We start from the raw sequence: 68,196 nt of genomic DNA, 5'->3' as shown, positions 1-68,196 counted from the left end.
CAGTGAGGTGTTTACTATCTGTTGCTGCTCATAATACTTGGCTCTTGCACCAGTTGGATATAAATAATGCTTTCTTACATGGAAAGCTTGATGAAGAGGTTTATATGCAAGCACCACAAGGTCTCTCTAATCCTAGTCATCTGGTCTGTAAGCTGTTAAGATCTCTATATGGGTTAAAACAGGCTTCTAGATAGGATGTGGTTTGCTAGACTTAATGAAGAGTTGAAGTTGCTTGGTTATGAACAATCAAAGAATGACTACTCCTTGTTCCTTAAAAAGACTCTTGATCACATTATCATTGTTGCAATTTATGTTGATGACATTATTGTCACTGGTTCAGATGAGGCTGGTATTACACATTTCAAGGAGCATCTTCATTCCACTTTCAGCATTAAGGATCTTGGCTTACTTAATTATTTCTTGGGCATTGAAATTAGTCATCTCCCTACTGGTATCTTGATGACTCGGAAGAAGTTCACCAGGGAACTCCTCCAAGATTGCCCCCTCACCCTTACAAAGCTTGCTAAAACTCCTCTCCCTACTACTTTCAAACTTCATGTGGATGTTGGTGACCCTTATCCTGACCCTGAACTTTACAGATGTCTTGTTGGCAAATTGAATTTTTTGTCTCATACCAGACCTGACTTGTCTTTTGCAGTACAAGCTTTAAGTCAGTTTATGCATCACCCTCTTCTTCCTCACATTCAAGCCTTAACCCATGTTTTAAGTTATATTTCTCACACCCAAGGTCAAGGTATACTTCTCAAGGCCACTGACCAGCTCACATTGCAAGCCTATTCTGATTCTGACTGGGCTTCTTGCCCTAATACTAGAAGGTCAATCACAGGCTATGTACTTCTGCTTGGCAATTCTCCAGTCTCCTGGAAATCAAAGAAGCAATCAACCAATTCTAAAAGCTCAAGTGAAGCTGAATACAGGGCTATGGCAGCCACAGCTTTAGAGACCACTTGGCTTGTCAGATTGCTTCAAGAGTTAGGTGTCTCTCACCTTCAACGAGTGGCTCTTAACTGTGATAACATGAGTGCTATTCATATAGGGAAGAACCCTGTCTTCCATGAAGAACAAAGCACATAGAAATTGACTGTCATTTTACTCGAGAGAAGGTTCTAGATGGTCTGATTTCCTTACATCATGTCTCTACATCTGAGCAACTAGCTGATATAATGACTAAGGCCTTGCCTACTGCTCAAACTCCAAGCTTATGTCCAAGCTAGGGATGTCTTCTCATCCACTCCCTAGCTTGAGGGGGGTGTTGGTGATCATGATACTCATGATCATCCTGCTGCTGATGCTGATGTGTAACATTCTGTTATTTTTGTTATTAGTTTGTTACAGCAAAGTTAGTTAAAGAAACAAAGTTGTTAGAGAGCAATGTAAAAAGGCACTATATAAAGTGACCTCATTCTAGCTTTGTAATTCATTCTCTTACATAATAAAATTCTCTCATCCTCTCTTTCTCTCTCTATACAAAACTCTCTGATCTCTTAGATATCTTCAATACTTAGTAATGGTTAATAGACTAATAGTAATATAATACCAAACAAAGAAACCACTGCACCCTCTCTCTTCATCTCGCTGAAAACAGAATCTCGAGAGATAGAAAGTTAAGAAAAGGAAGAAAGCAAAAAGAAGAAAATTAAATTTGTGGGAGAATATTAAAATTTGAACTTCTAACTAAAAAAAACATAATAGCTGTGAGTCAGTGTCTCAATGACCTTAAAAATAAGTAAATTTGAAGTCAAATTTATTCAGTTTATGTCAAGAGTTTCAATTAGGGCTATGTTTAGTTCACCTGAAATTTTCTGATTTGAACTTATCTGATCTGATCTGAACTTATTTTTTCTGATCTGAACTTATTTTTTCTGATTACAAGATCTTATCTTTTAGATTTTTCTCAATATATAAGAAAAATATAGTCATGTGGGGTCTTGTTTGATTCGTCTCAATGAGTACTTTATTAATATTCAATTATTATAATTTTTACTAATATGTAATGAAAGATATAATAATTTTTAAATATAAGCATGATCTGAACTGATCTGATCTGAGCTTATTTTTTCTGATCTGATCTGATCTGATCTGATTAGATCTGAAATAAGCAAAAATAAGGTGAACTGAACATAGCCTAGGTAAATAAGTTCCAATCAAGTTTAATAAGTTGTAATCAGGTTAAATAAGATTCAATAATTTTGAATCATGTGTAATAAGTTTCAATCAGGTCCAATCAGATATAATAAGTTTCAATAAGATCCAATTAGTCAATGATAAATAAATTAATATTAAAACTAAAATTACAATTAAGTTACCACTATGATAATCTAGTATTATAATCATATTATTGTGGAATATTATTTTATTATTGATATTATTGTTATTTGATTATTTTACACAAAAAAATTATAATCATGGTCAAATAAGGTTAACGGTAATAATTATCATAATTATAATTTTTTTGGTTAAATGTTATTAATAAGATATCAATGGTAACGAACTATTATGTCATAACAAGTTTTAATAAAGGATAGGAGTTAGCTCAAGTGGATAGAGCGCTCCCCCTTGGCCTATGAGGTCAGGGGTTCGATCCTTACTCCCAATATTATGTTGGGGTAGTTCCTTAACATGCTATGCATGCCTTACTAGCCAATGTGTTGAGAGGTAGTATTTATGTTATTACTTAAAAAAAAAAATTGGTTATATCGCATATGATTTACAACGATTGTAATAGACAGGGGGTGCTCATGGGTGGTTAGCCGTCTCGAAACAACATTTCGGTTCGGTAATCGAAAGTTTTGGTTCACTCTTTGTGCTAACCGTAACCGTTTAAACCGGTTATCGCTTAAGCAGTTAACCATTTTTTCGGTACAGTTTTTCGATTAACCATTAACCGTTATTAGATTTATATTATTACGTTTTACTTAATGTACTAGATATTTTCAATATTTTTATGCATATACTTTAATATTATATATACAATAATATAAAATGTAGTATAAAGTGGATAATAATTCCATTTGAAAATATAATTAACACTAATAATTCACTTCATTTCTTAATTATAGTATTTAGATTAGTACTAAAGTTTCCAAGTAATTACATATTTGCCCTAATTGTTGTAATTTAGCAACAAATATTAGAATGTAATTGTTTGAAAAAGTTTCAAAACAATTAAATAGAGAAAAGAATATTTCGGTATTTCGGTTAGCTGTTAACTAAAAAATCATAACCGTAACTGTACCATTTAACGTTAATTCTATTGTTTCGGTACCCGTATTGCTGAAATTTTTTATCGTAACGATAACCATCCATTTAGACTGATTTTTCGATATTTCAGTATGATTTTTCGATTTCGATTGCAATTTTTCATGAACACCCCTAGGCCCTAGTAATAGAGTCGGACAAGGGGACAAGCGGTGTCAAAACTCAAAATACTCCATAAGAGAATGAAAGAGAGAAATTACAGAAAGGATCAAAGTAACACACTTATACACCCACACGTGACGAAAGCTGATCCTAGCTAAATGCTCTCTGCTCCACACTTGCTTGCTTTGTCTCTCCTTTTGTCTTTTCATTCTTTCATAATTCTCCTCAAAAAATATACTCCTACTACTATTTAATCATCACACTTTACTCCCACATTTCAACTCTAAAAACTTTTTTAGAGTGTTTTAACTCCTTTTTCTTTTTCCGACCACCGTAAAAAAAAAAAACAATAATGAGGTTGCTAATTTCTTATCCACTAATGATAATTTGGGTGGTGTTACTGTATCTTTGCCACGTGTCCTCATCATCACCGGAGAAAAACACATACATAGTACACATGGCAAAATCTCAAATGCCGGCAACCTTCGACCACCACACTAAGTGGTACGAGTCATCTCTCCGGCACGTGTCAGATACAGCTGAGATGATTTACACGTACTCCAACGCTGCCCACGGGTACGCCACACGCTTGACAGAATCCGAGGCTGAGTCACTCTCTTCCCTGCCCGGGATTCTGGCGGTGCTGCCCGAAACTCGGTACGAGTTACACACGACTCGGACACCTTCCTTCCTAGGACTCGACAGAACTCGTGACTCGTTCACTGAGTCGGAATCGGCGAGTGACGTCATCATTGGTGTGTTGGACACGGGTGTTTGGCCAGAGAGTAAGAGTTTTGACGACAAAGGGATGGGTCCCGTGCCTAGCACGTGGCGTGGCGCGTGTATGACAGGGAATAACTTCAGCGCGTCGAGTTGTAATTTGAAGCTTATTGGTGCTCAGTATTTCTCACAGGGTTATGAGGCGGTGGTGGGGTCGTTTGATGAGTCACGTGAGTCGAAGTCACCACGTGATGATGATGGACATGGGACCCACACGGCGAGTACTGCTGCTGGGTCTCCTGTTGAAGGGGCTAGTCTTTTTGGGTATGCGCCAGGGACGGCGCGTGGAATGGCTCCCAGGGCTAGGGTGGCTGTCTATAAGGTAAGAGTAATAGACTTCGTCGGACTCGTTTAGTTGAAGTTGGGAAGTAAAATTTCCACGAATTTGCATTATCCATGAAATTTTATTTCTTAAGAGTACATCTTTCTTTTTACCTACGGGTTTAAGTAAGTTATTTTCTCTATTTTGTAGATATTGGAACTTTTTAGGATGTTTTACTTTTCATGTTTTTGTAAAATTAATTAACAACACATATATTTATCTTTTAAGAATTATAATTTTCCATGTATTTGAAGGTTAATCAAACGAGCTCTTAGTATTATGAACTTATTAATATCGTAAGAGATGATGCCTAAGACTTGTGATCAAATCACGTTTACATCATTTGACTTTAGGGTCTTCCTTCCTCTATATTAAAAAAAAACTAATTGTCATTTACACTAAGAAAAGCTTAATTTTAGGAAAATTTTGAGCACCTCTTATACTTAGACATCTTATTAACAAATATTGATATGTATGTAATAAATTAAGGAGAGGAATGACATAAAGATAATGTTTTATTGTATTTCTAATTAAAGAAAATTCAATAATGAAACTTGGTACTTCCCATTTTATTTTAAAATATTAAGATGAATATTAAACTTTTTTTAATTATTTGATTATATATGTTTACATACTTATATTTTAGTGAAAAAGCATGGTCAAAATTAAGGAAGTGGTACGATTAAAAAGAGTTTATGTTATTTGATTCCGAATAGAGAATGTACTGTTATTAAATTGATTGAGGATCTGATTAAAGATTAGGAGTATTGTAAGTATTTGATTAGATTAATAAATGTTGAAGTGACATGAGATACTTTGCAGGTGTGTTGGACAGGAGGATGTTTCAGCTCTGACATTTTAAAAGCCATTGATAAGGCAATCGAGGATAACGTGAATGTGCTGTCACTATCATTGGGCGGGGGAACGTCGGAATACTACAGGGACAGCGTGGCCATTGGCGCATTTGCGGCGATGGAGCACGGGATTTTGGTGTCGTGTTCGGCGGGTAACGCAGGACCCACGGCCTTCAGCCTGTCGAATGTGGCACCGTGGATAACTACTGTAGGAGCCGGCACACTCGATAGGGACTTTCCGGCTGTTGCTAGTGTTAGCAATGGGAAGAAATATGCTGGAGTTTCGCTCTTCCGAGGAGAGTCCTTGCCTCACGGCATGCTACCTGCTGTCTATGCAGGTACATCTTTATGCTACCTAATTACATTAGTTCTATTTAATCTTTATAATGTGGTTTACTGTATACATCTCTCTTGAGTATAGGTTATTTGTCAACAATTGCACATGATTATGGTGGGTTACATGAGAATTGATGTAAAAGTAGGTATTGGTATTAGAGAGAGTGGTGAAGTTAAACGGGTCGTGTTCGTGTTTGGTCTATACGTATGTTAAAACAATTAATTGCGTGCTTTCACAAATGTGGAACTATTTTCCCATGGCACATAGAAGGGACATAGATTTAGGTGATCTGCAATCTTTAAGTAGTTTTAAGGTCATATCAGTAAAATGTGGAGTGTTTGACAAGCAAATTTTAATCAGTTCAATCATGATTGTGTATGTCAGTATATATAATTCAATTACCAAACTTTCCAAGCCTTTGTTTCAAATTCTCAACACATTTTAATTTTCAACACACTAATGGACAGAACAGTATGGTTATCCATGTTCACAGTCTTTTGAACTTGTAAATTATTGGTTAGAATATGCAACTGGATCCAAAGAGAAGTAGGTAAACTGCATTGCTACCAACATTTCAGAAATTTAAGATTAGGAGTTCTTTTTCTATGATTTGTGTGATTCTCTGTTCAATATAGGATTATGGTAGGTTTTCTTGTTTAACATTAAAGTAATCACTAATCAGTGGTTTCATAAAGTACAAGGAAACAGCGCAAGTACTTTAATTAAAACTTCAGTCATCTATCTTAGATTGTATTATATCTTTGTTTTTAACCTAGACAATTTGACGTTTACTATTCCTAGCGGACAAACTGTTGAACCCCTTGTTTATTACATGCACATATAAGTTATCTCACATTAAAGAAGAGGAGAGAAAATAACCACCTTATAAGCATGAAGTTGTACTTCTGCTATTGACAATTGGTTGTAGTTTGGAATCTTCTTTGGCTTGTTTGTGGTCAAACTCTCCTCCTTAGTTGACTTATGATTGATTTTCCTTAAATGCCCTCACTAAGATTGAGTGATTGAAGTAGTGTCAAACTGATCTAATATTAATGGTCCTCTGTTGGGAGTTTGGGACGATGTAATTACTTACTCCTTTAGTCCTATAATATAGTGCTTGTTTCATTTTTAGTGGGTTAAACCTTAAAAAACACAGATCTGAGATCTTGTTAGATTCGGCTCAATGTGTAGTGTCGTAATGTTAACTTTTTATAAATAAGTAATTGAAAATGTCAAATGTCCATCTTGGAGACCGTGTAAAAAAAAATATATATTATGGGACGGAGGGAGTAGTTAAGAGTTATGTTCACTAGAACGATTTAATACTATGCAAATTCAGCATTTGTTTTATTTTTATGATCTACATATAGTAAAACATAAAATGAGAGGCTAACAACTTGCAGTTCTAGATTTATTATGCCAAATGATATTGTTATTCATGACCTTGGAACTATTAATGACGATAGCAAAAGTAATGGGCTCAATGTGAACTCTGATATGATGGCAGGAAATGCGAGCAACGCCACTAGTGGCAGTCTGTGCATGACTGGCACATTAATTCCGGAGAAAGTGAAAGGTAAAATAGTCTTATGTGACCGTGGGGTAAACCCGAGGGTCCAGAAGGGTGCGGTGGTCAAAGCTGCTGGCGGTCTTGGCATGATTTTGGCAAATACAGAAGCAAATGGTGAGGAGTTAGTTGCTGATGCACATTTATTACCAGCCACAGCGGTGGGCCAGAAGAGTGGAGATGCAATAAGGGACTACGTAATCTCGGATTCGAACCCAACTGCCACCATTCTGTTCGAGGGGACGAAAGTGGGAGTTCAACCTTCACCTGTTGTAGCGGCCTTCAGTTCCCGAGGCCCAAATGCAATCACCCCCGAGATCTTAAAGCCTGATATGATTGCTCCAGGTGTCAACATCTTAGCCGGGTGGTCAGGGGCCTTGGGGCCCACCGCAGTAGCCACTGACATGAGGCGGGTGGAGTTCAACATCATATCAGGGACGTCGATGTCTTGTCCTCATGTGAGCGGCCTTGCCGGGCTTGTGAAGGGAGCGCACCCTGATTGGAGCCCTGCAGCCATCAAATCTGCTTTGATGACTACTGCTTATGTAACCTACAAAAATGGGCAGAGGCTTCAGGATGTTGCTACAGGGAAACCATCTACACCATTGGATCATGGGGCTGGACACGTGGACCCCATATCAGCCTTAAATCCGGGGCTCGTGTATGATCTCACAACCGACGATTACTTAGCTTTTCTGTGTGCACTGAAGTACACTCCATCACAGATAAACTTGGTTGCCAGGAGGAAGTTTATTTGCGACAGTGATAAGAATTACAGCTTATCAGATTTCAATTACCCTTCATTTGCCGTCTCGTTTAAAACCGTCCCATCTACCAAAGCAGCTGGTGGTCCAAGCCATGAGCCCACCGTGATGAAGTACACACGGACCTTAACTAATGTGGGACCACCAGGATCATATAAGGTAACTCTTACTTCACAGGCACCAGAGGTTAAGATATCAGTGGATCCAGAAGTTCTGAGCTTCAGTAAGGTAAATGAGAAGAAATCATACACTGTCACTTTCACCGCCGAACAAATGGCTTCAGACACAAACAAATTTGCTAGGATTGAATGGTCAGACGGTAAGCACGTAGTTAGCAGCCCGATTGCATTTAGCTGGTCATGATTAAACTTCTTATGTGAAAGAATATGTGCTCGGTATTTTCGTGTTAATCCAGTGAGTAATCACTTCTCAGAAAATTGAGCAACAATTAGCAGTTTTAATGCTTCGAATATCAACATTACCAAGGAAGTAAACATTCTGTTACCAGTTGAATATCAGGGCATGAAACTGACTTAACTAGAGTTGAAAGCTTTGAGATAGAGCAACAATGTTAGTTTACCTGAAAAACAAAGTAGATTTTTTCAAGTGTAATGCCACTAAAGAGTGGAGAAAAAATATATCATGTATTGTTCTTCAAGACAAGAACAAAATAATTATGTTCAATGTTCAATGTTCAATGTTCAATGTTCAATGAAAAAAGGAAGAAATGGTTTCAAGTGTTCATATTTACAGGTTGGCAGTGTTGGCTTTTATTGAGCTCATTGATTGGTATATTTGGGGTTTTGTGGTGTTGGCTGCATCGCGGCTATCCTTATCGTTTCAATTATTATATGCCTGAGTGGCGAGTGCAAGTTACAGTTACGTGGGGACTGTGGTTGTCTTAGCTTTTCCATTATGGCACTATGTGCAAAAATAACAAAATCAGATTGTTCACTCATGTAAAAAAAACAAACAGAGAAAAATGAAAAAAAATAAAGTAAAGCTTTACTGTCCGTTTGTTATTTTGTTTTTATTTTTTGTTTCCAGTTTTTTAAAATTAAAAGCTAAAAATTGGAAATCTGAAAAAGTGATTTTCACTTTTCAGCTGTCAGTTTTCGAAATCATCGTGTGCCAAGTAAATTTGACTAAGGGTCTGTTCTTCCCACTTTATTTTTTAAAAATTAAAAGCTAAAAATTGGAAATCTGAAAAAGTGATTTTCACTTTTCAGTTGTCAGTTTTCGAAATCATCGTGTGCCAAGTAAATTTGACTAAGGGTCTGTTCTTCCCAGCTTATTTTCAGTTCTGTTCTGCTCTAATCAGTTTAGTTCAGCTCCATTCTTTTGTAACCATTTTGTTAATCAGAAAACCACTGTTATACCAAACGCGTCCTTACAACTTAGGTTTTATTCTTTTGAACTTATTTTCAATTCAGTTTTCCCCTATCTAAAATAACAGAGTCTAACTACTTTACTATAGTAGTATGACAATTATAAAGGATAGTAATTTTTTTTTTTTGGTTTGTCTTGATGGAGATGTGATTTAATTACAAGTTGAACTGTATTAGGTATAGTTTGAATAATTTATCGTTTAAGCTAGTTGATATCTGTAAAAAAAATAAAAAATTAAATGTAAGATGAAATCTCTTGCACGTATGTGTTTGGATTCTAACTCTACAAGGTAGAGTTTGAGTAATATCAATCATGAAAAAAAATCCAATAACTCATATACTATCTTTCCAAAGCCTTTCCTACTTTTTCTCATTATTATCCACCCCATAAATTTCCTCTTTCCACAGTTATGAACCCTTGATTTTGAAATGTACGGTTAAGATACAACTCTACCAGATAGAGTTGTATTAAAACTCTAGAGGATATGAAATCTTCACAAGTGGGAGAAATTTTGAAAATCTCACTTTTCAAAGACAAGAATCGAACTCTTTTTATAAGGATGGAAGGACGGTACGGTCGGTACCCAACCAATTAGGCCAACCTTAATTCTTAGTTAAGTTTTGTACTAGTAGAGTATCTTGTGAGCCATCTTGTCCATATATAATTATTGGATTCCAAATTACTCACTAGACTATGTTTATATGATCCTAACAAAAACAAAGACTAAGGCTATGTTTAGTTCACCTGAAATTTTCTGATATGAACTTATCTAATCTGATCTAAACTTATTTTTTCTGATCTGATCTGATCTGGTTTGATTACAAAATCTTATCTTTTAGATTTTTCTCAATATATAAGAACAAATACAGTCATGTGGGGTTTTGTTTGATTCATCTCAATGAGTACTTTATTAATATTCAATTATTATAATTTCTACTAATATGTAATGAAAAATATTTAATAGTAATAATGATTTTTAAATATAATCATGATTTGAACTGATCTGATCTTATCTGAACTTATTTTTTCTGATATGATATGATCAAATTAGATCTGAAATATGCAAAAATAAGGTGAACTGAATATAGCCTAAAGTGAAAGTTATCATGAAGGTCTTACCTTTTTATGGTATATTTTTGTCAGAGTATTTAAACAAACTTTTTCATGAGATATCATATAATTTAATTGGTAAACTTTTGATTAAGGGGTACCCTTTGACTCATGATTAAGTATCAATCTCAGCAACATCACTAATTTTATGACTTCATACATCAAAAGAAAGATTACATAAAAAATCGAGCCAATTAAACTATAATTTTTATCATACATTAGTGTGTACTATTTTTTTTTTCTCATTGCTCATTTGAAATAAAAAGAAGAGTTCTAAATAAACAAAATTTTAAATATACCATGTACATAACACATCCGAGTTTTTAATATATGAACTTTACATAGACAATTAGTTGCCACATTTACCAATTTTGTGCCACTAAGAGATGTGCCATTTATATTGTGATATGGACTACATGGTCCACAAAAGTTATAGTAAGCAATTGTTGATATGATTTGAAATGTACCTTTAATTTTATCTTTCTTCAAAACTTGTCTCTCATCTATAAAAATATATAAAAAGACATTTTTATCAGATAAATGGTACCACGTGATACTCTTATGAAGTTTCTAATAAACATGTTTATGATCTCAATCAAAAGATTAACAATGTGTAATTAATATGATTCGAACACATGACCTTTGAAATGAAATGTGAGAGTTTAACAAATAATCAATTACAATTTCAATGTATGAATGTCTCAATGCTTAATGTTTCAAGTAAAACATGATAAAGTCTTGTCATTATATGTAATTATAAAAACATATGACAAACTTTTTGATTTTGAACCTTTTTACTAAGAAACAATAATATTCTCTTACCCAAATTTCATTGAAATTGTTGTTATTCCCAATTACTTAGAAGTTTTTTTAACAACTTACCATGCCATAATGTCCATTTTTTAATTTGCACTAGACAGAATATTATGAAAAATAAATAGATTAATTATAAAATCATGAAAAATAATATATTTAATAATTGTAACTCATCCGTTAGATCGTCCGTACTAAAATACTACTTTATTAATTTAAAATAGGATCGATGTTATCGTTTGATATATTACCCAAGGATAAATGGAACGTAGACCACCAAGAATAGATGTGCAATTCACATTAGTCTTTCCCTATAGTGGGTTCTGGGAATAAAACACTATTTTATATTTCATGAACACTATTTGTTAGTTGCATGAACACTATTTTTAGTTACATGAACACTAGTTTTAGTAGCATGAACACTATTTTTTAGCATCGGAATCTTTGCGACTACTTTTTAGTTTGACTGACACTTTGCAATTTTCGAGATAACTTTTTTGTTTGACTGACAACTATTTCCTATATATATTGACAGTTTTACCCCTGTGCAAACATCTAGCAAAAAGAGGTTTATCATTCCTCATCCTAAGTAACCCTTTGAGGCCGTATATTTTACTTTAGTCAAGGGACATAAGGCCTTTAGCTTCACATGGCAGCTGACCAACCCTTTCATTGCTGTCTTTGAATTCTGATTGAGTCTAGGGATGGCAGTGGGGTGGATCGAGTAAGAGACCTATTCATTCCCGTCACAGTACACAAACAACTCGTTTAAGTTTCTTTATAATTAAGCTGGATAGCTCGTTTAATCACGAAAATCTCGACAAATTATGTTCTATTTTAGTATCATTAATTCATTGTAAAATGTATGTGTAATATATTGTTTGTTTTAGCTCATGCTTAAGAATGTATAAGAACAAGACTACAAGACTATGAGTCGGGCTCGTCCAAAAATGCTTAGATGATTCACTACTATGGTTCTTATAAGAAAAAATAAGTTTAAATAACTTTAAATATGGTCTAATAAGGGCCTGTTCTTTTCGGCATAAAACAGCTGAACTGAACTGAACTGAACTGAAATGAATTGAATTGAATTAAATTAATGTAATAAATATTTAAATAATATTTAAACAATAATAATATGAATATTAAATAATACTTATAATGATAAGTAATAATAACGAAGTATAATAATAAGAGTATTTTGAATATTTTTAAATGATAGTTATAAATAAATAATATTAATAATCATAAATTAATAATAATAATTAATGATAATAATGATAATTAATAATAATTATTTTATATTATTTGTATTAATATATTAATACTTGATGATGATATATAATAACAATAATATCTAAGAAGTAAATTAATATTACTATTAATAATATAATAATATTTAGTAATAAAAATAATGATTGGGTTGGACCGCGAAAATTACATCATAAACCGTCTTGAAGAGATTTGATTGGTTTATGGGCTAAAAAACGTGGGTTTATTTGTGCTTTAACCTAAACCATGTTCATCCTAATAATAATATTAATAATAATGAGTAAAGCTATAATAAACAAAATAATATATAGAAACAACAACAACAACAAAAATAATAATAATTAATAATAATGATATAAAAATAAATAATAATAATAATAATAATAATAATAATAACAATAATAATAATAAGTAAAATAAATTATACCAATATAATAATAATATTTAATAAAATGATTATAAAAGAACTGAACTGAACTGATTAAAGTTGAACTGAAGTGAAAATAAATTGAGGAGAACAGGCGTAGATCATTTCCTGCATTTTCTTCTAATACTCTTTTCACTTAATACGTGTCAAGTTAAAGTAGATAAAGCAATAATATCTTGAATCAGAATTAAAATTAGTGAGGCTTTTAGCTATAAACTTGACACGTAATGACGTAAAACTGTAGGTGGCAGCCTCACGAAATTGAGAAACTTGAAGAAAAATTATAAAATTCTCAAAACGAACAAAGTATTCCTTGGGCCCGCCAAAGGAAACACTTAAAAAGGAGGAAGAAATTGTTATATAACACGCCAAAACTAGAAGCTAATAAACACCAAAGAAAAGTGTCCAAAATCTAAAAAGATTATAATTAAGAGATGGAGAAAAATAGCAACAACCAACAAAGTGAAAATGAGAAGAAGCAATCGGAAGAAGCAAAAAAGTTGGAGGGTTTGCCAATTGAGACAAGTCCTTATGTGCAATACAAAGACTTGGAAGACTACAAGCAACAAGGCTATGGTACCCAGGGCCACATGGAACCCAAGCCCGGTCGAGGCGCCGGAGGCACCGATGCGCCCACCCCTTCAGGTGGTGTGTCCGATGGATCCGCCACTGATGTCATCAACCGCCTAGGTGTTCCGTAAAGTGGACAAGTTATTTTTAAAGTGTAGATCCATATATATTTATGGTGCTTGTGCAATACCACAGTTGGACGTGGTGCTAACAATATAAATAATTCATCTTATCACGGGTTTTTGAAGAAAAAAAAAAATGTACGATCTAGTACGTCTTAAAATCTTGTAATACTTCGTTTACATTTGTTGTTTTTGTTCTGCGTTGAAATGAGAAAAAAAGTTACACGTTTGGATGTTCTACATACAATGTAATAATGTTATGGCTTCTTAGATATTCTGAATGAACTCAAGGCGGGTATGTATGTCTCTTTTGTTTTCTCCTATCAATCGGATTTTGTTCTTCTCAATTTATTATTGCGATTTATATATAAAATGTACATTGAGATATAATAAGATTTTATATGAATTTTTTGTGTATATATTAAAGTGAAAGTATTGGGTCAGATCGTCTGACCCAATATTTTCCGTCGGACGACCGCAAATAGCATCAACCATCGAGAAATACACATGGTAATACGAATAACCTACACGGCTAAAACACTCAATTCCAGCGGGCATTGAATAACCTGAATCTGAATCATCCCAGCTGCATACTCCATGATATATACTTATATCCCTGTTAAGAACCCAAAAGACTGTACCAGATTTAATTTCCATTGTGATAGATTTTCAGTCGGAGATTCAAGTGCAAATGAAACATCATCTCCAAATCCAATGAAGAATATTTGATTACCTATGTTTGACAGAAGTTCCCATCTCCATACTATTTCTTCTTCTTTTTGTTTCTCATTCATCAAGACACCATCACATTTCTTATTTATGTTTCACCATCTTCTAATAACTTCGTTACCTCGATAAAGATGTATAATCCATTGTTCAATGATGCTAACTTCAAGTTATGGATCCAAGATAAAGATGTATAATCCATTGTTCAATGATGCTAACTTCAAATTATGGATCCAAGCTGGCCTACTGATAAATTTCCATACTGAGGATATAATTGAAGAATAATCTTGTGGGTTAAAGTTATTCATGAATTTCATTGGAGATAATTCTAAGGAATTGTTTACTAAGTTTATAAGATAGTAATAATTTGGTGAAAGATTACTTGACTTTCAGTTGGTGTGTAAATTCTTTCAGCTTGTGTTGTTTTTTTCATTTGGTCTTCTGTATTCTTTCAGTTGGTGTGTAAATTCTTTCAGCTTGTGTTGTTTTTCTTTCATTTGGTCTTCTGTTGACTTTCAGTTGGTGTGTAAATTCTTTCAGCTTGTATTGTTTTTCTTTCATTTGATCTTCTGTGTTCTTTCAGTTGGTGTGTAATTCTTTCAACTTGTTTTGTTTTTCTTTCATTTGAAACCAACTGAAAAAAATTTGAAATCAACTAAAAAAAATGAAACCAACTAAAAGTCGTCCGACCAAATATTATGGTCGGACACGTCTGACCAAATACCTTCTCTATATTAAATGAACCTATTCGATTAAGGAGTTTTAAAGTTTGACTTTGAGAGAATGACCGCATTATATTATATAATGGAGGGAGTAAAGAGAAACCACTAGGATGGATTTTAAAATTTGAGCCACTCTAAAATATCATTACGGGTGCATGATTGTAAGATTTGAATAAGTGATTTTGACAACCATGGTTATCTCTCGACTCTCCATCGTTTTCAAGTATTGGTCAATGCCCAATGTTAAACTCTTGTGAGGAAGAATTAGAACAACCATGGTTATCTCTCAACTCTCCACCGTTTTCGAGTAATTGACATGCTGCTGATGGGGAAGAATTAGAACAACTGATCAGCAGTCTTCTTTCCTAGCTTACATATGTTTGAGCCAAGAATTTTTACTTGAACAAGCTGCCCGATGTGGCTGGCTCATATGGGCGGGCACCTTTTTCATGTATGACATGGTTTAAAGAAAACTACTAGAAGTAGTAATTCAATGTTCTAATATGGCCCAACTAATGGCCGGCCACCAACACAAGCTGATTATCTCTAGGCTTGGGCCATGAAATCAAGCCTAAAGTCTAGGATTGGCCCAACATGTGATAAGTACCACCTTTTGTTGGAAACTTGGAATAGGCGAGTTGATGATGTGAGACGAGTTCAAATTTAGGTTAATTTGACTTGACTCGTTAACTTCTCGAGTTGATCTCGTATTGAGTTGAGTGCGCTCGAATTGAGTATTGATCGAGTTGAGATCCCTTGAGACGAGTTTTAATCGAGTGGATCTCGAGTAATTTGCAAGTTATCTAATTTGTTTAGTGCCTCTAGGGTAGAAATTATGTTGGATTTAAACATTTTACTTTTGGTAATAATTGATAATTATTGTGTTTTCGAGTTTCTCATGAATTTTAGTGTCGAGTATCGAATAACTCTTAACTCATTTCAACTTGACAACATCTCAAGTCGAGCTTGAGTTTGATACGAGCTCAAATCGAGTTTCGACCGAGTCGGTCTCGAGTAACTCGTTAGCTGTCTCGTCTCATTACTAACCCTAACTTGGAGTGTGATGTGATCACTAATGGAATACTCTGTTGAAAAAGAAAATTAATTAAATTGGTACTTTTTTTAACTTTAATATTTTCAAAATTTTGAAATTATTACTTTTTCTCTAAGAATTAAAGTATACAAAACTTGATGCAGATTGTACATAACACATTGGTACATTCTTTTCCCTGTCCGATGGGCAAAGGCGTGCGGCAAAGAAAGAAAAAGAAAGGAGAGAGCAGGCGAACCCCATGGCATAACTCACAAGCCGTCCATGAAAGCTTGAATCAAAATCAACCAACCAAAACCATATAAAATATCACATAGCATAATGCAGGACCATTCTTCTCACGTCACGCTTTAAATTCTTCTTTTGTGCAACTCAATCGATCACACCTTTAATGGCCACTCTAATTTATTGCAACCTTCTACTATATGAAATATCGTCCTCTAAATTCTAATGCCTGCAATTTAGGTAGTTTCTAATTTCATTCTCTCATAATCTGACAGCAAAATGTGTCGATTGGGACATTTTGAGAATGGCTTATGCATAAATTGTAACCAGGAGGCGAAGAGCACCAAGAATAATATTTGCTTAATGCCGCCGCCTTGTTTGTTGTGTGATTATAAGCCCACACAAAAACTAATATGGTGTTGGTGGGTGTATGTTACATTTTTATTGACACGGTTATGTTAGATGATAGATTGCAAGATATTAATTACAAATGAATGAGACCGATTTGATCAAAATTAATCTTGTAAAAAATTGATTTTTTATAGTTACAACATTATAACATGTATTGTGTTTCAATTGAAATTGAGATTTCGAGATTGAGTTGAAACACAGTGCAGAAGTGGATAATAAATGGCAATGGGGATACATAATAGTTTTGACGTGGTTCAATCTCTACTTCGAGATATACGTCCACAAAATTCACTAATAGCGAATTCTACTAATACCTCACTCAAGGTACAAGTCCCTACTACTAACTTTAATTGTGCTGCCCAACACTTGACTATAAGTGTTGCTACGTTGAATCAAATAGAAACTCATGCACCCAACCCAACGATATCTATAATTATGAAAATTACAGAAATATTCTCCTCAAATGAACGCTTCTTAATCAAGCAGGTAGAGGATACGATTTTTCCTAAGTAATTAACTTGGCAATGTCTCGAACACTGTGCTATATTTTGTGCCACTGATTTTACGATTTTCTCTTGTAAAGCTCCGATTAATAGAATGGAAAACCGTATTTTAAAAACTAAAGAGATGGCATTATATAGTCATAAATCTTCCTTGTTTTGAGATATGATAGTATCAATTAAGATAATAATATATCTTCAACAACAAAAGTATTCTTTTTATTAAACAAGATATTATCTTTTAAAATCTATCCTATTTTCAGAGATTAGATTTTGTGCAAGATATTATCTTAACATGTTTTTTCTTTGAGAACGTATTGTGTCGGACTCGTCCGACCATAATCTTGGTCGGACGACTTTCAGGTGATTCCAATTTTTTTTCAGGTAGTCTTCATTTTTTTTCAGGTGGTTCCATTTTTTTTTCAGGTAGTCTTCATTTTGTTTTCAGTTAGTCTTCTTTGTTTTCAGTGGGTTTTTGTGCTTCAGTTAGACTTACTTGGATTTCAGTTGGTCTTTATTCTTTTTCAGGTAGTCTACATTTTTCTTCAGGTAGTCTTCATTTTGTTTCAGTTAGTCCATTATTTCTTTCAGTTGGTCCAACTGAAAGAAAAGAAAGTCCAACTGAAAGAAAAGAAAGTCTAACTGAAAGAAAAGAAAGTCCAACTGAAAGAAAAAGAAAGTCCAACTGAAAGAAAAGAAAGTCCAACTGAAAGAACACAAAGTCTAACTGAAAGAAAACAAAGTCCAACTGAAAGAAAACAAAGTCCAACTGAAAGAAAACAAAATCCAACTGAAAAGAAAACTAACCTCAAATAGAAAGAAAGAGAGAAAAATGTCACAGTCACTTGAGCTGCTACTGATACAATTTTTGATGCCTGACAAGTGACAATGATGCTCGAAGGCAAGCTTATACACCATTCCTCTCTGCTGTTTTGAACATTTGGAGCTTGCTGCTGTTTGTAGTTGAGGAGAAACCTCCTGTTTTGATGCGAAAGAAGATTACTGGCCATTGGGCCAAGCTTTCTCCTCAACTACGTCAACTCGTTAAACAATCACTCATTGAGAGCATCACCCTCGAGCATAGGTTCGAGCATAGGCTTCCAAAACAGCTTTTGGCCATAAATTCTCATACTTTCTTGAACCAGCTTTACTCTCAATAGCTTTAATGGCGGCATCAGTCCATAACATCTTTGATAATTCTTTCTTCGACATCTCTACTGGGAAATATACAGTCAATGGCCAAAATCCGAGATGGTGGTGGTGGTTGTGGTGGTGGTGGGTTTTACGTGGGAATGGTGGAGAATCCTTCGACCGCCGTCGTTGCTGTATATTATAGTACTGGGCTCAGCCCGTCTGACGAGAATATTAGGTCAGACGGTCTGCCCCAATACTTTCACTTTTTCTTTTAAGATATTTTTCAAAAGTCTTTCTCTTTTATGTGTAAAAATAATTATGGTAAAACATGTTTGTTCTAATTATTTATACTACTAACTCTAGTAGTCATAAATAATTATAACAATCACATTTTAAATAATATTTTACTCATAGCACACATACTAATATTTAACCAAATTAATTACTATAACATAGTTTGCTATATAGAAAAATCTAGCTATTCTTTAATCTTATTTCTTCAAACTTGAGTATCCGACTTTCCAAAGCAAACATTGCATCAAAAGAATATATATATATACAAGAATACATGATGTAAAATAGTTTATGTTTGTCATCATCAAAACTCATAAGGTCGTAACAATTTATACTACCTCCATATTTTTTTAGTTGCAACATTTGGTTTGTGGCACTATTCATCAACCAACTTTGATGAACTATCTCGCATTATTATATAAGAAAAAACATAGTCAAGTGGGGTCTTGTTAGATTCGTCTCAATGCGACAACTCCAAATATCAAATTTTTATAATTTTTACTTACACCCAATAGGAGATATTAATGTTCAAAGAATCGTCTCGGCAAATGTGAAAAACCAAATGTTGCAACTAAAAAAAACAGAAGTAGTATTGTGAATGGATTAAAAGTATGCCAATAAACTATAGTACGAATATTCTAAAAAAAAAAAGTCATACAGATAATAATACGAAAATTTACAGAAATCTTATTTTAACTAAACATGTGTGTACAATACCAAAACAACTCGTCAATCGAGTATGAATACTACTTTTTTGAAATTTGTTCATGGATTACAAGGTTTTTAGCTTGAGAGTAGTTACTCTACTACCTCAATCACTAGAGAGGATATTCGCTTAATGAAATGTTACATCGTTGAATGATTTTCATGTATGATCAACCATTGATGGGTCAATAGCCAAGTGCACTTTGCTTTTAGTAAAATTTCTTCATATTGAGGGTCAAAAGCATTTTGTTCAAAATTCTTGACTGTATGGGTCTATATATTGTTTTGGTAAAGTCAAGGTTTAGTCTAATGAGCTAGTGGATTTTGGCCATATATATAGGCAGGGAAGCTATATCACTAGCTCAAAAGTCCCTGTACCAACACTATCTTATCAAAGGAGGATGAAAAGCCAAGCATTAGAGTAAGAATACCGGTAGTCTGGACTCTGGAGCACCAAGTCTCAGCGCAGATTTCGGTGAGTTTGGCTCCAAACTTCTGATAATCTTATGAAATGGAAAGGTGAGTCTGGGATTGAGTTTTGGTTTCCCAAACTCAATCTCAGACTTGTTTATGGGCCCCACAAATTATTTTCCTTTTTTTATTTTCCTTCAATGCAAATAACACTCATTTGCTTCTTAAAAAAAACATAAAATAAATGTTATATAAAATAATATATTCTTTTGATAGAGAGTCTGGAGTGAGTATGAGGGATAAAGTGTAAAACTGGAATGAGTCTGGAGTAAGTCCGAAAAATAAAGAGTAGTAAAAATTAGTGAAAAGCTGATGTGGCACAGTATGAAAGGTTGGGTTTGGGTCTGAGGGATAAACTCACCCTTACTTTTTTTTTTAAAAAAAAAGCTTCTATTTATATCTGTAATATCTCCGTCTATTTCTCTATCTTGGCCCGAAAACTAAAAATCCTCCTAGGATAGAGTATAGACCCTCGCAAAGTAATTTTATTTCATTATCTTTATCAAACCTTAGTAGTGATGGCCACTGGTGCGGGCTGGACGGGCCGGACCGTGGGCCGTAGCGGGCTGGGTTGAGATTTCACGGCCCAGGACCGAACCGTGAAATTCATGGGTTGTGTGGGCTGGTCCGCGGGCTGAAAAGTCTTGGCCCACGTCGGTCTGTTACCGGTTTTCACGGTTCAAGAAGCGGTTCTGGCGGTTCGTGGGTCTATTGGGCTGGACCGGGCTAACGGGCCGGCATGAGATATTTTTTTCAAAATTATTTAATCATTGAAATTATTCATTATTGTTATATAAAATCTTTAAAATGAATAAAAATATATACAATTATCAAAATTAAAGAATAATTTAATTATTTTAAAATTTGATTGAATTATAATATATGCAATTTGATTAAAATATATACAATTTGATTAAAATATACACAATTTGGTTCAATAATAACTTGGACTGGGCTGCTCTGGTTCATGGGTTGGGCTGGACCGGTTTCGTGGTCCGGGCTGGGCGGTTTTAGTAGCTGGCTTTAGTGGGCTGGTCTCAAGAAATCTGGCTCACGACCCACCCACCAATTTCACGGTTCGAGCTGGGCTGGACCGGGCTTTTTGCGAGCCCGACCCACACGGCCCACGAGGTGGGCTGGGTTGGATGGGCTGGATTGGCCCGTACTGTTGGCCATCTCTAAACCTTAGTGAGGAAGAACCTAAGTAAAATACAAACTCGCTTTTTCTTTCCTTCGACTTATCTATCCCCTGCTTTATTTTTCATAATTGATATCAAATAAAATGTTAGTAAGTTTTTTTAATGGCGGAGAATGAAAAGGACCATGTCCAGACATTAACTTTTCCAGTTTCGTCATTTGGCATTTGCGAGACAGGTACTTGAGAATAGGGGAGATTGTAGACTGTTTTTACATGTACATCAAAATTTTCAAGACTTGACTTATAGAATAGAGTTAAGCAAAATTGCAAATACTAAAGCTATAGCCAATATTGCATAAGAAAAGGAAAAAAAAAGAGTACACCTAGTTAACTTCTAAGTCACATTTTTTCTATACAATTTTCCACTTATCTAATAACCAAAATTAGAATAATAATTCTTGTTGTTGTTGGTAGTTTTGTTTTGAACCAAGGAGTAAATTTGGTTATAATAAACAAATTTTAGAGTTTCACAATTTATATGAAAGATGGTGCGGAGTTCGGCCTAGATCAAATCATTATAAATATTTCTTGATAGTATATTCAGCAAAATGACTTGATTATATGTATATTTAATATATTACTTTTTATAGTGACTTGGGAAAAAAAATATAAATTGTTCAAAAAAATTTTTGATAAAGAGAATTCCTTGCAAAATGAAGATCTTTCAAGAAGGATCTCACAAGTTACAACCATTAGATTAACCTTAATCCTCATATAGTTGCTAAAAAAATAGGCAAAATTCTTGGTTGTTACAATCTTATAGGCATATCATACTTGCTCAAAGGTTCAACTCGTGTTGATAGTTACAAAAAGATTGTTAATCAAGCTAAGCTTGGCCTAGTGGTTGGGATTGTGCTTTCTAACCTTTAGGTTGAGGATTCAATTCCCAATTGGGATATTTTGAGGGTAGGGATTTTACTATCACCCCTATTATCTAAATGTCTAGCCTACTAACCTAGACCGGGTCAATACGAGCATATCGACGACTGCCAGCTCCTATGATTTGAATACACACCGATTTTCGAGCCCCCTTGTTGTCTGCTACATTAAATATAGGTCTGAGGTTGAAATGGTTGAATAATATTTTGGGGGTGATTGACAATTATTGGACCACTTTTAGAGTTTTGACTAATCAAAACTTTTAAAAGGGGTGTTTGGTAAAATAGAGTTTTAGAGAGAGTTTTGGGATGAAAACTCTCAAAATGAAAAAGCTCTTAATATGAGCTTTTTCTTTAGAGGATTAGGTATAAATATGTTTAATGACTTTTTTTGCCTCTAGTAATACTAATACACATTGTATTAAAATGTCTGTAAATGTCATTTTACTCAAACAAATAACAATAAACTTTTTTATCAATCAGTTGATTGTTACAAACACATCTATCTCTATTATATAAAGGAAGGGGGGAGCAATGGTGTCCTCTTTTGAAATGCTTATTTTGCCCCCCTTCCCTTTCTAAATTACAAAAGGAATGCCAAAATCAAAATCGGCACTCAAAGAAAACTACCGCAAATTAATTTACAACACTCACTCACAAATCTCTTAAAAGAAGAAACTTTACAAATCACTCGTACAATTGAGAAAATCACGTTAAATCACGCAAATCACTCAAATAATCAGGAAACTTTATTAAAACTTAAAATTAACATACAAACTAAAACTAATAACCTAGAACGTGAATACATACAAAAACATTTACAAAAATTTACTTACAAATCACTATTCTCAAGAACCATTCAAAATTAATGGTGAGCCATGATAAAAAAATTAGAGGTGTATCTGTAGTGAAATCATAATTTAGAAGTTAGACGAGGAAAAAAAATTATTACTTTTTATATTGTTTCCTATATATAATAAAACTTTTACATATATTTGGACCTATATTTTTCTATTATATAATAGCGATTAATTATCAAGGTAAAAAGATTTATGTAAAATATCATTCAAGAATTAAATTACAACATATCTTCATTATATAAGGGAAGGGGAGGGGGAACTATAGTGTCCCCCTAATGAAGAGACTATGTTACCCCCTTCCCATTCTAAATTACAAATTTACTTGCAAATCAAAGGTGGCTACTTATAAAATACCAAAAATATAATTATAACAATCACTCACAAACTACAACCTATGAAAAAATTGACTTGAAATCATAGTGTCCACTTTCTTTACAATTTATGAGGTACTATACTTAATTCAAAAATCAACTAAAAAATTATAATATTAGATTTCATAAATAAATTCAATAAAATGTCTATTTTGTTCATAGAATTTAACTTTGAAAAGTAAAAAAAAAAAAAAAAAAAAGAATGGTGAGAGACTTAAGTGACGAAAACTAAACCAATCAAATTTTGCAACTAAAAATAATTATACTTCGTATGTCTAATGTTCAAATTTTGACTCTTATATCCAAGGAAATAGAGTTTCTATTTCGAAAAAAAATTCTAGTATCTAATATATTAAAAGGCGTGCGTAAATGAGGAACAGTGCCACGTGGCGCTCTCTCTAGGGAATTTTAGTTCATGTAATCCATGTACAATAAAAAAAAAATTAGAAATTGCATAGTATAGATATTGATCCCATGACCTCATGGTTCATGTACTAAAGTTTTAACCACTAGACCAAGTTGTATTTAGTGTTATCATATCAAAGTACAATATTAATAAATGAAAATTTTTCTTAACCGGGGTATAGCCCGAGCCTAATAACTAGTTTATAAAGAAAACTTGTCAAATCAACCGTCAAATATGTTGAACAAAAAGTTAAAACTCTAACTGTCAAACTCTAAACTTTATTTGCCAAACATAACCATTATCTTGATATATTCTTTCAATACACAAATAAACACAAAAGAGGTTCTAATACGATAGGATAATTCATCTTAATAATCCAAAAAAAAGTTACAAAAAGATTGTCGTAACTCGTAAACCACAATCACTAAAACGTCCTCCCATAACTTTTCTACACGTGTCCAACTTTTGTTCCTTCAAACAATTTCAAATCAATTGATACACTAATATATAAATCGAATTCTGGCTCAGTTAGTGGCCGGCACATTTGCCTCTAGTTTATGCTTCATTCTTATACAAAGAGAATGTATTACTACAAGTACTGCTCCTCCTTGTAAGTTGTAAACCCTTTCTCTATTATTCTATCCTCCATTTAAACGTCTCTTCTGCCTTCTTTCTTCCTTTATAGGAAGTTGCAGAATCTTTTTACCTTCTTCAAGCAAGATACAAAAAAAAATGTTACCAAACCAAGAACAAGTTGAATTTTTTCAAAACCAACATTGGAAAAATGTTGATTGTACTGATGAAGAACGAGAATTGGAAGAAGCATTGTCACTTTCTGACCTTCCAATTAGTGCAATTACAATTGGAAATGAAGAAGATGAAGCAAAAGAAGACGAAGATCAAAATGATCAAGGCGACAATTTGGATTTCGATTTCGATTTCGGCTCACTGATCGGATCAGTAAGCACATTTGATGGTGAAATGTGTGCAGCTGATGAAGTCTTCTCCGGCGGCCTAATACTGCCGTATCGCAACTCGGTCAGCTCAATGTCCGGGTTGCGAAGCGCCTCGAGGTCCGAATCAATGGACCATAGGACATTTGGGTCTAGGAGCAGCAGTATTAGAAGCAATAGTATTAGGAGTCATTACTCTGGTACTAGTAGTAGTGGTGGTAGTAGTTGTAATTCTAATTATACGGCTTCTAGTGCTAGGACCGTTCCCTTGGTATCTAAAACTAAGGTTCGGAACCAATTTCACTCGTACCCGAGCCCAAAACCACAGATTTTGGGTACAGGTCCGCGTATTTCAACTCAAACCTCACCTATAGGTAAAAAATCGAAAATGTGGGAGGTTTTAAAGTTGGGATTGATCAGGACGCCAGAGATTGAGCTACAAGATCTTAGGCTACGCCATCGTACAAATAATTTTGGTAAGACATTGACAATTCCTCGCAATAATAGTAATGGTAGTAGCAGTAGTAGTGGGAGTAATAAAGCGAGCAACGATTATAATGATCGTGCTCGTAAGTCGTGCTCTATTGATGGCAATAAAATTGATTTCATGATGGAGATGGAGAAAAGAAAGAAGAAATTGTTAGAAATCAAGAATGGTAATAGTAGTGGGTTTTTCAAAAGTTGCAAGTGTTCAATTGAGGATATTGAGCAATTGCCTACTAGATCAAATTATGGTCCTAAAAGTGGTTATTTTGGTAGTAACAAGTTTGGAAATAGACACAACATTTCACCTGCAAATCAAGTTTCAAATGAAGACAAAAAATTGGCACAAAGGAAACTTCAGTTATTGCAAGAAGAACAGCAACAAGAGCAGAGGAGAAACAACCATATCCGACAAAGAAAACAAAGCATGTCACATCATCATCGTACATTTGAATGGCTAAAGAATCTTTCCCATGCAAGTGTTCTTAATTAGATTCTTAATTTTAGGGAAAACTCAAATTCAAGAAATTAGATTCTTTTACGAGGCCATTACGCATGCTATTTTTATTTTATTTTTTTATACGTTGATATATTTATTTTGTCGTCTGAGATGTAAAATAAGTAATATTTTTATTCTATTTTCTGTTATATAATTTGTCTTTAATTTGAAATCTATGATTAGTTTCACAAGGTGGACAATCATTTCAGGAACTCATGCTGAGGTGAGAATAAATGATGACGTCTATCTGTATGATTAGGTATATCATCTCTATATGCAAATATTAAAAAAGGTGAACAAATTCTCAAATTAAAAGAAAAGCTTCTTCAAAATAGATCATTCGCATGTCTATACAAAATATTGAAAATAGGAAGTGGAGGGGTGTTAAGCTCTTCTATTTTTCATCGACATATTGTGAATTCGGTTCTCATCAAGGAGGTTAGGAGGCTTTAGGGTAGATTCTCTAGGTAGGTTGTATTTAGGTGTCTATGAGAGGACGTTAATGTAATTTATCTTACCAAATTTTTAAAAATGTCTATACAAAATGTTGATTATATTATTCAATTTTTTAAGGTATATTTTACGATTTATTGGGCTCCATCCCCGTTTGCATATCTTAGAAAATAGAGAGAATCAAAATCAATTACTTTAAAGAAGGGAGATTGAGAATTCGAGCGTGGGTTGTGGCTCGTGGGTGTGAAAGGTGGAACCTCTTAGGCTCTTACCACCTCTTATATAACACAATTAAAATCTTGCTATTCAATTGATTTTAACAAAAAAGAATTAATTATAAATTCATTGATGTTTTTTTAATTATAACTAATTTTTAACTAACTACAGTTGATGATTCCACTTAGCTTATAAAAAAAGAATTCACTAATATTTTTATGTAATGTTCTACACACTTAAAGTTAAAAGCACTATTTTTATTTACCCAAAATAGTTTCCTAAACACTAATAATTAGTTTTACCGATCATGCCATTTATTTATGCAATTATGTGTATAAAGCTGAAAATGGTATATTTTTATTTGTCAAAACCAGTTATCTTGAGAGTAACTAGAATTGGTTTTTTAGATATATGAGTAATATTTATTAGAAGTAAGAGAAGTTGAAGTGAATAAGGACTAAGACCCTCCTCGCTTCTGCTTACAGGAATAGCAATATTCATAATAAAAAAGTTTGTAATGCTGAGATAGTTTTTTTTTATTCATATGAGCCACGAAGGTGGTACAAAGAAGAGGAGGGAGATTCGAACGTGTGACCTATTGTTTACAACAACTCAATATTAACCATTAGGTCAAGACATCTTTGGTTACGAAGTGATGAGATAATAATATTGTTTGTTCAAAGGATAACGAATATTATTGCATTGGTGTTTTTGTAGCACAACATAAATTCTCGTAGAACAAAAGCAGTGGTGAATCTTTTATTGTGCACTACTTATTTTCAAATTACAATTTTAGCAATTGTAAATTATTTGGGAATTACTAATTCCAAAATATCCAAAAAAATATCTGTGTGTGACAAAAATAAAGGATGATCAATCGACATACAAAAGCATAGGCGTGCGTGATGAATGAGATAATTTCTTACAAAGCGCCTTAGAGTTGTGGTGGTGGTGTTATCATGATTAAAGTGAGAAGGGTTTTTCCATGCTTTTTTATGGTGTATGAAAATGGCCTCTCGTGACATAGGACAGTGGTGGAATTGCTGTAGAAAAGCGAAGTTACATTAAAAAGAAAACTAATGTATAACTTTTTTTTGACGGGGAAAAACAAAACTAATAATTATAATTGTAGCAACGGCGTGGATTACAAAAAGTACCAAGTAGCAAAAACGAGTGACAATAATGCTTTATTCGTAGCAGTTATATAATAAAATTAAGGGACTAGTAAAAAAAAAAAAACACCATAGAAGTTGACTTTATAAAGAAGAAAGAAATGAGGTCTCATTCAATCATTAAATTGGTACGTTGGTGAGTATAAAATTAAAGGTGAGGATGCTATGTGCCTGTGTATAATCATCATATCTATATATATATATATATATATATATATATATATATATATATATATATATATATATTATATTATATATATATATATATATATATATATATATATTGTGATATTCATAATGGTTGGCTGTGTTTATTACACATTTACACCCACATAAATTGTACTTGTACTGTTGATGTTAATTAGACACTTTAGATCTGATCTTAATCTATGTTTGGGTATAAAGATTTTCTCTTTTTAAGTGATTCTCCATTATAAAAATGATCTTCCTAGGTCAAATGAGGAATTGGATCAGATTGGATTGATTTGGAAGCATAACAAATTCCTCAAAGCAGTCTCTTTCTAGTTTGAAAAGAAATGAAAGTTTAAGTAATTTTACACACCATTATTCCGAGTTCACTCATGGCACACCCGGATGTACCATGAGCATGGTACACTCAGTGATATTTTTGTAATAAATTATAACTTTAGGTGCTCATTTGACACTAAATTTGCTCATATGGGCATTTTGTTCATTTACTCATTTGCTCATTTTGCTCATTTTGTAATAAAAGTATTTGCTCATTTTCTTGAATGAGTAGAAATATTTGATCATTTGCTCATTTGTTCATTTTGCTCATTTGCTCATTTGCTCATTCGCTCATTTTACTCATTTGGAGACAATAGTCTTGGGCAGGTGTACTATAAATATTCTCCATTATTCCTATATGTTACTTCTTTCTGCTTTTAAGAATAACACCCTTTTATTCACACTTGTTATTACAAAATATTATTTTGTCAAGTGGAAATATATTGGCTTAAGATGTTAGTGTTTAAGGAGATAGAGAATGGTGTATGTCAGTCTGAATGAAGCTTAGTTGAGAAAGAGTTATGAGAGAAGAGAGATAACGTAATATTATTTCTGGATGAAAGAAGAAGTGGTTACATTGTAATGTTAATTTGTTACAAGCTAAAATAAAGCACGTGCTAACCTATTTATAGCATTACTAAAACTAGACTAACAACAGTAACAAATTAAGGGCTTATTCTCCTCAACATAAAACAGCTGAACTGAACTGAATTGAACTGAATTGAATTGAACTGAACTGAACTAAACTGAAATGGATAGTGATATGTGAGAGTAAAAGTATTGTCCAGAGCTGAACTGAATTAAACTGAACTGGAAATAAGCTTGGGAGAACAGGCCCTAAGCTAACAATAACTATACTAACTAAGTCAACTATTAACCATAACTCCAACACACCCCTCAAATTGGAAATGGTTGCAATTGCAAGCATTTACAGTCTGAACTAATGGAGTGAACAAGCATAGTTGCTTCTCATATGTGTCTTCATGGAGCAATAGTCTACGACAAGTTATACAACGGTAATCAACAGTTCCAATAGCACCAAAGAACACAGAAGAAAGAACGAGCTTAATATCAACATCATCCATGGCATTTATGGCGTTGTGTCCGCTTAGGGTGCGTTCTCTTCACATGAATAACCCACATATTTTAATGGGAATGGGAATGGAAAAAATACATATCAACCAACTTTTAATTAATCATGCTTTAAGTGTCCATATTATTATATCTATACCTTTTAAATGTTGAGTTTTCCTTAATATATTTTTAATGGGAATGGAAAAAAATACATATCAAATTTGTAAAACAGTACCAACCCGGAGCAACGCCTGGGCCCAAACACTTGTTAGTATATTATATATTTTTTTTTTTAATTGCAACATATACTACTTTAAGTAGTTTCATATTAATTACCACAATTTTTCTATTGGTAATAAAAGCCAATCAAATGGACACAATTGCTAATCACCCTTCTTAAATCTAACTAAAACTCTGATTATTTATTTATTTACCCACCCATATGGGTGCTTTTGTCCTACCTCTTTCATTTCCTTAGCAATTGAGTCAAAATCATATGTTGCGATTAATAAAGAACGAAAAAGTATTAAACAAATATTTGTTGGAAATCACCTTTTACATAACTTATTTTGTGAAAAACAACCTTATAAATAATATTTGGATATCAAATCACCTTTTATCATTTTTATTGTTAAATGAAACTAGTGATCAAAATCCGACTTTGACATGATCCCTCAAGCGTTGACTTACACTTGACTTACTAGTCCTTAAAAAATGGGGTTTTCTACGTTATATCTTTGTGTTTCTATAATTTATTTGTTATACCCTAACCTTAAAAATTCCATATGACATCCTTAAGCTTACCTTTTTTTAATGCACGAACCCCTGCCACTAATTATATGTCATTAATTTCGTTTATTTTTTTAATTTATTGGAACAAATTTAACTTATCCATAGTTTAACCGTTGGAGTGAATATTCACAAATTAGATTAGTTCCACTTGATTATAAATATTAGACCAATATTAATGATGTATAATCAGCAGTATAGTTTGGGTACGACGTAAAAATTGAAAAAACACAAGAATATAACGTACAAAAACCCAAAAAATTCATTTGATGTTAGCATGTAAGATCAATTTAACTTTTCCCTCCCAACTTCCAAGCTCCAACTTTATAGTGTATACCTGCAAATACTATACCGAAGGTGAGCGTTGAGATTAATACAACACTACGAGTCATATATCAAGGCCTGAACTTTGGACCTTTCAAAGTCCACCATTTAATGGTAAAGAGGCCAGAACCAGCAATATTAAAATGCGAAATGGGCCTCTGTCCGTTAACATATATCTAATTATGAAGCCCTTGATCTTTGAATCGTGATCTTTTTATGGAGGTGGGTGGAAGATGCAGAATTCATGCAAAAAAGTGGGGGATACTTTCGTACAAATTGATGGAAGACATGGCAGAACTTAAGATTGTACTGGGCCTGAATCTGAGATAGATATAGGCTCATATAGCATTAGGAAAACCCAACATGAGCGTGGTTATACATGTAACCTACTTCCCTACCCGTCTATCACCATTTTGAGGAGATTGTTAAACATCACGTCAAGATTTCTTAAAATCGGCTTAGATACAACATTACTTTCCTATTTTACCCTTGTTTTTTTACCAAGCCAATCTTCACCACCTACCACCGCTTACCTTCCCTGCAAACCACCACCACCAACCACCACCTACCTCCCCCACCACACCACCCACCTCAATTTTTTTTTTCAAAAATGAAGGCTGGAACGTTTGGCTTGGACGTTTCAGCCATGGCTCAAACGTCTAGACTGGACATGTCAAAAATGAAGGGAAATTAACTTATTCTTTGAAATTTTTCATAGTAAAAATTATAACAATTGAATTAATAATTTACTCATTAAAACGAATCAAACAAGACCACACATGTCTATATTTTTCATTTATATTGAAAAGAGTTTGGAAGATTTTCTCTAATCGTAAATAGTGTCAAGATTCCAAGTAGCAAGAAAAAAAAAACAGAATAAGTAATTATGAAAAGTTTAAAATAAAAGAAAAGTTCATAAAATTTAGTGAAATTGAAAAGTTTAGTCTAAATAAGATAAGTTCAAGAAAAAAAATTAGATCTAGTGAACAAAGCTTTGTTATGTTTTGTTAATTTTATACAAAAGATCTTGTAACTGAATATCAAGGTATTTTGGCAATTTTATAGGTTAGAGATACAGAATCAAAAGTAAGGCCCTGTTCTGTTGTACTGAAATGAAATTAGTTGAGTTGAACTGAAACGAATTGAACTGAATTGCAGAGAGAAATTGAACTAAAATTAACTGGAATGAACTGAAATTAACTGCACTGAACTTGAATTAACTGAACTGGACTGAAATTAACTGAAAAGAAACTGAAAATAAGGCCAAAAGATCAAGACTTAAGTTTATACCATATTATAGTCAAGTTAGAATTCTGATACCAAATAATAATTAATTTGGTATTAAATTAGCTAGATACCAAAGTAAAAAATTTAATATCAACTTAACTATGATCCTATAGTAGCTTATTTCTGATTTGGTACCTGTTGCTTACAGAATTATCAAAATATCCTTGGTGAATGGAATCCATGAAACGGCAAACAAAGTTACTCCCTTTATATAGGAAAAATTGTCAAGAATAAGTCAATCTTTGCGTTGACCGCTTTTAACAAGTCAACCTTCATTTATTCCAGTAGCAAGTAAAGCTTGTACATGAATTAGCTTTTAACAAGTTTTTTTACTAATGACCTGAACAACCCCTACAATTTTGTTCAGTTTTAACAGGTGTGTATTCTAGAACTCATTAAATTGTTCTCTAGAACATATTTGCACTGCTTGAATTTTATAAAAGTTCCGTGAGAAACTTAAAACTGAACAAAATTGTAGGGGTTGTTCAGGTCATAAGTAAAAAAACTCGTTAAAAGCTAATTCATGTACAAGCTTTACTTGCTACTGGAATAAATGAAGGTTGACTTGTCAAAAGCGGTCAACGCAAAGGTTGACTTATTCTTGACAATTTTTCCTATTTTTTTTTATTTACTGCATTGTTGTTTACACTAGTTCTAAAAGTTCCTTTCAAAAAAAAATTTGTGTACTTTTTGACTTATTTAGTATTAATTGAGGTGGAAAAAGGTGAAAAGTAGTACCTTTTGATATAAAAAAAAACAAAAAATAAATATTAGTGAACCAACTTTCTTAATAAGGAAAGTTGAGACAATGTAGCAAATAAAAAAGGAAAAGTTGATTTAATCAGTACCAACTATGGGCGTCCTGACAAAAATAATCCCAACTATCGTTTTTTATTGTTCAGTCTCAACTTTGAAAAGTGTTTTACAATAGTAGTACCAGCAGGTAAAAAACCTGTTGTAGCATGTAATTTGTCATTTTATTTTCTTTCTCCCTCCTTTCTTGACTACTCCGTAGCTCCTCCTCTCCTCTGCCACCAGCCACCCCTCCCCAGCCAGCCCCCTGCCACCCCTCCCCAGCCACCCCTCGCCAGCTACGCATCCCCAGCCACCCTTTCCCCGGAACTCCTCCCCTTTCCCCTGCCCAGTCAACCCTCTCCCTGCCACTCATCCCCCTGCTTCGAAACCCTTCCCCTCCACTACCCTCCCCTACCCCCACCTCCTCTTTCCCCTCCCCTGCCCTAAAACATTCCCCTGCCCCCGCCATATATCCCCCAGCCTTCGAAACCCCTCCCCTTTCCCCTCCTCCCCTGCACCCGAAAGACTTTCTTTACTCCCGAAGCAGCGGCTAAAGGATAGAGAGAGAGACGCAAGCAAGGTTTGCGCGACCCATCACCGGCAAGCAACATCAACCGCGCCGGTAGCACGGGCTTCACGGTCTTCGGGTTTCGAGTGTGAGAGAGAGGTTGTCATTTGGGTGGCAAGGAGAGGGAAGAGGAGGGGTGGTAGGGGAAGGGGAGGAAGGAGGGAGGAGAGAAAGACTGAAGGAAGAGGTGGAAGCAGGTCAAAAAAAAAAGAGAAAAAAAAATAGGTTTTTTACCGGTTTAGTAAGTTATCAGTCGACTTGGACTACCAGTGTAAAGGTGGGTTAAAGTTAGGACCGAACAATAAAAAAGATAGTTGAGACTATTTTTATCAGGAGGCCCATAATTGGGACGGTTTAATCAATTTTTCCAATAAAAAAATTGGTAGAAATTTAAGTTGGTAGCCGTATTACATCAAACACTGAAACACCGAAGGGCTGAGCCGTTGAGGCTGAGAGTCGCAGACACACACGTCACACACGATGGGACATATGATTCTAATTGGTCGCCAGCTTTCGTAGCAGTAGGTTTAGCTTCGTGTCTGGCTTGAAATTTAGATTTTCTTTAACTACCAGAATTGTGCTGGGTTGAGTGAGTTGTCAACTAAAAGTCAACTCGCTGGCAATAATTTTCAAGGCTTTCTAATGATAATTTTTTTTCTTTTTTAAAAAGAAGTGACTACAACTCTAGTAAAACTTCATTTTCAAACCACCCCGATTTAGTAAAACTTCATTGGACTTATTGCATAAGTTATCCTTGATCGGAGACTAATAAAATCATCTTACAGCACTTATACTCGACGTTATATGACAATATGTTAATGTGCAATATATATTCTGATTTCATTATGAGTAAATTAAGAGAAATAATTATTATAGAATTGTGCAATTCTCTTTGTTTTCAAGATTGTTTTCTCATAAATCATTTATAATATCGTTTAAAATTTCTATTAGTTTAGAATATCTCTTCGCATAAAAAGGTATCATCTGAGAATCATAATGTATAAGAGTAAACAAGTCCTTTCATCTTCCACCCGTATGTTGTGAGTTTCATTCTCGACATAAATTATTTGGAGCCTTAGGGGTAAAAGTGGCCATGGGCGGGTCTAATCGGACGTAGCTCTGAACAGACTTGCAAAAAGACCAGACCCGATCTGAACCGGTTAGGAAACAGATAACCAAACGATTTCTCGTGAGCCAAAATGATGAATGAGGAAATCAGTCTGACCTTAACCCTGAACCGAACCAAAACCATACTCAACCTTGAACCGTACTATAAATCGTGCTCAACCATGAACCGATCTGTCAAACCAGTCGAGATAATACATACAAATACTTCATCCTTGGCCCAGTATCAAAAACACTAGTGTATATGGATGGTATCGAAAATTATTTTGGTAAATGCTAGTGTATATACAATTTAAATTTAAAAATCAGAACATATTTTCATTTACGCAAAAAAAATAAATAAACCAGTGGATCAAACCTGAACTAGCTCAAACAGGGAACCTGAACCGGACCGGACCCATTCGAGCTCGACCCGTAGCAATATCTACAGTTAGGTTGTACTCAATAATCAGGAGTAATAAGTGTTACCCCACCAATCACTCCTCTAATTCAATGCTTAACTTTTTTTTTGATTTGATAATTAATAGGCCTAAGCAGGATCAACCCTCATGGGTTTAGGGTAAAGAGGAGGATCTCAATCCATAAAGAAACTTCCGAAAATTAAAATTGAGGATTTATACCCATAAACAAATATTTACACAAACTCCCTAAATCGAGACTAACGAGAGTCGAACATCCAACGAACAAATTAAGAGGTGAGAGCTCCAACCATTGAACTCGCTAGCTCCCACATGATTCTCTTCAATGCTTAACATTGACCTCTGAGTCTCTTCCTCAATCTCTTCCACTCATACAATCATAGAAACAGGCTGAGCTGGCCATCTATTAGATCAAATCCTTGATCACAATCACATGCACTTCCACACCATATTCCGTGTGCAACACATGCACCGAATATCTCCCCTAATATCGATCAACAATCACAATTACAATAATATCCATTTCTTGTGTGGCTATAAAATTCCCTCGTCACCTACTTTTCTCTACTCGATCTTCCTTTTTCTCTTCTCAGCGTAATACGTACAAGTTCTCCTTTCACACAACCGTCAGAAACATATTTCAACCAAAAAAATAAAAAAAATGGGAATAGTAGAAGAAGCACATAATGTAAAAATAGTAGGTTCAGGTGAGCAAGTAATAGTATTAGCTCATGGATTTGGGACAGACCAATCAGTTTGGAAACACTTAATTCCTCATTTAGTTGATAATTATAAGGTTGTTTTATATGATAATATGGGAGCTGGAACTACTAATCCTGATTACTTTGATTTTGAGAGGTACTCTACTTTGGAAGGTTATGCTTATGATTTGTTGGCTATTTTGGAGGAATTTCAATTATCTTGTTGTATCTTTGTGGGTCACTCTGTCTCTGCTATTGTTGGTGCCATTGCTTCCATTATGCGCCCTGATCTTTTCTCTAAGCTCATCTTAATCTCCGCTTCTCCAAGGTACGTGTCGTATCGTATCGTATCGTTACTCTCATCGTCTTTCGATTATTGATTATTAGTCCGTTAGGTTTGATGGAAAATATTGTTACATATAATATAGTTTTTCATGAAAAACATTTCTCACAAATATAAATATTAATTAAGGATAGGAGTTACTGAGTTAGCTCAAGTGGGTAGGTGCCCCCTTGGCTCCTGAAGTTAGGGATTCGATTCTTACTCCTAATATTATGCTGGGTATCTCTTTAGCATGCTACGTATGCTTTATCAGCCAATGTGTTGGTGTTTTCGAGAGGCTAGTAGTGTGGTAAGGGTTAGCTCTTTGGCTAACTTAATTTCCTAATAAGAAAATATATATATGAATATTTTTTTTATTTGGTTTGATGGAAAACTATTAAGTTAAGAAGAAAAATTAAAATGTTGGGAATGAGGGTGTGGAGGAATATTTTAGGGGAAAATGTTTATAAAATGCTGAAATGTTTTTTTCTCTCTTTAATTTTCCTTTTTAAATCAAAATTAAGAATACTATTCAACACACACATATAAATACGTTTTGTTGAACATAAAAATTACTTTAATTGCATATCAATTTCTTAATCTCCATTCTACTAACTGAGAACCTCCAAGCTTCTTTAATTTCTTTGAGCTCCACAAATCAATATCCGTCATATACCTCAACAATAGCACCAACTATTAATACTCATTCTTAATAATTCTCTTTATCTAACCAAACAACCAAAAATATGGAAAATTGTTTTTAAGGGACGTTTTCCTCTAAAATAAATGGAGTTTAACTCGTATAAGAAGCTTAAAATAGAAATAAAAATTTGAATAAAGCATTTATTACCTCAAATGATGTGAAATTTTGTAATGAATTCATAAATTGTTTTCATTATAAGACATGTATTTAATGCTTATATGTAGCCCTAAGGGTTACATATAACATTACCCTAATCTCAATACTGGTGATTATATTTTTCTAATTGTTCTTATTAGGTGATAAGGAGGTTATATTTATGAAGACTTTGTAGTTTTGTTATTTTATTAAAGTTAGAAATAGAAAGTTACAACATTATTCTCTTAAAGTGTAACCTAATGGTAGTTAATTTGGGTTATTGTGGAAACCCTAAGTTTTCAAAATTGTGGTTATATTGTGTTTAATTCAGATGTGGGATTAATGGGAGATAATGGTCTAGATTATTTATGTTGAATTTTCCATTTAAAAAGTTGGAAATTGGATAAATATGTTGTCTATGTCAAAGAAAATTTTGTACGTGGACTTAATTTGTCCAAATATTTTATTGAGGTGTCAATCATTATATTATTATTATATTCCCTTTGTATTCGAATAAACTCCATATTAGTTTGGAAACACTTCTTAATTTTTTAGTAGAATGTATTAGATATGGACACGTATTTTTAAAATTTTAGTATAAGGGATGTAAACTTTTTGATAGCTAGCCTAGAGGATGGACGGTTGATGGAAACAAAAAATTGATAGGGATAGATGATTAGTTGGAGTTTAGCATCACATGGATGGAATAGTTGGATTTTAATGTCACATAGGATGGATGAGTTAAAATTTTATTGAAGGTAACCATAATTTTGTTTGTAAAATCTAAAAGAAATATATTTCCTTCATTTTGTTTTTAATGTAACAAAAGAATATTTTACCTCTCACAAATAAAATACCTCTTTGTTGCATTTAAAACGAAACGGAGAAAGTAGTTAGTTTATCTGAGGAAGAATTCATGGTGTACACTATTGTTGCCGTGGCTTCATTGATAGTGATTGTGCGTGAGCTATTCCTCCTCCTTTCCTTCCTTTTTTTTTTTTTTGGTTCTTTTCCTTGTCTATATATTGTAGAAATGAAGTATATATAGAAGTGGATTTAACTGAAAATATTCACTATATATTTATTCAAATCAAACAGATTCTTACATGTAATGTCCTTGAATTTGGGAAGATTACTCTTGGTCTTATGGAGTATAATTTTTTCATTGTGTCATAAAAAAACACAAATTATTAAAAAACGATCTAATTTTAATATAAAAGTAGACCTAATTATCAAATGGATTAAACTAGTCACTGAAAGAAATCAAGCTAGTCGCTATTGGGCTAAATCTACGCTATTGGGCTAAATCTGTTTTTAATATAGGGATTATTATTAACTAATTTTAATTTAAAAGTAGACCGTCTCTTACAAAACTAACTCAAAAAAGAAAAAAGTCAAGGAAATAATGAGATAAATCCTCATTTGGAGTGTATAGGATGATGTTTCTCTGTCGTGGAGTTATAAGCTTATTATTTGGGCAAGTGATGGGTGAAGAATTTATGTGGGGGACTCGACTTTACGAGCTAGACCAGTAGACCACGGTATTCTTGCATACTTGTTCTTGTTTGTTGTATGTCTGTTGCCAAATAATTTTCCGGTTGTTAGTGCTTATCTAATCTCAGCTTGCATCTTAGTGAGGTTTGATGGCTCGAAGAATTATGCATATTGCATGGTAGAGGATCTAATATTACAAAACCGATTTTCTACTATGGGATGGGTGGATAACATTTAAATATTTTAAGGTATGAGACACTTTATATTATAATTCTCGGTAATGACATTTTAGGCAACTTTAAGGAAAGTTTGAGGGTCTAAACATTTTATGAACTTTCAAAAATATCCTCTAATTTATGCAAAATACCTAAAATGCCTCACTTTTCCATGGTTACAAAAAGTATAGTTGTAGCATGTACAAATATAGTTTTAGAAGGCCGCCTTAAATATCGTTGGGCCTAAGAAAGTGACAAAAACATAAATTTTATCACATGGTTTGTCTAAACTCTTAGAGCTCTTATCACTTTCTCCAATGATTCTATAGGTACTTGAACGATGTCGACTACTACGGAGGGTTTGAGCAAGAAGATTTAGACCAACTCTTTGAGGCTATGCAGTCCAACTACAAGGCGTGGTGCTCAGGTTTTGCCCCTTTGGCAGTGGGTGGGGACATGGATTCGGTAGCGGTCCAAGAGTTTAGTCGCACCTTATTCAACATGAGGCCTGATATAGCCTTAAGTGTGGCTCAAACTATTTTTCAAAGTGACTTTAGGCACCTGCTATGTCATGTAACTGTTTCTTGCCACATTATTCAGAGCATCAAGGACTTGGCTGTTCCAGTGGTTGTGTCTGAGTACCTTCATCAAAATCTTGGAGGAGACTCGATTGTCGAGGTCATGTCATCGGAAGGTCATCTGCCTCAGTTGAGCTCCCCTGATAGTGTGATCCCGGTGCTCTTACGACACATCCGTCATGATATTGTTGTCTAATCTTGAGAGAGTATTGATGTGCTTCAAACCGTTTAGTTTTTCTTCTTGTATGTTAGTTTAACATGTCTAGGTAAAATAACTAAAAAAATGCAACCAAAGTGTATCATATAGTGTCTTTATATTAAGGGTTTACTTAGCTTATTTGTCAAGTTTATAAGTTGTGGATAAGAATGTACCAAAGTTTCAATTTACATGTTATGATATTTGCATTTACCAAATAACTTATGGCTTATTTGGTAGACAACATCAAATGGTGGTAATCATAATGAATTTATCAATCTTAAAAAAAAATCGTGCTTTATATTGTGATTATTGTCAAGTGTGTCAATGTGTGTCCTTATATGAATCCCAAGTACTACTATATGATGATAAGTATTTTCCTATGAAAATCTGATACTTGAATATCTGAGTTGAGAATGGAGCCTCATAGGTGGATTTTGGATAAAGACTGCGATTAGATGTTCATATGAAATGAAGGATTGGAAGTTTAACTGTTTGCCACTTGTTGCTAGGAAAACAAAGAAACAGCTCAGCTGACCCAGTGAGATTATGCAAATCTTGTGCAGTTGGAGGAGGTGGGTCAGGCTCTTGTTGATTTTGTTCTACTCCTATTTATAACTCCTCCTGTGTCCTACTATGTGATCTTCTGTTAGACTGTTACTATTTACATTATCATCTACTTTTTTTTTTTTTTTTTTTTTACATATGGAAAGTTAGGACACCCTTCTCTTAAAGGACATTATCATCTGTTACTGTATCGACGAAAAAAGCTTTTTTTTTTGTCTGCGAGGGTGTTGCAAAACAGCCAAATAATGAAACATCTATGAATTAAAGAGATTGTTCTTGCCTGAGGAGGCAAACTTCAAGTGGTATCAAGCTATCAATGTCAATGCACATGTGGGTGGGACTTCTTTAAATGTTGTTGAAGCACTGACGGCTTGTTTGGTTAGTGGTTATAAATAGTGGTAATGGTAATGAAATTTAGTGTAAATTTGTAAAGATTTTCACATGTCCATAACCATGGGAATGAAACTTTATCACAAAACATGGGGTTTCCTTTATGAATTTTCATTACCACCTAATACCACCTTCCAAGTGGTAATGGATAGTAATAAGATTTTAGGAAGAAAATGGATATCTTGTGATTAAGTAGCATTACCATTGGTAATGACATTGGATTTCTAGTACAAATTTACACTATAATGCATTACCATTCCCACCATTTATAACCTCTTACCAAACGGGCCGTCGAAGGCACAAATGATATAATGTTCCATACTTCAATTCCCTCTTTCTTTTTAACAGGTATGAGTATTGTGAACTGGGCTGCCTATCTCAGGAAGAGGCTAATCTAATATTGGAACTACTAGTCTACTACCAATTGTTAGAAATATAGTTAAGTAATGCTTTTGAAAATTTGCGCCCTTGTCTGTGTTGGTGATAATTTTTTTTGTCTCATCAGACTGGGCAGACTCGAATGATGCGGTTTCGGTATTACGCTTGTTATCTATTTTTATTTTTTGTTTCTCTATATTAAGATTTTATTTTAATACCATAAGTGTACGGTGTCGTAGCACATACGGGTCGAACTCAGGGAGCTGCAAGATTAAACACTACTTGAATTTAGATTACAAAATAGTCACAAAATCCAAATATGAAGAATAATCTATAAACTAAAGGCTAAACTACTGACAATATATCGCAAACAATATGAATATGATAATTAAAACACTAAGATTAAGTATGACCACTAATATGAATTGATCAAATCGTAACTCGTTTCCCAATTATATAATTATAACTTAGGTGTGATGACATTTCCTAATGACTTAGCAATAAAGCACAACTGCGAACCGAAACTAGATCCAAATCAACCATCAATACCAGAGCTCACTTTCATGATAGCAAAAGACCTGACTAACATGTATGTCTCCTATTTTCATGGCTTAAGACATACACAATTAGAAAGCATTAAGAGCCAATGCCACTTAATTTTCAATTTTAATTCTCTCCTATTTTCATGTGAGAATTTAATCAATGACAAGACGATTTGAATTAAGATTCAACTTTTGTTGATGAACTCAATTGATAAAATACAATTTAGCAAGCAAACATATAATCCTAATCTTTACTCCAACTTTCTTTGATAATAAAAACTAGTAGGGCTAATTAAGATGCAAAATTGACTACAAGAACAATATTTTCAAACCGTAAGCATATAATTCAATAATATGGGATTTAGAACAATTTTATATGATCAATCCATACTAGGACTCAACTTAATCCTAGATAGAAATACTACTCACTGATCATGGCAATAAAAACAATAAACTTAATAGAAAACATAATTAAAATATAATAAAGACAAGAGAAAAAGTATAAAATTTGATGCGCAATGTTTGAATAAGATGAATCTCCAATCTTGATCAAATTATAAAGTCACAATCTTGAAACTACAAAGTAGCAATAGAAAATAAACTAGGGCAAAAACTAGAGATAAAAACTAATAACCCAAATAACGCGAAACCATGAATGAATAATAGAGTTTAGATAATAGATCCTAACCTAATTGGAAATCCTCTAATATAAAGTTATATCTCCAAATACTAGTAGAAAACCAAGTTACAAGATAAGGAAGGCAAAATAAATCATTGAAATAAAGGCCGAAACTTTGCAATCTGCGCGCATAGGAAATTCCAGCAAAATTGGGCCAACTTACGAACCCCATATTTCTCATAATATAGCTCGCACTGGCTGTGCAACCTCCGTTGGAAAGCTTTTCAAGCCTACTTTCCAATGTCGCTAGCATCATCCAATTATCTTTGACGAATCAAAAGTTATGGGTAAAAGAGTGAATATGACTTGATTTTCACAATTATTTAAATGAATTTCAACTCCAATTTAGCTCCAAATTGCACTCAAATATATGTTGGTATAATTTGTTAAGTTGGCATTGATTAATCATAAAAAAAAAATCGGCTCGAATTTAGGCCCGACCCGTTTAATGGGCATTTTTTGGCCCCAGATCGAACCCGGCCCATGATCACCTCTAAGTTGTACCATGTATATGGTACACCCAAGACTAATTTTTGCTCATTTCAAAAACTCTCTTCTTTTTTTTTTTTTTTTGCAATTTTGCACATTTGAATGATTTCATGTAAGCAAAAAGTAATTAGACATATACCATGCTCACGGTGTATGATAAATTTTTTGATTATTCAATGCCAAACTCAACTCCTGCCGAGTCGATCCACCCAATCATCTCTCCTTTTGGTAAATTAGGTATAACCTGTTTATCATTGAATCACGATCATATATATTTGCGGCCCATTATTAACATGTTCAAAATGCTGATATGGTGGGCAGATTCAGTTCCTTAAACCATTAGGCCCACTCAAAAAACATAAAATGATGGGTTAAAAAAAACCCCAAAAAACCTATAACTTTTTTTTAAAGAATTCTAATGCCACGCTCTCACAAGCCTCCACAAAGTGAAGACGCAAGGCAGTCTCCTCAATATCTCATTCTTATTTCTTACATAACCATTTTGGCACTTTCATCTGATCCCTTCCTTTAATCCTTACCCACTTTCAATTCACTTTCATCTTTTTTTTTTTTCCCTATTTCATATCTTAATTTAACACTTTCTCTCTCCTATTTTTTCTCTCTATTCTTCACATTTGCAGAAAAATGAAGTGAGAGAAGTTTTATTGCTTTATCTCACATCAAGCAATCTTCAATGGCGTCGAAAAACTCAGAGAGAGTTGAGTTAGCGAAGCTATGCAGTTCGCGGAACTGGTCCAAAGCTATTCGCATTCTTGATTCTCTTCTTGCTCGTTCTTCTACTATTCAAGACCTTTGGTTTGTTCTTAATCAATTTTTTTCAATCGATTTTGATTTATTCGTTTCAGATTCTGTTCAATTGGTCGATTTTTTTTATGATTGATCTTTAACTAAGTCAATTTTTTCCATTTTTTTTGGTGTTTAATGCTTGAAAATCAGCAATCGAGCGTTCTGTTATGGTCAATTGGAGCTTCATAAACATGTGATTAAGGATTGCGATCGTGCGCTTGAACTTGATCCTTGCCTTCTTCAAGCTTACGTTTTCAAAGGTGAGCTTATTGAACTAGTTAAGACTGTAATTGATTGTATTGATTTTTCTAATTTTTTGTTTTGGAATTGAAAATGTTAGTTGTTATTTGTTACTGTGAAGTGGAGAAATTCTGATTGCGTAATTATTCAAAGTAGTTTAGTAATATAAAATTTTCATTGTTAATTAATGAAGGAGGACCGTGGATATACTTTTGGATTATAATTAAATAGAGCGTGCTGGTCGAATACTCGTATCAGAGAGAGATTCTCAAGGCCAGTGGCTTTAGAGAAGCTAAGTTTACAAATGTATAACAGAGAGCGTGCTAGTCGTATATTTATAAAGGAGAGAACTTCTGAGGCTAGTGACTTTGGAGATGCCAAGTTTACAGAGGGAATTTATTTCATAGGAGTGTCCTTTTGCTCTATCTGTAACTTAACAAATTATAGAATTGCTGTACGATTTGAAGTTTGAACACCTCGAAGAGCTAAGATAGTACGGTGGCTTTCAAGACTCTTCTCTGTTACCTAATAGCAATCACTTATAATTGTTTAGGAGAATGTACTTTGATCTTTGAGGTTGCAATTTGTCACTAGTTTTAGGTTAAGGACTAGTTGCCTCACAAGTATTTGTGGAAGAGTGACAGAGATTAACCTAGGAGAATCAAAACTCGGTAATCAAAAGAGTTCAACGAAGAACTTGATCAAATTATTCTAATTTTTTGTATGAGTACCTCATAATTCTTATGTACTGTGCTAGCAAAATTTGTCAGATCCCTCATTATCCAATCTAAGGTATTGAGGGTTCCTTTTGAAATAGATTATTAAAAACTGACTACCATGTTTCATGAACTCTGAAAGTAGGGAAGGTGCAAGTTATACTAACTCTGTTTCTTAATACTAGCCATATATAGATAATAGCACATGATCCAAAGAGGAGGAGAAATAAAGTGAAACACGGCCCATGTGATAATAATGAAGTAAGGCTTTTTTTTGTATGAATTATGAAGACTTATTCAAAAGAGAAATGTTTGAAGCATTGTGAAACATCCAAAAAAAATATAGGACAAGTATGAAGAAACGGAGGTAGTACATGTGAGAAGAAAGTGGAGAAAGAAATTTGCTTTGCTATAAATCATCCAAAAAATACTCCGGGTTATTATGTTTTCCCCATTCAATCAGAGCCTTGCATGTTGTCATGGAAAGAACAAAGGGGAAACTGATGTAAATTTTCGAGGGCTATTCACTATTGTTTGAAGCATGGAAACGAATCCAAGACATTGGTTACATCGCACCTTGAGCACTCTACCAGCTTGGTTTCCCTCTATATCATTGAGAATAGTTTCAAAACAGAATCAAAAAAATTTCACCGTCAACTATATGTTTTTTGGATAAAAAATGACCAAATTTATATCTACTTACTCATTGGGTCTCCAGTATCAGCGTCCAAAATTTTCCTTTTTTCTCGTCAACTTAGATTGAAAATTTTCTCTTTGAAATCCCCTCCAACTTCTCCATCACCGGCGAAGTCTAAAGAGGGACAAGTAGAGCAACGGGATACTGCATATGAGAATTATCTAACCCCAAGAGAAAAAGTTGATCTCTTCCACCCATCTAAGCTCATAGAGTCTTTCAACCACATAATGTTAAAGGGACTACTCCAAAATAAGATCCTAAATGAACCGGTATGTAGGAAGAGGTAAGATTTTGGATAGTGCAATGGACCATAGAGGAAGACTTTGAAAGAATTGAGGATTATAAATTGCTATCAAGCCACCAAAACTGGTAAACTTCACCTATCAAAAAACATATGTTGGTAGTACTTTATAAATTGATTCTAAGTGTAGAAATTCGTTATAGCATGCCACATTATGCGTGTCATGAATTTATTACAAATAATTTGAAATGTGTTCTATTCTGCTATCTTTCATGGGAAGGATTAATGATACTTATTGAGATAACATGAAGTAAATGGAGGACATCCCGTATCTTTTTTGATGGTTTCAAGTATATATATATATATATATATATATATATTATATATATATATATATATATATATTATATTATATATATATATATATATATATATATATATAATATCAAGATCACATGAGAATGCTCCTTACATGAGAAATGAGAATGAATCCCAACCACACGATTCGGTTAGAGTTAAAACTCTGGTTGTTCATTAGAGTTAAACCTCCGAAAAAACTTTGAGCCTAATTTTTTTTTGGAGTTACATCACTTCTTCGTTAGAGTTACATCACTTGTTCATTAGAGTTATAGCACATAAAATCCATTCTCATTTCATATATATATATATATATATATATATATATATATACCTGATAATTGTATTTGCATATTTTTGAACTAGAGGTGCAAAATTTTCAACTATATGTGCATATTTTCTGAACTCGATGTGCATATATTTTTTTATTTGAATATGCATAACTTTTTAATTGAATGTGCATAATATTTGAACTAAATATGCATAAGATGATTGAAAAGAAAAAAATTCCACTTTGCTGGAGTATGATATTTGAATATGCATAACTTTTTAATTGAATGTGCATAATACTTGAATTAAATATGCATAAGATGATTGAAAAACACAAATTCCACTTTAACTTCAAGGAGAGAGAATTGATGTCGCTCTAAGTGAGTTCGGAGTTTATCAAGAAGCGCATCGGCGTCGGAATATTTTCCAGCGAGGCGATTTCGTTGGAAAGTGCCGCGAAAAGCGAGGAGAGGATAGTAATGGAGAGAGAGTGAAAAGAAGTGGGTCGGTGAGATTCGTCATGTTAAGGTGGTGTTGAACCTTCTTTGATGGTGTAAATTAAGGTTGAGGAGAGAGAGGAAGAGATGAGGTTTCAAGACAGAAAGAGATGAAGGTAGCCATTGAAAGACTGAAGTACATATTTAAAGGAAGAAGAAGTAGGCAAGCAACAACTTGTTTTCTTTTGTGCAATTCAGACTTTAGAGACTTAATTTGATTGGTCTATCTCATGTGAAATCACAATCACTGAATCATTAGCATTGAAGGGCCTAGATTGCTTCTCATTACAAGATCCTTTTCATTGGATCCCACTATATATATACTTCCTTTGTTTTTATAATTGCTTCATTTTGTTTTTGGTACCATTCATCAACCAACTTTGTTAAGCTATCTCCGACCATTATATAAGAAAAACATAGTCAAGTCACAAGTGGGGTCTTGTTAGATTCGTCTCAATGCAAGGATTCTAAATATCATTTTTTTTAATTTTAACTTGTACACAATTAGAGATATTGACGTTGTAAGTAGCGTCTCAACAAAAGTGAAAAACAAAATGGTTAAGAAAACATAGGAAGTATATATACTTCGCTATGCGTGTGGCTCTTTTGTTTTACATGCCCACGGACACAAGCAACACTAAGGTGGTCCACGAATTAGATGCACTTGTGCAAGAATACATGGATAAGCTAAATTTTATGCAGTGTTCCATAGTTCAATTAGTCCCTCTTATCAATAGACATAAACTCAAGTTTGAACATTTTAGAAAGAAACACGTGTGAGGGGAAGAGAGAAATGAAAATGGTGATCGTGATGAATAAATGTACAAAGATCGAGGATAAACTTTTTTGGGCTTTAACTACTCCATTCCATGCTTGAGCTTTCTCCCTTATGATTCATCATACCCCTGGTGTGTCTTTTATGGCTGGTAAAAGTGATAGTTATTGTCTCCGTTTTGTAAAAGTTCAAGAAGTTTTCTTGTGGTCGAGAAGTGAGATATTAAGAAAAAAGTTACTTTTTTGATGATGCTATTAATCATATAGTAGAGTACCTATGTTTTTTTCTTTTTTACAAAATTTCTATGGAACTCAGCCAACTAATCCTAATGCTTACTCTTTCCTTGTTATAAAAATCTCTTTATAAGGTTCCTAAAGGTGTAAAGGCTTTTGTCGGGATTGCTACTTCAGATTGGCAACCACTTATCTTTCCTTTTGAAAGTACTCTTAAAGCACAAGTCTCTATTGTTGAACTTGTATGGGGAAGTAGATTATTCCCGGGTGCACAACTGGCGATAATTTTGCCTTTTGTAATACTTCCTCCATTCTATACTAGTTGCAACATGGATGAGAGGAACAAGTTTTGCGGAGTGCAGGTGAATAGGAGAGAAATAGAGAGAAATAACAGAGAGACCTATGCTATGAATAGAGACCTAGAGAGAGCCCATTAGCAAATATAGCAATGTTTTAGTTTATTTGGAACTTCCATAAAAGGGAAGTGTTGAAACAAATTTGGAATTGAGGTAGTACTTAGTCCATGTGTGTGGTGCATATGGCTAATTGGCTATATTATTGATGTTGTGGCTGGAAAGGAATGTCAAAAGAAATTGTCAAAATTGTGTTTCTCTTCTAGTTGCTAGAGCTATCAACTTTGCCTCTGTTTGTTGTCATCTATCCGGCCTCATGGAAATAGTTTGACTTAGTAGGACTGCAGGTGTGGTTCTCTTTGTCATAAGTTTTGTTATTTTAAAAGTTTCTCCTTCTTGCAAAAAAGACAATAAGATAGGTGGATTATCTTCTTTTATTTCCTAAAATAAGGCTCATCTATGTTCCATCATGGGTTTGGTACGAATTTTTATCCTGTTTCTCCAGTCCTGCTGTGTGTGTTAGGGGGAGGGGGGTTGATCTTTTCAGTTGCAAACTTGGGAAGATTTGGAAGCCGTAGGCCCATATGCGTGAGTGACCAAGGGATGACGTTATGTATAAAACACAAAACTAGAATTTGAGGTTCTACTACTATACTCACCCTAGTACTAAACTAGAGAGAGAATTGTAATCTTTCACTCACCAAAATAAGTGTTTTGTGTTTATGTTTGTTTGTTGTTAATTTTTGAAGATAGTGAAGGTCGCATTGATATGCCCTACTAGAAAATAAGATCTAAAATCTTAACATCATCCTTAACTCTTAATTTTCTACCGGCTTTGCTTGTGCTGGCCTCCGAAATCATGGCAGAATCTTGAATACGATTTACCATCAATGAGAAAACATCTTTTCCAATGGAGATCCACGCAACTAGTATAACAAAGTAGGAGAAAACAACTTTTTCACAAAATACCGTTGAGTAACAACCTTTCAGAACTCATCATATGATCTTAATAATTACTAACGATCATCAACTATTTGTCATTTACTCCTAATTCTGTGATTAAAGTCTTATTGACCTCTACTTTAGTCATTTACCCTAATAGACCACCATTAATACACCACCTATGGCCAAAAAAGAGGGAAAAGAAGCCATAGAAATTACAAATTAGAAGGTGTTTCAATGATTGTTAATTAAGGTAAATGGTTCAAACAGGGGTTAGTTAAGGTTTAGTAACAGAATCAAAAACTAAAGATTGAAAAAGCTAATGGTCATTGGTCATTAAGGCATATAGTGAATTTCAAAGAAATTGAGGGGATATGGTGAATTTCAAAAGGTTGGAGGGTATTTGGTGATAAAAATAAATACTCTCGAGTATTTGGTGAAAAACCCAAGAAAATTAATTCCCCAGATTTTCAGTCAATTGGACTAATAAACATGACATGGCTATAAAGTGGAAGAGGTAAAGCTACCATAGAGATTGGAGAAAGGACTTGTTGTAAAACAAGTAAAAGCTACTGCAAACCTTTGCAAAAATTAATCAATTCTCTGAAAGCAAATTAGTAAAATTGTCATACATATGACTATCGTCTGTCCAAAAAGAATCAATACCCCCAATAAATTCTCTTGAAAATAAAATAGTACACGTTCCTACTCAATTAGAGAATGCCTTGTCTTACTATATGGGTTAACTGTATGTATTCTTGATTCGAACCTGTCAGGTCAGGCTATTTTCTCCAGTGATTTCAGTGAGCAAGGTCTTGCTGATACTGATAGTTGATATATATTATTTTTTCATTGATTCACTATCTGCCTGCTGAATATTGTTGTCCATAGTATCCTATAGTCTGAACTGATATTTAATATCATAAAAGAACGGGAAATTATACAAGGCAATCCTGATTGAACAGTTAGAATTAGAAATTTCCAAAACCCTGAAGTGCTCAACTTTCCCCCAAACTAAGCATATATGTCCTGAAATTATATTTTTGTTAACAGAGTGCATTTTGTTTTTGATGTGATTTGCCATTTGACACTGACATGTCTGAATAATTTCTATTAACACTATTAGTTATTTTGTAAAAATTAACGTTGATTTGAAAGAGATTTTAGCACGAGTTACATTGGGAAGTTCCAGCAATATATTTTGGGAAAACCTATGTTCAAGCCTTCAAGGTTACCATGTCTAATCTTCCTAACATTAAAAGGTGATGAGCTCCAATTATCTCTGTCTACCTTAAATTCGCAGGGCATGCATATTCTGCATTGGGAAGGAAAAATGATGCTGTGTTAGTTTGGAAGCAAGGTTATGACCTTGCCCTTAATCAGTCAGCAGACTTGAAACAATTGTTAGAATTGGAAGACTTGCTTGTAAAGGAAAATGCAAATGAAAATGTCAATCAAGAAGAGCATACTAATGGGTCATCTGCACCATTAATAGTCTCAGAAGGACATAGTATATGTGAAACTGAAACTGCAAAGGAGGCCAATAAGTTGAGGGATGACTCTGAAACCAGCAATGAATCTGACCATATGTCTGAGGTCCAGAGCAAATTGCTTAATGAATCTCATCTGCAGAATGGGTCAGTGGAGAAAAAGAAGGAAACTAAGAAATTCGAAAGCAAACCAAATGGTACTTATAAGAAATTGAGCAGTGAGTTAGAATCACTCAATAAACCAAGTGAGGAGCTACGCAGTAAAGTTAGCACATCTAAGGCTTCCAACAAGCTCAAGAGTAAGAATTCTGAAGAATTTGAGTGGAGTGGTGCTGTGAAGAAGAACCAGAAAGTTTGTGTTGCTCGGATTTCAAAAACAAAATCTATAAGCTTAGACTTCCGGTTATCGAGAGGGATAGCAGAGGTATGATTTTGACCCCTCCATTTGTTTGTAGTAACATAAGGCTATGCCACTGAACTGATGATTCGCTGCGAGATGGTACTGAATACTGATGTTCTAGGCATACTAGGAATTGTCTAGGACCATCGAGCTCTATCTTTAGTATATGTTCATTCCCTTGTTTTTACAATGTTATTGTCATTGGCTCTGTGTTTTCTGTCCCATAAAAGTTGTCCGTTATTTACTTGTTTTAATGCAATTGTGCTTGTTGAACTTTCATTTTTCTTTTTTGTTGTCCATACCAGTAGATATTATTAACTGCACTAGTGAGTTATAATTCTTAATAAGCGTTGTTTTTTAATAAATTTCATGTCATTAAATGGATTGCTGATAAAGGTGTTTCCATAATTGCAAGTTTTTTGTCAACTATTCTATGCTGCGTGCAATACACTGAAAGCTTAAGCTGAACTTGAAATTCAGAGTGATCACTGTTCCTGATCATGTGCCCTTGTTTTTTTGGTCTTTGTAGAGTAGTTATTACATATGTTGCTTCTCAAAAGAGATTTTGTTTGAGTTCACACTTTTCCATTTTTAAAATGCATGCTAAATATTGGTTGCCTTTGCCTCGCTATGAATATGAACTCTGATACAACAATATTAGTTTGCTGGAGTGGGGAAGGGGGAAGATAGTTGCAGATCTCATGTTTTTACTTCAATAGTGCAGCAATTAGCATATACAATAATTGGGTGCTGACAGCCTGGCAAAAATCTGATTATATAAAAACCACAAAATTTATCTAATGTTTACTTTTAATTGTCCTCACAGTGGTTTTGGAATTTACTCATTAGCATATCATTTTTTGCTGGCAGGTTAATGAGGGAAGATACACGTATGCAATATCAATATTTGACCAGGTCAAAAATTATCTCTATTGCTTTTCCCACTAAGTTCCCTATGGGAGGGAATTTTCCTTCTGTAGCTTCGTACAAAGCATTATTGTTATTATTAACTTTTGGTCTTTTGTCTCTGCTGCAGATACTGAAAGAGGATCCAAATTATCCAGAGGCATTAATTGGAAGAGGGACAGCATATGCTTTCCAACGAGAACTTGATGCAGCAATTGCTGATTTTACCAAGGTATTGATCATGTTATTGAGTTCTGTGGCCCTTTAAGCCTTGGCTGACATGACTCTACTAATATCATGCATAGGCTATAGAAACAAACCCATCTGCTGGTGAGGCATGGAAACGTAGAGGGCAAGCTCGAGCTGCTTTAGGAGATTCTGCTGGGGTAAGATATATCTGTATTTTATATGCTGATACAGCTGTATAAGGCTAAAAATTAAATCTTGTCATCACCACCTCCCCCCTGAAAAGGGAAGTGAATCTTGTTTCTCTGTTATTATAATTAGATATGTATTGATATGACATAGAGGGGTTAGGAACTTTGTGATTGTTATGATGATTTGGTTTAATATATATTCATGTGTTAGTGACTATTGAGTACTAGAATTTTCTGTCTTTAGATGATTGAAGTTGCTTGCCTTAGGGAATGAAGGATGGGGAATTTCTTGCACGGAATCAGTTGTTATGTATGTTTAAGTTGCAAAAGTTGATCCTTATCTGGAATTTTTTATCTGGATTATATCCGTTCTTATGTATGATGAAGTTGCAAAAGTTAATATTTTAGAATTTTCACTTTCCCTGGAAATTCTGGTAGTAGATATTAATGATCTAGGATTCTAGCAGCAATTAGCTGACTGATCTTACGTCAAAATGATTTAAGTTGTTTTTTTTTTTTCAAAATTTGGAGATAATGGTGTGTTAGATGGTGAAGCACTTTGCATGCCAAGGCATCTTGCAGTCCCCCTAATGTTTAGATTTATTACTTATATGTATATAGTATATTTCCTGATACTCTGTTAATTTTAGTTGTTCTGCTTTGACTTTATGCACTACACATATGCCACTTTGATCATATTTCATACCGAGATATCTGGCAATTATTATGTAAAATGTTATACTTCCTCTGTAACATAATAACCCCAACAAATGGGGCATTGTTTGTGAGGTATAAAATATTCATTTGTTGCACTTATTTTGCTACGGAGGAAGTAGGATTTGTCTGATGTATACTATCAAAATATCAACTATTTATAATTTTTACTACTAGATGATTATAGGTATTTATGGTCAAAGTTTTGCATTGGAAAATGTGACAAGTCAAAGTGGAACAACTTTTTCTTTTTTAAAAAAGAGGGGGTAATATTCAGTTACCTTTGATTGCATAAAGTTCATTTTCTATTCAGCTTCTTTAAGAATAAAATTCTTGTTTGCAATTGGGATGGGTCAAGTATTTAATACTGCCAGAGGGTCCATTGCTGTTCACGAGTCCTTTCGTGCAGGTTTTTATGCTCTCTGTTGAAGCTAATTAATCACCAGAGCTGCTCAAGGTTAAATTGCTTTTACAACTCTGATACCTGTAAATCTAAAATTCAGGCTATTGATGACTTGTCCAAGGCACTGGAGTTTGAGCCTAATTCTGCCGATATACTGCATGAAAGGGGTAAGTTGGTTAAAAGTTTTTCCAAAGCACTTGCTTCCAGTCTCGTCTCTTTACCTTTTCTTCCCCCTCATATCTTTATCTCTGATTTCTTCATATTAATAACCCATTGTTGTAACTTGTCGGCCTTCAGGGGAAAGTTGACAGAACTTTGAGGGTATAGTGTGGACAGTTACCTTTCTCAGTAGTAGTGTTCGACACCCCTTCTTCTGACTCTTTGGGAATTGATTGTATCTCATTCTATTGTCATGATACATAAAGGGATAGTCCATACGCAAGTCTTAAAGGGGAGGATGATGTTCAGAACTTCGGATAGATGATTCTTTGTACGAGTTCTCCATTGTTCAGCTTCTCAAGGCTATTGCTGAGTTGCTGTCCTGTTCTTTCTCCAAAAAAAAAACCTATTCGCTATTTACCGTCCGTATTTACTAAAAATTGCCCGTATTTTTTTCAAAATTTTCCTAAACTACCCCCTATGTATACTCACTCTCTCTCTCTCTCTCCCCTCCTCTCACTCTCATTCTCACCTTCTCTCACCTCATTCAACCACCACCACCACACCAGAATCACCACCACACCGGAACCACCACCACCGAAATCACCACCACACCGCAATCACCACCACCGGAACCACCACCACACCGGAACCACCACTGAAACCACCACCACACCAAAACTACCACCGAGTTTTTTTTTAAAAAAAAAATGACACAGAGGAAATGTAATGAATGGAAACGAAAATTCATTTCGTTTCCTCTGTCATTTTTCAAAAAAAAAATTGCGGTGGTTCCGGTGTTGGTGGTGGTTGCCGCTGTGTTGGTGGTTCCGGTGTGGTGGTGGTTTCGGTGGTGGTGGTCCCGTGGTGGTGGTACAAGTGGTGGTGGTTGTCTGTGGTGGTTGGGGTGAGATGAGAGAAAGTGAGAATGAGAGTGATAGGAGGAGAGAGAGTGAGTGAAGGGTAGTTTAGGAAAATTTTGAAAAAATACGGGCTGTAAATAGTAATGCCCAAAAAAAAAAGGGTCTGAATAAGCTCTAATCATTTATTAATGATTGTTATGTCATAATTGATATTAACGTGAGTTAATCTCCTGTCAGTGTATTAAAAAATCATTCACATCTTAGTAATTCTATTTTGTTTCACAATGAAAGTCGTCCGACAATATCTATGGAACAATACATGTTACCTATTCAGTATTATGAATGTTACATTATAGGTTGTGTTATACACATATACTATCAATGCAATATGATAGAAGTATGTCACTCAGTGACTTAGTCAATGTAAATTATGAAATGTTTTTTATAATTAAAGTTGATTGAGTCCTTAATATGTGTGAAAATGATTGGAATTGCCTTGTATCTGGAATGAAGGGCATACTTGCTAACGAACAATAAATTGCAAATGTAATGATTTGTATCATTTATCTGAGTGATGCTGTTCTGCTGGACAACATTGCTTTATCCGTAACCTGTAAGACTGCAATGCTCATGGTTTCCTATTGTAGGAATTGAAAATTGATTAAATTACAATTCTTGCTGCCCAGAGCTTTTGTTTTTTTGCATGTGGACTGCAACAGATGATTATTTGGTTATTGATTCAGGAGTTGGTTTAATTGGTCACTATTTGCTTAATTTTTTTTGGTTTTCTGAGATTACCTCTTTATAAAATTTAGCATTTTTATTTTAGTACTCAACTTTCTGAAAACATATACTTCCTCCGTTTTTTTTAGATGTTACCTTTCTATTTTAGGAAGCTTTAAATTAGATGTTTCACTTTCATTTTGGGTAATAACTTCTCTCTATCTCTCTCCTATCACATGTTCACATGGGACCCTTTTGTTTTCTTTGTCTCTATCTCTCTCCTCTCCAAAAATGCCTAGGAGTCGTAATTTTAAAAGTTTTAACATGTAAAAAAAAAAACGGAGGAATTAATTCTTTCTTCTGTTAGATCTTCTCAGAAACTTTTTGTCTATTTATTTAAAATGTTCTTGTCGAAACAACCTCTCTGGATCAGGGGTTGGAACTGTATACAGGCTGTCTCTGGGGTGGGGGGAGGGGGGAAGGTTTTTGTTATGAAATTGGTACAGTTATGTTCCAAGATCCTCACTGTGTTCTTATTTTGGTTTGTCCCGCAAGGATTTTCTTGTTCAGTTAAAATGATGCAATTAAGTGTGACATTTATTTTCATTAATATTTGACATCTCCAGCAATTAACATCCACAGAAGATGAGGATACCATTTCTTTGACATTATTTGAATATATGTACTTGTGTTGCTTAGAATGCATATAATTTTCAACTGTGATGATCACAGCAGGCAAAGCGAGTACACCCATAACCTTGAGGTGGACGGTTTAAACTTTAATCCTGGCCTATTCTTCTTTCTCTTCAAGTCTAATGTTGATTACTAGTCTCCACTAGGTGCTAGATTGCCTGTTCCTAGATTTTGACTGGGTCATTTTGTTGGTGCTGTGGGAAAAAACTAATTGATTTTTTTTTTTTGGTTGGTGGACAAGCGAGTAGTGATAATAGAATAGAGATTACCATGCATTTAAAGACAATGCACAATTTTATTTAGTCAATAATTACTTATATATAATGAAAAGTTTTGCTTTAATTTTCATTTGAAAAGTTAGTTTGCAGAAGTAAGATGCAATTATAATGTTCCTGATTTTAATTAAGTATACTGCTGATATATATTAGCTACTAAAGTACTATTGTTGAATTTCTCCACTGCTTAGAGTACAAAACCTTTGCCATTTCCAGAAGTCAGTGTCTGATCAATTTTACCTTTTCTGTTCAGGTATTGTTAATTTCAAGTTCAAGGATTTTGGTGCAGCTGTTAAAGACCTTTCTACTTGTGTTAAGATTGATAAGGAAAATAAGTCTGCATATACGTATTTGGTGAGTCTTGTGCATTTAAAGACTTTGATTCTGGAATCTGGATCACAAATATGTATGTCCATTTACTTCTCTTTTTTGACTGGTATCAATATCATCTCAATAGGGCCTGTCCTTGTCATCAATTGGTGAGTACAAGAGAGCAGAGGAGTCACATATGAAAGCACTCCAATTTGACCATGATTTCCTGGAGGCTTGGACTCATCTAACCCAGGTAAATTTTCTCCACTTCCCACTTATATTTCACGTCCTTCTTTATCTAATATGCTTCTTAAATTCAATATCTTGGTCTGTCTACTGGAGCATCATCATAATTGATCAAGTGCCTGTCTGAACTTTGAAATTTTGAGATATGAGTTCAAATAGAAACCCATTACTATCCTTTTTTTTCTTTTTTTTGGTACAATATTTACCATCTTTAATATTCCTTTTTTTTTTAATCCTTTTCTGGTCTACTCCAAATTTTCCTTTTCTTCAGCCTCTGTGATTGTTAGATACTGCAGCATGACATGCTCAACTGCCTTTTTTGGTATTTGTAGAGTCTTCAAGAGGCACTAGTATTAATTTGAATTGCAACTAACCTTTGTATTTTTCATTTGATTTTAGCGTAATATGCCTATCGTCTATCAGTTCATGGCTACTTAGTAATTTGATCACTTCGATCAACTATTATTTTTATGCTATCTGTTTGGGATGTCCTGTACGACTTTTCCAACTAGATTTTTGTTGTGGCTTTATTGGACCTAAATTCTACTGGAGTTGGAATAATTAAGTTATGATCGGCTTAACTGATTTGTAATTTTCATGCTCGCAGCTTTATCAAGATTTGGCAAATACAACAAAAGCTTTTGACTGCCTCAAACGAGCTCTAGAAATTGATGGGCGGTAATATTGCAAAAGTTTCTGTTTTTATATATTAAGGATGTATGGAAACCCGATTACCATTCTTACATTAATTTTCCTTGCTTCGTGGTCTGTTTTTAGGTATGCAAAAGCTTATTACCTGCGTGGACTCCTTCATCATGGAATGGGAGACCACAGGTATGGCCTTATCACCAATTTTATATTATAGGTTTTCGGATGTTTAAGTGGTGTATAAAAATTGGTGTTAGAAAAGAAGCTAGAGGATGATAGCTAATTGTACAACACATGCTAGCGGCACATGTCTAAACTCTAAACTATGACAAGATACATCGAAAACTACTGATATTTTTATATGAAATGAAACCCCTAGCTGAGTCAAATTAAGGTTTGTAGTAAAGTGATACTTGTTTTGCGGAAAGGAAAGAGTGCCTTGTTTCCTTTAAGTTCCTTCTACACAAAGGCGACCCTATATTACTCGAGTCTGAATCATTCAAAGGAATTGGATTCATGAAAGCCTCTGCCTTTGATAGTCAAGCATTTGTCTGCTTTTTCAATAATTTTGAAGTGTTAATCCTAAATGTCCATGTAAACTTATGGTCTAAGTCTTCCTGATGGATATATAACATCGGTGTGTCAAGGTAAACTGGGAAGTCGTGACAGGTGCTGGTGCATTGCCTATCAGTGGTGACAGTATAGCTTTAGAGTTGCGGTAGATAGGCCTGACCCATTGGCTTCCATCTGTTTTTCTCATGATTTTGGATCCCAGCTTTTGGGATTGTTTGGCTTCTGACAATCAGAGGAGAGTAAATTCAACAGGATCACCTGTGAGACTGCTCATTAATCTAGTCAGAAGGTGACTGACCCCCATTGTTAAGGCTGCAATGTTATATCTTCCTTTCACTGGGTTGATCGTGGCTATGACATCATTGACATGTAGTGGCAGCCTTTAGTTTGGGATTATCAGCCCCGATTCACGGAATGGGTTGATCTTCTTAATCATTGGTTACTTGGTCAGATCACACCCTGAGGATCTGTATGACTCTTGAAGTTTTAAGGCCTTATTAAGTGGTCATGAGATATAGCCTTTATTCCGGCAATCGCAGTATGATCAATTCTATGGGGTTTTGGTAGTAAACGTGTGGGATAAGGAAAAAAAAAACCCTCTAAATCATTACTCTGGAAAAATTACCTCTTGAATACACCGTAATTTTCTACCTTTATATCACAGGCCACCATTGATGCTGAATAAAATATACCTGTAATTTTAAAGATTATTTCTCCAGTATCGGTGCATATATGGGAGAGAACAGTACTGTGATGTGCTTCAGCTTTTTCTGATATGTTTGTAAGGAAAGAGACTTGTTGAATCTTCTTTGAATATCGGAGATAGTACTCTTTTATTTGTTGCTCCTCTACATGGGGACCTTCAATGGGATGTTGCAAATAGTGAACACCAACGTCAGTCTATTATTCTTTCTTTTGCTTATCTTTGTTTTTAGCTGTGACTGGTAATTTTCTCCTTTCTTCTTGCATAACTCTTCATTTCTACTAAAATTGAGGTAATTTTCATTGGTAGAAATTCTATCAAGGATTTATCCATGGCGCTCAGTCTTGAGAGCTCTAACGTGGAGTGCCTGTATTTAAGGGCTTCCTGTCACCATGCCTTAGGACAGTTCAAAGAAGCGGTATGAAGACTCAGTCTCTACTTCCTGCCTACTATTAATGTGTTCTCTAAGTGTAATAGTATTCATTTTATAATACCAGGTCAAAGACTATGATGCTGCTTTAGATTTGGAATTAGACTCTATGGAGAAGTTTGTGCTTCAGTGCCTTGCTTTTTACCAGGTAAATGTTATTAAGGTTTCCTATAGACTATATTGCTCTATTTCGCTAGATGTATTCCCAATTACCCTTGTATTGTTTTTTATTCTAGTGGTATTTGTCAACTATTAAGAAGGGGGCATGAAGCTTCAACTTTCCTGTGGACCACATTAAAATAAACGATTTGGACAGTCAATTTGGTATAAAACATGAAACCAAAGTAGAAATTATTGCAATATTAATGAGATGGAGGGACATAAAGCAAAATACTGGCATATACTACCTCCGTTTCACAATACATGCACCATTTTATATGGCACACAAACCAAGGGCGAGGAGAGAAAGTGTTGTGATTGCATTTTATACCCATGTGATTATGTTTTAAAGGAGAAAGGAGAGAATTTATTGTGAAACATCCAAAAGAGGAAATGGTGCATATATTGTGAAACATCCAAAAGAGGAAAATGGTGCATGTATTGTTAAACGGAGTTAGTATCTTGTAGGCTAAAGCTATTACAAGAGGAAAATGGTCCAGGCTCCAATGTTCTATCTGCAACCATAGCCATCATCTGCCACGACTTGGGGAAGTTCTCGTTGCAGTGGACTTTTGCCTGTAATTAGGATAGTTTTATTTCCAGTCTACTGCTTCTTTCTGCTTCAGTGTACTTTGGTACTTCCTACTCCCATAGTGAATGTTTGTGAAAAGACTTAACATTTTCTTTTTACATCCAAAAGGGGTAAACATGCCCAAAAGCAAAACCGAGTTACATGTTTTTGTATGGATCATGTGTCTGTATAACTAGAGAGTCTGAAAAATTGTTCAATATTATATAAATATCGAATTACTTCTTTAAGGTTGATTATTTCTTATGCTAAAAAACTATAATTTTGGCTTCTTTACATTCATGCAGAAGGAAATTGCTCTCTATACAGCATCAAAAATTAACAGTGAGTTTTGCTGGTTCGACATTGATGGTGACATTGATCCCCTCTTTAAGGTGATATACAATGTGTATATGCTACATTCCATAGTAAAAGTTATATTTTCAAATTAACTCCTTCATTTAGTTGTCCTCTTCCGGTAATTTAAGTCTCAGTTCCATTTACGCTTATTTGACTTAAGATGCTTGACCTGTGCATTGTCATCTGCACCCAACAAACGCTTTCGCTGTTCTTGAAAAACTGTGTGTGTGTGTGTGTGTGTGTTGGGGAGAGGTGTGTGTGTGTGTGTGTGTGTGTGTGTGTGTGTGTGTCTTTACACATATATATGATAAAGCCTTCTTCTTTGCTTAGCGATTTTATATGTTTCTACATGGTGATAAACATCATAAAATGTTTTACTGTGCAATATGGAAACCATGGAACCATATTGCGTGGCACCTCATAACACAATGGGATGGAAACATGGTATGAAATGAGCCATTGCTTTTAAGTTTTAACGTCAGGGATCTTAATTTATTACAAAAGTCATTCCATCTGAAGATTTTTCATATTATTTCAGATATGGGAAAACTCTTAGCTCTTGTTTTGGTTATTACAATTATTTAGAACCTTAATTTTTCTCATAAATCAACTTTTCTCCTGAAAATATGAAAATCGTACAAGATTTCCCATTGACCTGGGAATTGGGATCCTATTAGTTGCTCCATCCAAGTATAGCAATATATGATATTAACCATATCCTTTATTGCAAGTGCAGGAGTACTGGTGCAAAAGATTGCACCCCAAGGATGTATGTGAAAAGGTCTATAGGCAACCAACATTGAGGGACTCCCTGAAAAAGGGTAAGCTCAGAAAGCAAGAGTTTTCTATGACAAAGCAGAAGACTGCTCTTATTATTGCTGCAGATTCCGTTGGACAAAGGATCCAATACAACTCTGCAGGATTCTTGCCCAATAGGCGTCAGGTGATTCTGTAATTTAGATCTGTTCTGTTGTAGTGCTGCTGTTCTGTTTAAGATTATTGGAATTTCTTGCTCTCATTTTGAATGTTCTAGCTAATGTATCTTGCTAATTCCGACCTTCCAATTATGTGTTGCTTTAATTTTATGAGAACTATCAAATGGAAATGTACCACTGCACTCCTAGTCTTTGGGGTGTTTGGTTATTGGTTAATGGCATTTGGGTTGCTTTTTCATTGGCTTTTATATCTAGTGAAACAGCAAAATAAGCGTTTGGTAAATGACTTTTTAGCAAGCTGAAAAGCTCTTTTCAGCAATAAGCTGGATGTAGTAGCTTTTTCTGTTAGCTTTTGCATTCATGTGCACTAAACACACAACATTATAAGCTGATTTTACCAAAAATATATATAGCCAACATTAAAAGCTGATTTTACCAAACATATAAATAGCCAACATTAACAGCTGATTTTATGAAACATATAAATAGCAACCATTAACAGCTGATTTAACCAAGCACTTCCATAAACAGCCAATTGTCAAACAGCCAACAAAGACATCCAATAAAAGCAGTCAGTCAAATAATCAATCAGCCTCTTTGACTCCCTACCCCTTCCCCTCATTTCAATAATGAAAATGATATAGGGGACTTGCACAAATCTAGTGTCTGTGCTTCTAGATTAAGGCTTGATGACCAGATGAGTTTCCATATTTACATACTAATGGTGCATTCTCTCTTGGCATGTAACAGGAATTTAGAACCTCTTTGTTGTAGAATAACAGACATGAGCCTCCATGTGCATGAGACTCTCAGTGCATATAATAATTGATCATGGTTGAACTTGGTGATTCTATTTGCTTTATATATGTAATGTTCTGCTCCTCTTTGTTCTTCTTTGACGAATATTGACAAGTAGTAATCATCTTTAGCATCGTATGGCGGGATTGGCTGCAATTGAGATAGCCCAAAAAGTTTCAAGGGCCTGGCGAGCTTTGCTAGCAGAATTGAAGAATACTGGTAAAGGTACCGGAAGAAATGGCAGGAGAGCTCGGAGAAAAGAAGCTGTAAATATGCCCAGTCAAAATAGAGGTGGTCCTGGTTGTAGTACAAGTAGCTCGCCAGATACTTCAACTGCATATGGCAATTTGGAAGATAGACCATCTGCTCGAGCTATGATGTCTTGGCAAGATGTGTACTCCTTGGCTGTAAAGTGGAGACAAATTTCAGAACCTTGTGATCCTGTTGTATGGATTAACAAGTTAAGGTAATATGCATCATCTTGCAATTGCAAGCATAGACAGGGTGCATTTCGCTTCATGCATATTTTTGTGCTGTAAGCAATACCCATGCATCAGCAGTCACATCCCGTTTACCCGGTGATGACGGGTCCAGGATTTTTATAATGTAGGAAGAGTTTCCTTTCCTCAATAAAAGCTAGGAGTCCGTTAAATTGAATTTTTGGATTTGTTGGAGTTGTATCATATAATGTATCTGTATAACATGAAAACATCCAACACCACATTAAAAATTCTTAGAATATACAAAAATAACTGATAACAATGTGATATCTGAAATACAATCTATTTAGCTTATCAGCAACTAGAACTAAAAACAGTTACAACGCTCCTCCAATGTGATAAATATTCCAAAACAGAAAGTAAGAGTTAATAAACTAAGGAATAGAGAGACTGAGATTATTTGTCTGGCGACTTTCCATGTTTGGCCTGGTAAATTTGATGTAGACAGTTTAAATGGTTTTCTTCAATTTCTCTATTATTTTTATAAATTGATTCACTTTAATAATCTGATGAAGAGACTACATATTGTAAGTCACTCAAAATAGGATCTCCATAACCTTCTCCTTTCTTTGGGGTCAATGACAACCCTTATTTTATGAATACTTTTGCACATGTTCCCAAAATGATCAGATTTGTATCAGTTAGAACTGCCAACATATAAGCTTGTGTCAAGCCTACCTCAGGCAGGTCTTACAAATTTCAATGTCTTCTGAGAGAAACTAATTCGTCTAGACACTTATCAGATGTACATTGTGTGTGATGTACATATCTGTCTTCAGGTCTAACTTGCACATAATGTGTCAGTTTTGATAATCCTTTCCAATTTTATCCAAAAGAGATGTAGAGTAAGTGATAAACAACAATATTTTTTCTATTTGATGTCTATATGACTGATTGTTAGATATCAGGAATACAGATTACGTAATGGCAATTTTTTCGTAAATTAAAACGTGAAGGTGAACCTTTCCAAGTTCTGTTACCATTCACCCCCTTTGCTAGTGCAGACCCAAAGTTGGAACCAAACCCAACTCACACACAATATTGACACGAACTGAACGACCTATTTGTCAGTAGTAGGTGTGCAGTGTGCTGGTGCACTGTGTAGGGACATCTATTGCTGCGTAAAAAGCTGATTGTTAGTACCCCTTATCCTAGCCCAGGCCCTTCATACTCCTCGGCTTAATATCTTTATCTCTTCCTTCCTTATATATGTCAAATTGAAAGTTCTCGTTTCCTCTATATCTTTTTTCTTAGATTTAATTGGATTTGTAGAATGTAGATTCTGCCTTGGAGTATAGATACTGATGACTTCTCTACCTTTCAGTGAAGAGTTCAATGCTGGTTTTGGGTCTCATACTCCACTTATACTAGGACAAGCAAGAGTTGTCCGCTATTTCCCTAACTTTCACAGGTAAGATGATATAATTTCATCCATTAAAGGAGATGAAGCCTTTAATAACACCTGTTTTATCTTACTATAGAACTTTAAATGCTGCCAAGGCTGCAATAAAGGAAAAGAAGTATGCATGCAGCAAAGCTGATGTTGTTATTAACTTATCTGATGATGGCAAGTTGCAAGATGTAAGTAATATATCTTCCATATGAGTATTATTGTCTTTGTCTCCAATGGTAGATCATGATTGTTTGATAGGTTTATATTTAAGTGCATAATTGTTTTTAGGAAAATTTGTGAAGAACCACACCCTAGTGAACAACTATATAATTTTAAAAAATTATACAAAAAAAATCACCTATCAACATGTTTTTTGCATGGTAACACCAGCACAGCTGGTGTTACAGTTACCATCCATGGACCCACAAGTCTGCATTCCCCCCTTCTAATAGGTTCTTTACTTGCCAATTACTACCTCTTCATTAGGTCAAGTTATGACTTACAGCTTTAACTTTAAGGAGGTGGAAATTACTATCTTTTGAAGCACTTTACCATTCTCTTTAAAAAATAAAAAGAACTTATGATGCCATTACTAATAGTCTAATACTATGTCTTGCTGAATTCTGGTGGTTTTGGCTCACTTAAGTTCATTTATGATGCTACTTATTGAAATTGGTCTGATGACTAACCAAGCTTGCTTGGTGTTGTTGGTTGGAGATTCACCTTGTAACCTTAAGGTCACATGGTCGAATCCTCTGAACTGCGATACTTGTGGGTAGGGATTCTCCTGACCTTTCCCCCTACTCTCAAGGGTCTGCAAATGCTAGACCAAGAACACCGTGTGCGTTGAGAACTTAGTGAAATTAATGTATCTAATCTAAAAACCAAAAGGTAAAAGAACTTTCTTCTCTCTCTCTCTCTCTCAAACTCTCTCTTGCTCACTCTCTCTCTCTCTCTCTCTCCCTCCAACTTCTAGTTCTCTTTGTCAATCCACCACTTGATTGGACCTCTGCTCCAACTCAACTATGTTAGTTCTTTTTCATAGTTTTATTAGATTTTCTGGTTTCTAAATCCAGATGGACAATTTCCTCGGATTCTTCTTCTTACTTCCATATCATTTGTTCTATTCTTTGTAGGATTGTCCTCTAGTCATGCTTGTAGATTCTATTGAGTTTATTCAATTAACTATCTGCAGATTATGCGTGCTGATTCCTGCTCTGATCTACATAAAACTGTTGGTGAAGACTTCTGGGTATCTACTTGGTGCAACAGTATGGCAATTGAGGGGTAAATATCTCATTGAGTTTCTTTTTTTTTGGGGGGGGGGGGGGTTATGGCTTTAGCAAAATGCTCCCTTGATTTTGTTTAGATTTACCGCTCCTAGATCCTAGCTATCTTCATGGATACTGTAGGACAAGGATTTCTATAGTAATTAATATTTGTGGTTATTTAACTGACTTCTTGGTGTTTATGTCTCTCAGAAAGCAATTGGAGGGGACAAGAATCACCCTGTTGAAAACGTATGATTTAAATTTTTGATTTGCATGATTGATTCTCTACATTTTTCTTGGAAACCAGCTGCTGCAAATACTAAATATTGCTTTATGCAATGTATTTATAGGGGAGAACGCGGATTTGATTTTGCAATAAGAACACCTTGTACACCTGCTAGGTGGAACGAGTTCGATACTGAAATGGCAATGGCATGGGAGGTTTGTATATCAACTATTATGTACTCCTGATGTCTGTGATTTCTGTTTCTTCTTTGTTTTTATGCATTTGGATTTGCTTGTTTTAAAATTTTCAAATCTATTTGTCTATCGGTCTTAGATTGGGCTGATTGGGCTGAAAACATTTTCAAGGAAAATAGTTTTCCCATATTCTTTTGTTTGGTTTGTAAGGGGGGAAATAGTTCTCCGAAGTATGGAAAACTTTTTTTTAAAAATGAAGGATGCCACCTTTTCCTCCGCATTCTTCACCTTCCTCTTTTCATCCTCCCATCTGTCCTCCATTCTTCCTTTGCTCTCTAACTTTTGATGAACCAAACAAAGGAGATTAATCTCCAATTGTGCTTTCCCGTGAATTTTTTTTTTGATGGAAAATCAATTTCCATTCAAAATGTATTTCGTTGAAAAAAAGTTTCCATTGAAAATATTCAGTCAAATTAAACAGAGCCCTAAACATAATCTTTGTTGAATCTTGTTTTTGTAATTTAATGTAAAGTTGGTGGTTGATCTTTGAACCTTGATCAAAGGCTTTTAATATGATACTTTGAAGTTTGAACCTTTACCAGAGGCTTTTGATATGATAAGAATTAAGATACGACATTCTTACCTTACTATTAATGTTACCTCGAATAGGTAGTTCTGTCTAGGGTACAATCTGGTATGATTGAGCCTCTTCACTGAGGTCATTTTTCAAGGAATAAGAGTTCATATTTTATTACAACTTACAAGAAGCTTTTTCCTCTTTTTGTTTCATTGAATTATCGTCTTCTGCTGTTTAACCAATTTGGCTGACCAATTCCTTGTGAAGAAGACTTATTTGGTTGGGATGCAAGATGCAAGCTGAATTTGGGAACAAAGTTTGACCTTCTCTGCTTGTCTCCGGTATTATTTTATTAGGCTTATAATTCAGGAAAAGTTGTAGCACATATTTTGCTACATATACCCAAAAAAAAAAAATTCCAACCGGGTCAATTCTTTATTGTCAAAATTAAACATGGCTTGTTGGAACTATTGGACAAGATTAATTTTGCTGGCTATTCAGAGCACAACAATGTTTGTTTCACCTTTTCAAGACTTTGATAGCATTAGCAACTGCATGTGTTGCTTCTATTTGTCCAGATGTAAAGGATTGTAATCACTGTTTGCAGGCTCTGTGCAATGCTTATTGTGGGGAGGCTTACGGGTCTACCGATTTCAACGCCCTTGAAAATGTCAGAGATGCAATTTTAAGGATTGCTTACTACTGGTATGATAGCTTTTATCTCTTGCTTATTGAGTTATTGAAATTCAGTTTTGCATGTTCTGGCTGTTGCAGTAGTGGTAATTTTTCCTTTTGCTGTATTTTCCATAATCTTTAGTTCATTTCTTTAAAGAAACTGTAGATTGTTTTGTTTGCTGTCGCTGTTCTATCTAGATATTGAATTTTTGCTTCCTGGTCCTTTTTGTTAGTTTCCCGATAAATTGTAGTTTGGTGTCATTTTGGCTCTTTGGAAATGTTCTTATGTAGATTTGGGAGATTACTTATACCTAGCATAGCTGTCTGCTATCTGTTACGGGCCAGGGAAAGTTTCTTCTGCTAGGCCTGGGATTAAACTTTGTTTGCCTTAGCAGGACTAAAAAGAATGTGGGAATTTTTCAAATTTGTATTCTTTTAAGCAGCATCTTCTGGAATAGTAATATATTGGGACAAGGGATTAAACATCATGATATAGGAGTATTTAGATTAAAGCTCTTCACTGTATTTTTATATGAATTTGCAGGTATAATTTCATGCCACTATCCAGGGGCTCTGCTGTGGTTGGATTCGTAGTTCTACTTGGATTATGTCTTGCAGCAAATATGGAGTTCTCAGGTAGCATCCCAGAAGGCATGCAGATTGACTGGGAAGCTATCCTTACTTTTGATCCAGATTCCTTTGTGGAGTCTGTAAAGAAATGGTTGTATCCCAGTCTTAAAGTGACAACATCTTGGAAAGACTACCCAGATGTTGCATCGACCTTTTCAACTACTGGATCTGTCGTAGCAGCTCTCAGCTCTTACAATAACTGAAATCTTCTCATGTCCAAACAGGTAAACAAAATGAAGCACATACCATTGTGTCATGGGGCACATTTATAAAATAATTTGGCTCCTTTCTATTATAAACTTTCCTCAGAAGCTTTCGAGTGTTTTAGAGTATGTGGTTAGCACTTAGCAGTGTCCCATTTCCTTCGTTTGGTTTGTATAGGGTAAAACATATTTTTTCTTGGTGGAGAAAGGTACTCTCACACTCCTTTCTGTAGGAATGTCACGTTTTCCTACATTTCCCTTACCTTACTCTTTGTCTACTACCATGTATCCTCTTCCTTATAATTTAATTTTCCTGTCTCACTAACTTTTCTCGTAAGGAATCAACCCAAGGAAAACTAATTTACAGTCGTCTCTTTCGTTGAATATGTTTTCTATTTAACCAAACGTAACTTTGATCTTAGTTACGGCCATTGTGTGGGATGGAATCTGCGGTATTGTACGTCTCTTCTCTCTGATTTACCCATCAGGGGGAAGAGGGGGTCTGGGGAGTGATAAGCAGGGTGGGGATATTCATCTCAATCTTGAAATTCAATGAATAACCTTATCCTTGTGTCACAATTCAAGTTGCTTAAAGATGTTATTTACACTTCTAAGTTCTAAGTGTTCTCTTGCAGTGATATTGCTGTTGGTGACGTGATGTTTAATTGTTGATCGGTGTCAGCTGCTGTGGCATGGAACCTTACGGCGGAAAGAAGAGCCGTAGTTTAAAGTTAATGTGAAGCACACAATCATTGCTAACCTGATGATTTTAACTGTTGTATGTTGTATATTAGTTTTTCTTATTTTGACATGTTCTGTCAATCACACCATTTTCCTCACTAAATTTCATATCTATTCTTTAGGGATAGTTTGTCCAATAATATAAGCTTTGTATAGGAAAAATAAGTTTCCTTTGTTCCTTAGATTAAATTTGTGTTGTAAACAATAAAAATATCTTTTCTTCTTTTTGAGTGGGAAAAATACAATTATCTGACACTTTTTTTTATTCTACACATTTTGTATTTTGGAGCTATTCACATCAATAACTTTTTATCAGCGTTAAAGATTTATGTATAAAGAAAAACATTTTCGAACTATCATTTTTATGTAATATTGATAATTAAAGATATTGATGTTCAATTTTTTCGTGGACAAGCATGGAAGCCAATTTCATAGATTTGTAGAAGACAAACCAAGTACATAGTGCGCTCAGAATTATTTCCACTTTTAGTTTTGATATTGAGAATAAGTCTGGACGTATATCAGATATATCTGGAGACTATGAGCAATTCGATGAGTTAGAGTACAAACATTCGCCTCGGAAAGACGACACATTCGCGGATTCCTCACTTCTTTCTCTCATTCACAATCGTGCATGAGACTTTCATCTTACACGGCTCTAAAGTAGCTTGTTCTTTAGGTTTGGAAATGGCGGACAACCATTCAAATGAAAGAGAAGTGAGTATGATCGAGGCGATATTCGTTATTCATGGTTGGACTTTTTAGTTTCCGGTTTCTTAAAACCGGAGGTGTGTTCGAGAGCTCGCCATGTTTAGCTCTAATTTTCGCTTGGCAATGATCTTAATGGTATTTGCCTTGAAAAATTCAAATCTGCAGGCGGCACCCCGCTTTCATCTGGTGGATTTCAGCACGCCCCGATTCTCCTACTTTATAGAAAAACATGAAATTCTCTGGAGAGAGAGTCATGAGTCACCTAGGAATGTGACTCGTCCACATATCATGAGCCATGAATCCCACGCGTCAAAAGTTCGTTGCAATTGCTCATGCAGCGAGATGCGAATCTTGCCTTTGGTTAGTTGTCCGGATCGTGATCAACATTTGCTTCTCCTAAGTCCTACCACATTCTTTAGTCATCAGAATTTTGACTCCACCAGCACATTCATCGACTAGCGGTGCTCTACTTAATAAG

The 68,196-nt window shown here is 34.5% G+C and overlaps 6 protein-coding genes across 7 annotated transcripts; all 6 read left to right on the top strand.

Annotated features, from left to right (window-relative positions):
• The first annotated feature begins 195 nt into the window (after positions 1-195).
• LOC125498915 (uncharacterized mitochondrial protein AtMg00810-like) lies at positions 196-1,095 on the top strand. Its single transcript, XM_048647245.2, has one exon. The coding sequence runs from the start codon at positions 196-198 to the stop codon at positions 1,093-1,095; it is 900 nt and encodes a 299-aa protein (XP_048503202.2).
• Positions 1,096-3,463: 2,368 nt separating this feature from the next.
• Positions 3,464-8,749, top strand: LOC104894916 (subtilisin-like protease SBT1.7). Its single transcript, XM_010681278.4, has 3 exons — positions 3,464-4,483; positions 5,306-5,675; positions 7,182-8,749. Exons 1-3 carry the CDS (start codon positions 3,734-3,736, stop codon positions 8,366-8,368), a joined length of 2,307 nt encoding a protein of 768 aa, XP_010679580.2. The 5' UTR covers positions 3,464-3,733; the 3' UTR covers positions 8,369-8,749.
• A 4,619-nt stretch (positions 8,750-13,368) lies between these two features.
• Positions 13,369-14,055, top strand: LOC104894915 (hypothetical protein). Its single transcript, XM_010681277.4, has one exon. It carries the CDS (start codon positions 13,451-13,453, stop codon positions 13,715-13,717), a length of 267 nt encoding a protein of 88 aa, XP_010679579.1. The 5' UTR covers positions 13,369-13,450; the 3' UTR covers positions 13,718-14,055.
• Positions 14,056-24,181: 10,126 nt separating this feature from the next.
• On the top strand, positions 24,182-25,767 carry LOC104894913 (hypothetical protein). The gene has a single exon (XM_010681276.4). It carries the CDS (start codon positions 24,393-24,395, stop codon positions 25,587-25,589), a length of 1,197 nt encoding a protein of 398 aa, XP_010679578.2. The 5' UTR covers positions 24,182-24,392; the 3' UTR covers positions 25,590-25,767.
• Positions 25,768-34,908: 9,141 nt separating this feature from the next.
• On the top strand, positions 34,909-38,940 carry LOC104894912 (probable esterase D14L). Its single transcript, XM_010681275.4, has 2 exons — positions 34,909-35,374; positions 38,245-38,940. The coding sequence occupies exons 1-2, from the start codon at positions 35,007-35,009 to the stop codon at positions 38,687-38,689; spliced, it is 813 nt and encodes a 270-aa protein (XP_010679577.1). The 5' UTR covers positions 34,909-35,006; the 3' UTR covers positions 38,690-38,940.
• Positions 38,941-42,218: 3,278 nt separating this feature from the next.
• Positions 42,219-67,262, top strand: LOC104894910 (suppressor of RPS4-RLD 1). Of its 2 annotated transcripts, none has more exons than XR_007275155.2 (24): positions 42,219-42,550; positions 42,692-42,801; positions 49,166-49,776; positions 50,623-50,667; positions 50,789-50,890; positions 50,964-51,044; positions 52,253-52,319; positions 55,119-55,219; positions 55,323-55,430; positions 56,031-56,101; positions 56,201-56,257; positions 57,657-57,765; positions 57,845-57,925; positions 58,813-58,899; positions 59,601-59,807; positions 60,729-61,063; positions 62,422-62,508; positions 62,579-62,678; positions 63,686-63,777; positions 63,972-64,010; positions 64,112-64,202; positions 65,026-65,099; positions 65,366-65,463; positions 65,978-66,020. XR_007275155.2 is itself a non-coding variant. In XM_010681274.4 (24 exons), exons 1-23 carry the CDS (start codon positions 42,429-42,431, stop codon positions 66,264-66,266), a joined length of 3,090 nt encoding a protein of 1,029 aa, XP_010679576.1. In that variant the 5' UTR covers positions 42,228-42,428; the 3' UTR covers positions 66,267-66,287; positions 66,902-67,262. The 2 variants fall into 2 exon arrangements, 1 of the variants encoding a protein (XP_010679576.1); XM_010681274.4 differs by lacking the exon at positions 65,026-65,099 and adding an exon at positions 66,902-67,262 and having other exon boundaries at positions 42,228-42,550; positions 65,978-66,287.
• The last annotated feature ends 934 nt before the right edge of the window (positions 67,263-68,196 follow it).

The sequence above is a fragment of the Beta vulgaris genome, chromosome 6, assembly GCF_026745355.1.
Source record: "Beta vulgaris subsp. vulgaris cultivar EL10 chromosome 6, EL10.2, whole genome shotgun sequence".
Taxonomy (NCBI): Eukaryota; Viridiplantae; Streptophyta; class Magnoliopsida; order Caryophyllales; family Amaranthaceae; genus Beta; species Beta vulgaris.
The sequence above is the reverse complement of the archived record's forward strand: the minus strand, read 5'-3'. Positions and strand labels throughout refer to the sequence as shown.

What these genes read in the sequence shown, in the direction of transcription:
- LOC104894913 (XM_010681276.4), top strand. Translation starts at nt 24,393, where the DNA reads ATGTTACCAAACCAAGAACAAGTTGAATTTTTTCAAAACCAACATTGG.
- LOC104894910 (XM_010681274.4), top strand. Translation starts at nt 42,429, where the DNA reads ATGGCGTCGAAAAACTCAGAGAGAGTTGAGTTAGCGAAGCTATGCAGT. An exon ending in TATTTCCCTAACTTTCACAG is followed by an intron (nt 62,509 to 62,578) that starts GTAAGATGATAT and finishes ATCTTACTATAG; the next exon opens with AACTTTAAATGCTGCCAAGG. An exon ending in AACAGTATGGCAATTGAGGG is followed by an intron (nt 63,778 to 63,971) that starts GTAAATATCTCA and finishes TATGTCTCTCAG; the next exon opens with AAAGCAATTGGAGGGGACAA.
- LOC104894912 (XM_010681275.4), top strand. Translation starts at nt 35,007, where the DNA reads ATGGGAATAGTAGAAGAAGCACATAATGTAAAAATAGTAGGTTCAGGT. An exon ending in TTAATCTCCGCTTCTCCAAG is followed by an intron (nt 35,375 to 38,244) that starts GTACGTGTCGTA and finishes ATGATTCTATAG; the next exon opens with GTACTTGAACGATGTCGACT.
- LOC104894916 (XM_010681278.4), top strand. Translation starts at nt 3,734, where the DNA reads ATGAGGTTGCTAATTTCTTATCCACTAATGATAATTTGGGTGGTGTTA. An exon ending in CTAGGGTGGCTGTCTATAAG is followed by an intron (nt 4,484 to 5,305) that starts GTAAGAGTAATA and finishes GATACTTTGCAG; the next exon opens with GTGTGTTGGACAGGAGGATG. An exon ending in GCTACCTGCTGTCTATGCAG is followed by an intron (nt 5,676 to 7,181) that starts GTACATCTTTAT and finishes ATATGATGGCAG; the next exon opens with GAAATGCGAGCAACGCCACT.
- LOC125498915 (XM_048647245.2), top strand. Translation starts at nt 196, where the DNA reads ATGTGGTTTGCTAGACTTAATGAAGAGTTGAAGTTGCTTGGTTATGAA.
- LOC104894915 (XM_010681277.4), top strand. Translation starts at nt 13,451, where the DNA reads ATGGAGAAAAATAGCAACAACCAACAAAGTGAAAATGAGAAGAAGCAA.